General features: G+C 41.4%; 1 non-coding gene across 1 annotated transcript; it reads right to left on the bottom strand.

The window, feature by feature from the left end:
* Positions 1–46,164: 46,164 nt before the first annotated feature.
* On the bottom strand, positions 46,165–46,272 carry LOC148567718 (small nucleolar RNA R71). Its single transcript, XR_015882031.1, has one exon. It is a non-coding gene; the product is annotated as a small nucleolar RNA R71 (small nucleolar RNA).
* Between the last annotated feature and the right edge of the window lie 25,493 nt (positions 46,273–71,765).

The following is a 71,765-nucleotide window of genomic DNA, read 5'->3' as shown; positions in this document are numbered from 1 at the left end:
TTTCTCTGGGTTTTTTTTTTATTACGTTGTGCTTACCCTCGTTCTTTAAATGACGCTATCCCGAGGAGGACACATAAAGGCGAGCCGTAATGGCCTCATCTTCGGCAAGCTCCTCTGGTTTTATTATTTTTTTTTACGTTGTGCTAACTCTCATTCTTTAAATGACGCTATCCCATGGAGGACACATAAAGGCGAGCCGTAATGGCCTCATCTTCGGCAAGCTCCGCCGGTTTTTTTTCTCTGGGATTTTTTTTTATTACGTTGTGCTGACCCTCGTTCTTTACATGACGCTATCCCGAGGAGGACACATAAAGGCGAGCCGTAATGGCCTCATCTTCGGCAGGCTACTCTGGTTTCTTTTTTTTTTTTTTTTTTTTTTTTTTTTTTTTTTACGTTGTGCTGACCCTCATTCTTTAAATTACGCTATCCCGAGGAGGACACATAAAGGCGAGACGTAATGGCCACATCTTAGGCAGGCTCCTCCGGTTTCTTTTTCGTTTTTTTTCTCTGGGTGTTTTATTTTTTTTTTTTACGTTGTGCTGACCCTCATTCTTTAAATTACGCTATCCCGAGGAGGACACATAAAGGCGAGCTGTAATGGCCACATCTTCGGCAGGCTTCTCCGGTTTCTTTTCTGGTTTTTTTCTCTGGGTTGTTTTCTTTTTTTTTTTTACGTTGTGCTGACCCTCATTCTTTAAATGACGCTATCCCAAGGACGACACATAAAGGCGAGCCGTAATGGCCTCATCTTCGGCAGGCTCCTCCGGTTTTTTTTTTCTCGGTTTTATTTTTCTTTTCTTTTTTTTTTATTTTTTTTTATACGTTTTGCTGACCCTCGTTCTTTAAATGACGCTATCCCGAGGAGGACACATAAAGGCGAGCCGTAATGGCCTCATCTTCGGCAGGCTCCTCCGGTTTTTTTATTCCGGTTTTTTTCTCTGTTTTTTTTTATACGTTGCGCTGACCCTCATTCTTTAAATGGCGCTATCCCGAGTAGGACACATAAAGGCGAGCCGTAATGGCCTCATCTTCGGCAGGCTCCTCTGGTTTTTTTCCGATTTTTTTCTCTGGGTTGTTTTTTTTTATGTTGTGCTGACCCTCATTCTTTAAATGACGCTATCCCAAGGAGGACACATAAAGGCGAGCTGTAATGGCCTCATGTTCGGCAGGCTCTTCCGGTTTTTTTTTTCTCGGTTTTTTTTCCTTTTTTTTTTATTTACGTTTTGCTGTCCCTCATTCTTTAAATGACGCTATCCCGAGGAGGACACATAAAGGCGAGCTGTAATGGCCTCATCTTCGGCAGGCTCCTCCGGTTTTTTTTTTTCTCGGTTTTTTTTTTTCCTTTTGCTGACCCTCATTCTTTAAATTACGCTATCCCGAGGAGGACACATAAAGGCGAGCTGTAATGGCCATATCTTCGGCAGGCTCCTCCGGTTTCTTTTACGGTTTTTTTCTCTGGGTTGTTTTCTTTTTTTTTTTTACGTTGTACTGACCCTCATTCTTTAAATGACGCTATCCCAAGGAGGACACATAAAGGCGAGCCGTAATGGGCTCATCTTCGGCAGGCTCCTCCGATTTTTTTTTTCGATTTTTTTCCCGGGTTTTTTTGTTTTTTTTTTTTTTTACGTTCTGCTGACCCTCGTTCTTTAAATGACGCTATCCTGAGGAGGACATATAAAGGCGAGCCGTAATGGCCTCATCTTCGGCAGGCTCCTCAGGTTTTTTTTCCGGTTTTTTTCTCTGGTTTTTTTTTTACATTGTGCTGACCCTCGTTCTTTAAATGACGCTATCCCGAGGAGGACACATAAAGGCGAGCCGTAATGGCCTCATATTCGGCAGGTTCCTCCGGTTTTTTTTTTCCGACTTTTTTCTTTGGTTTTTTTTTATACGTTGTGCTGACCCTCATTCTTTAAATGACGCTATCCCGAGGAGGACACATAAAGGCGAGCCGTAATGTCCTCATCTTCGGCAGGCTCCTCTGGTTTTTTTTTTCTCGGTTTTTTTTCTTTTTTTTTCCTTTTGCTGACCCTCGTTCTTTAAATGACTCTATCCCGAGGAGGACACATAAAGGCGAGCCGTAATGGCCTCATCTTCGGCAGGCTCCTCCGGTTTTTTTATTCGATTTTTTCTCGGGTTTTTTTTTTATACGTTGTGCTGACCCTCATTCTTTAAATGACGCTATCCCAAGGAGGACATATAAAGGCGAGCCGTAATGGCCTCATATTCGGCAGGCTCCTCCGGTTTTTTTTCCGGTTTTTTTCTCTGTTTTTTTTATACGTTGTGCTGACCCTCATTCTTTAAATGACGCTATCCCGAGGAAGACACATAAAGGCGAGCCGTAATGGCCTCATCTTCGGCAGGCTCCTCCGGTTTTTTTTCTGATTTTTTTCTCTGGGTTGTTTTTTTTTTTTATGTTGTGCTGACCCTCATTCTTTAAATGACGCTATCGCAAGGAGGACACATAAAGGCAAGCCATAACGGCCTCATCTTCGGCAGGCTCCTCCGGTTTTTTTTCCAGTTTTTTTCTCTGGGTTGTTTTTTTTTTATTTTTTTATTTTTTTACGTTGTGCTGACCCTCATTCTTTAAATGACGCTATCCTGTGGAGGACACACAAAGGCGAGCCGTAATGGCCTCATCTTTGGCAGGCTACTCCGGTTTTTTTTCTCTGGGTTTTTTTTTTATTACGTTGTGCTGACCCTCGTTCTTTAAATGACGCTATCCCGAGGAGGACACATAAAGGCGAGCCGTAATGGCCTCATCTTCGGCAAGCTCCTCTGGTTTTATTATTTTTTTTTACGTTGTGCTAACTCTCATTCTTTAAATGACGCTATCCCGAGGAGGACACATAAAGGCGAGCCGTAATGGCCTCATCTTCGGCAAGCTCCGCCGGTTTTTTTTCTCTGGGATTTTTTTTTATTACGTTGTGCTGACCCTCGTTCTTTACATGACGCTATCCCGAGGAGGACACATAAAGGCGAGCCGTAATGGCCTCATCTTCGGCAGGCTACTCTGGTTTCTTTTTTTTTTTTTTTTTTTTTTTTTTTTTTTTTTTACGTTGTGCTGACCCTCATTCTTTAAATTACGCTATCCCGAGGAGGACACATAAAGGCGAGCCGTAATGGCCACATCTTAGGCAGGCTCCTCCGGTTTCTTTTTCGGTTTTTTTCTCTGGGTGTTTTTTTTTTTTTTTTACGTTGTGCTGACCCTCATTCTTTAAATTACGCTATCCCGAGGAGGACACATAAAGGCGAGCTGTAATGGCCATATCTTCGGCAGGCTCCTCCGGTTTCTTTTCTGGTTTTTTTCTCTGGGTTGTTTTCTTTTTTTTTTTTTACGTTGTGCTGACCCTCATTCTTTAAATGACGCTATCCCAAGGACGACACATAAAGGCGAGCCGTAATGGCCTCATCTTCGGCAGGCTCCTCCGGTTTTTTTTTTCTCGGTTTTATTTTTCTTTTCTTTTTTTTTTATTTTTTTTATACGTTTTGCTGACCCTCGTTCTTTAAATGACGCTATCCCGAGGAGGACACATAAAGGCGAGCCGTAATGGCCTCATCTTCGGCAGGCTCCTCCGGTTTTTTTATTCCGGTTTTTTTCTCTGGTTTTTTTTATACGTTGTGCTGACCCTCATTCTTTAAATGGCGCTATCCCGAGGAGGACACATAAAGGCGAGCCGTAATGGCCTCATCTTCGGCAGGCTCCTCTGGTTTTTTTCCGATTTTTTTCTCTGGGTTGTTTTTTTTTATGTTGTGCTGACCCTCATTCTTTAAATGACGCTATCCCAAGGAGGACACATAAAGGCGAGCCGTAATGGCCTCATGTTCGGCAGGCTCCTCCGGTTTTTTTTTTCTCGGTTTTTTTTCTTTTTTTTTTTATTTACGTTTTGCTGTCCCTCATTCTTTAAATGACGCTATCCCGAGGAGGACACATAAAGGCGAGCCGTAATGGCCTCATCTTCGGCAGGCTCCTCCGGTTTTTTTTTTCTCGGTTTTTTTTTTTTCCTTTTGCTGACCCTCATTCTTTAAATTACGCTATCCCGAGGAGGACACATAAAGGCGAGCTGTAATGGCCACATCTTCGGCAGGCTTCTCCGGTTTCTTTTCTGGTTTTTTTCTCTGGGTTGTTTTCTTTTTTTTTTTTTACGTTGTGCTGACCCTCATTCTTTAAATGACGCTATCCCAAGGACGACACATAAAGGCGAGCCGTAATGGCCTCATCTTCGTCAGGCTCCTCCGGTTTTTTTTTTCTCGGTTTTATTTTTCTTTTCTTTTTTTTTATTTTTTTTTATACGTTTTGCTGACCCTCGTTCTTTAAATGACGCTATCCCGAGGAGGACACATAAAGGCGACCCGTAATGGCCTCATCTTCGGCAGGCTCCTCCGGTTTTTTTATTTCGGTTTTTTTCTCTGTTTTTTTTTATACGTTGCGCTGACCCTCATTCTTTAAATGGCGCTATCCCGAGGAGGACACATAAAGGCGAGCCGTAATGGCCTCATCTTCGGCAGGCTCCTCTGGTTTTTTTCCAATTTTTTTCTCTGGGTTGTTTTTTTTTATGTTGTGCTGACCCTCATTCTTTAAATGACGCTATCCCAAGGAGGACACATAAAGGCGAGCTGTAATGGCCTCATGTTCGGCAGGCTCTTCCGGTTTTTTTTTTCTCGGTTTTTTTTCCTTTTTTATTTTATTTACGTTTTGCTGTCCCTCATTCTTTAAATGACGCTATCCCGAGGAGGACACATAAAGGCGAGCTGTAATGGCCTCATCTTCGGCAGGCTCCTCCGGTTTTTTTTTTCTCGGTTTTTTTTTTTCCTTTTGCTGACCCTCATTCTTTAAATTACGCTATCCCGAGGAGGACACATAAAGGCGAGCTGTAATGGCCACATCTTCGGCAGGCTCCTCCGGTTTCTTTTACGGTTTTTTTCTCTGGGTTGTTTTCTTTTTTTTTTTTACGTTGTACTGACCCTCATTCTTTAAATGACGCTATCCCAAGGAGGACACATAAAGGCGAGCCGTAATGGGCTCATCTTCGGCAGGCTCCTCCGATTTTTTTTTTCGATTTTTTTCCCGGGTTTTTTTGTTTTTTTTTTTTTTTTACGTTCTGCTGACCCTCGTTCTTTAAATGACGCTATCCCGAGGAGGACATATAAAGGCGAGCCGTAATGGCCTCATCTTCGGCAGGCTCCTCAGGTTTTTTTTCCGATTTTTTTCTCTGGTTTTTTTTTTTACATTGTGCTGACCCTCGTTCTTTAAATGACGCTATCCCGAGGAGGACACATAAAGGCGAGCCGTAATGGCCTCATATTCGGCAGGTTCCTCCGGTTTTTTTTTTCCGACTTTTTTCTTTGGTTTTTTTTTATACGTTGTGCTGACCCTCATTCTTTAAATGACGCTATCCCGAGGAGGACACATAAAGGCGAGCCGTAATGTCCTCATCTTCGGCAGGCTCCTCTGGTTTTTTTTTCTCGGTTTTTTTTCTTTTTTTTTCCTTTTGCTGACCCTCGTTCTTTAAATGACGCTATCCGGAGGAGGACACATAAAGGCGAGCCGTAATGGCCTCATCTTCGGCAGGCTCCTCCGGTTTTTTTATTCGATTTTTTCTCGGGTTTTTTTTTATACGTTGTGCTGACCCTCATTCTTTAAATGACGCTATCCCAAGGAGGACATATAAAGGCGAGCCGTAATGGCCTCATATTCGGCAGGCTCCTCCGGTTTTTTTTCCGGTTTTTTTCTCTGGTTTTTTTTATACGTTGTGCTGACCCTCATTCTTTAAATGACGCTATCTGGAGGAGGACACATAAAGGCGAGCCGTAATGGCCTCATTTTCGGCAGGCTCCTCCGGTTTTTTTCCGGTTTTTTTCTCTGTTTTTTTTTATACGTTGTGCTGACCCTCATTCTTTAAATGGCGCTATCCCGAGGAGGACACATAAAGGCGAGCCGTAATGGCCTCATCTTCGGCAGGCTCCTCTGGTTTTTTTCCGATTTTTTTCTCTGGGTTGTTTTTTTTTATGTTGTGCTGACCCTCATTCTTTAAATGACGCTATCCCAAGGAGGACACATAAAGGCGAGCCGTAATGGCCTCATGTTCGGCAGGCTCCTCCGGTTTTTTTTTTCTCGGTTTTTTTTCTTTTTTTTTTTATTTACGTTTTGCTGTCCCTCATTCTTTAAATGACGCTATCCCGAGGAGGACACATAAAGGCGAGCCGTAATGGCCTCATCTTCGGCAGGCTCCTCCGGTTTTTTTTTTCTCGGTTTTTTTTTTTTCCTTTTGCTGACCCTCATTCTTTAAATTACGCTATCCCGAGGAGGACACATAAAGGCGAGCTGTAATGGCCACATCTTCGGCAGGCTTCTCCGGTTTCTTTTCTGGTTTTTTTCTCTGGGTTGTTTTCTTTTTTTTTTTTTACGTTGTGCTGACCCTCATTCTTTAAATGACGCTATCCCAAGGACGACACATAAAGGCGAGCCGTAATGGCCTCATCTTCGTCAGGCTCCTCCGGTTTTTTTTTTCTCGGTTTTATTTTTCTTTTCTTTTTTTTTATTTTTTTTTATACGTTTTGCTGACCCTCGTTCTTTAAATGACGCTATCCCGAGGAGGACACATAAAGGCGACCCGTAATGGCCTCATCTTCGGCAGGCTCCTCCGGTTTTTTTATTTCGGTTTTTTTCTCTGTTTTTTTTTATACGTTGCGCTGACCCTCATTCTTTAAATGGCGCTATCCCGAGGAGGACACATAAAGGCGAGCCGTAATGGCCTCATCTTCGGCAGGCTCCTCTGGTTTTTTTCCAATTTTTTTCTCTGGGTTGTTTTTTTTTATGTTGTGCTGACCCTCATTCTTTAAATGACGCTATCCCAAGGAGGACACATAAAGGCGAGCTGTAATGGCCTCATGTTCGGCAGGCTCTTCCGGTTTTTTTTTTCTCGGTTTTTTTTCCTTTTTTATTTTATTTACGTTTTGCTGTCCCTCATTCTTTAAATGACGCTATCCCGAGGAGGACACATAAAGGCGAGCTGTAATGGCCTCATCTTCGGCAGGCTCCTCCGGTTTTTTTTTTCTCGGTTTTTTTTTTTCCTTTTGCTGACCCTCATTCTTTAAATTACGCTATCCCGAGGAGGACACATAAAGGCGAGCTGTAATGGCCACATCTTCGGCAGGCTCCTCCGGTTTCTTTTACGGTTTTTTTCTCTGGGTTGTTTTCTTTTTTTTTTTTACGTTGTACTGACCCTCATTCTTTAAATGACGCTATCCCAAGGAGGACACATAAAGGCGAGCCGTAATGGGCTCATCTTCGGCAGGCTCCTCCGATTTTTTTTTTCGATTTTTTTCCCGGGTTTTTTTGTTTTTTTTTTTTTTTTACGTTCTGCTGACCCTCGTTCTTTAAATGACGCTATCCCGAGGAGGACATATAAAGGCGAGCCGTAATGGCCTCATCTTCGGCAGGCTCCTCAGGTTTTTTTTCCGATTTTTTTCTCTGGTTTTTTTTTTTACATTGTGCTGACCCTCGTTCTTTAAATGACGCTATCCCGAGGAGGACACATAAAGGCGAGCCGTAATGGCCTCATATTCGGCAGGTTCCTCCGGTTTTTTTTTTCCGACTTTTTTCTTTGGTTTTTTTTTATACGTTGTGCTGACCCTCATTCTTTAAATGACGCTATCCCGAGGAGGACACATAAAGGCGAGCCGTAATGTCCTCATCTTCGGCAGGCTCCTCTGGTTTTTTTTTCTCGGTTTTTTTTCTTTTTTTTTCCTTTTGCTGACCCTCGTTCTTTAAATGACGCTATCCGGAGGAGGACACATAAAGGCGAGCCGTAATGGCCTCATCTTCGGCAGGCTCCTCCGGTTTTTTTATTCGATTTTTTCTCGGGTTTTTTTTTATACGTTGTGCTGACCCTCATTCTTTAAATGACGCTATCCCAAGGAGGACATATAAAGGCGAGCCGTAATGGCCTCATATTCGGCAGGCTCCTCCGGTTTTTTTTCCGGTTTTTTTCTCTGGTTTTTTTTATACGTTGTGCTGACCCTCATTCTTTAAATGACGCTATCTAGAGGAGGACACATAAAGGCGAGCCGTAATGGCCTCATTTTCGGCAGGCTCCTCCGGTTTTTTTCCGGTTTTTTTCTCTGTTTTTTTTTATACGTTGTGCTGACCCTCATTCTTTAAATGACGCTATCCCGAGGAAGACACATAAAGGCGAGCCGTAATGGCCTCATCTTCGGCAGGCTCCTCCGGTTTTTTTTCTGATTTTTTTCTCTGGGTTGTTTTTTTTTTTTATGTTGTGCTGACCCTCATTCTTTAAATGACGCTATCGCAAGGAGGACACATAAAGGCAAGCCATAACGGCCTCATCTTCGGCAGGCTCCTCCGGTTTTTTTTCCAGTTTTTTTCTCTGGGTTGTTTTTTTTTTATTTTTTTATTTTTTTACGTTGTGCTGACCCTCATTCTTTAAATGACGCTATCCTGTGGAGGACACACAAAGGCGAGCCGTAATGGCCTCATCTTTGGCAGGCTACTCCGGTTTTTTTTCTCTGGGTTTTTTTTTATTACGTTGTGCTGACCCTCGTTCTTTAAATGACGCTATCCCGAGGAGGACACATAAAGGCGAGCCGTAATGGCCTCATCTTCGGCAAGCTCCTCTGGTTTTATTATTTTTTTTACGTTGTGCTAACTCTCATTCTTTAAATGACGCTATCCCGAGGAGGACACATAAAGGCGAGCCGTAATGGCCTCATCTTCGGCAAGCTCCGCCGGTTTTTTTTCTCTGGGATTTTTTTTTATTACGTTGTGCTGACCCTCGTTCTTTACATGACGCTATCCCGAGGAGGACACATAAAGGCGAGCCGTAATGGCCTCATCTTCGGCAGGCTACTCTGGTTTTTTTTTTTTTTTTTTTTTTTTTTTTTTTTTTTTTTTTACGTTGTGCTGACCCTCATTCTTTAAATTACGCTATCCCGAGGAGGACACATAAAGGCGAGCCGTAATGGCCACATCTTAGGCAGGCTCCTCCGGTTTCTTTTTCGGTTTTTTTCTCTGGGTGTTTTTTTTTTTTTTTTACGTTGTGCTGACCCTCATTCTTTAAATTACGCTATCCCGAGGAGGACACATAAAGGCGAGCTGTAATGGCCACATCTTCGGCAGGCTCCTCCGGTTTCTTTTCTGGTTTTTTTCTCTGGGTTGTTTTCTTTTTTTTTTTTTAGGTTGTGCTGACCCTCATTCTTTAACTGACGCTATCCCAAGGACGACACATAAAGGCGTGCCGTAATGGCCTCATCTTCGGCAGGCTCCTCCGGTTTTTTTTTTCTCGGTTTTATTTTTCTTTTCTTTTTTTTTATTTTTTTTATACGTTTTGCTGACCCTCGTTCTTTAAATGACGCTATCCCGAGAAGGACACATAAAGGCGAGCCGTAATGGCCTCATCTTCGGCAGGCTCCTCCGGTTTTTTTATTCCGGTTTTTTTCTCTGGTTTTTTTTATACGTTGTGCTGACCCTCATTCTTTAAATGGCGCTATCCCGAGGAGGACACATAAAGGCGAGCCGTAATGGCCTCATCTTCGGCAGGCTCCTCTGGTTTTTTTCCGATTTTTTTCTCTGGGTTGTTTTTTTTTATGTTGTGCTGACCCTCATTCTTTAAATGACGCTATCCCAAGGAGGACACATAAAGGCGAGCCGTAATGGCCTCATGTTCGGCAGGCTCCTCCGGTTTTTTTTTTCTCGGTTTTTTTTCTTTTTTTTTTTATTTACGTTTTGCTGTCCCTCATTCTTTAAATGACGCTATCCCGAGGAGGACACATAAAGGCGAGCCGTAATGGCCTCATCTTCGGCAGGCTCCTCCGGTTTTTTTTTTCTCGGTTTTATTTTTCTTTTCTTTTTTTTTATTTTTTTTATACGTTTTGCTGACCCTCGTTCTTTAAATGACGCTATCCCGAGAAGGACACATAAAGGCGAGCCGTAATGGCCTCATCTTCGGCAGGCTCCTCCGGTTTTTTTATTCCGGTTTTTTTCTCTGGTTTTTTTTATACGTTGTGCTGACCCTCATTCTTTAAATGGCGCTATCCCGAGGAGGACACATAAAGGCGAGCCGTAATGGCCTCATCTTCGGCAGGCTCCTCTGGTTTTTTTCCGATTTTTTTCTCTGGGTTGTTTTTTTTTTATGTTGTGCTGACCCTCATTCTTTAAATGACGCTATCCCAAGGAGGACACATAAAGGCGAGCCGTAATGGCCTCATGTTCGGCAGGCTCCTCCGGTTTTTTTTTTCTCGGTTTTTTTTCTTTTTTTTTTATTTACGTTTTGCTGTCCCTCATTCTTTAAATGACGCTATCCCGAGGAGGACACATAAAGGCGAGCCGTAATGGCCTCATCTTCGGCAGGCTCCTCCGGTTTTTTTTTTCTCGGTTTTTTTTTTCCTTTTGCTGACCCTCATTCTTTAAATTACGCTATCCCGAGGAGGACACATAAAGGCGAGCTGTAATGGCCACATCTTCGGCAGGCTCCTCCGGTTTCTTTTACGGTTTTTTTCTCTGGGTTGTTTTCTTTTTTTTTTTTACGTTGTACTGACCCTCATTCTTTAAATGACACTATCCCAAGGAGGACACATAAAGGCGAGCCGTAATGGCCTCATCTTCGGCAGGCTCCTCCGATTTTTTTTTCGATTTTTTTCCCGGGTTTTTTTGATTTTTTTTTTTTTTTTTTTTACGTTCTGCTGACCCTCGTTCTTTAAATGACGCTATCCCGAGGAGGACATATAAAGGCGAGCCGTAATGGCCTCATTTTCGGCAGGCTCCTCAGGTTTTTTTTCCGGTTTTTTTCTCTGGTTTTTTTTTTACATTGTGCTGACCCTCGTTCTATAAATGACGCTATCCCGAGGAGGACACATAAAGGCGAGCCGTAATGGCCTCATATTCGGCAGGTTCCTCCGGTTTTTTTTTTCCGACTTTTTTCTTTGGTTTTTTTTTATACGTTGTGCTGACCTTCATTCTTTAAATGACGCTATCCCGAGGAGGACACATAAAGGCGAGCCGTAATGGCCTCATCTTCGGCAGGCTCCTCCGGTTTTTTTTTCTCGGTTTTTTTTCTTTTTTTTTTCCTTTTGCTGACCCTCGTTCTTTAAATGACGCTATCCTGAGGAGGACACATAAAGGCGAGCCGTAATGGCCTCATCGTCGGCAGGCTCCTCCGGTTTTTTTATTCGATTTTTTCTCGGGTTTTTTTTTATACGTTGTGCTGACCCTCATTCTTTAAATGACGCTATCCCAAGGAGGACATATAAAGGCGAGCCGTAATGGCCTCATATTCGGCAGGCTCCTCCGGTTTTTTTTCCGGTTTTTTTCTCTGGTTTTTTTTATACGTTGTGCTGACCCTCATTCTTTAAATGACGCTATCTCGAGGAGGACACATAAAGGCGAGCCGTAATGGCCTCATTTTCGGCAGGCTCCTCCGGTTTTTTTCCGATTTTTTTCTCTGTTTTTTTTATACGTTGTGCTGACCCTCATTCTTTAAATGACGCTATCCCGAAGAAGACACATAAAGGCGAGCCGTAATGGCCTCATCTTCGGCAGGCTCCTCCGGTTTTTTTTTCTGGTTTTTTTCTCTGGGTTGTTTTTTTTTTTATGTTGTGCTGACCCTCATTCTTTAAATGACGCTATCGCAAGGAGGACACATAAAGGCGAGCCATAACGGCCTCATCTTCGGCAGGCTCCTCCGGTTTTTTTTCCAGTTTTTTTCTCTGGGTTGTTTTTTTTTATTTTTTTATTTTTTTACGTTGTGTTGACCCTCATTCTTTAAATGACGCTATCCTGTGGAGGACACACAAAGGCGAGCCGTAATGGCCTCATCTTTGGCAGGCTACTCCGGTTTTTTTTCTCTGGGTTTTTTTTTTATTACGTTGTGCTGACCCTCGTTCTTTAAATGACGCTATCCCGAGGAGGACACATAAAGGCGAGCCGTAATGGCCTCATCTTCGGCAAGCTCCGCCGGTTTTTTTTCTCTGGGATTTTTTTTATTACGTTGTGCTGACCCTCGTTCTTTACATGACGCTATCCCGAGGAGGACACATAAATGCGAGCCGTAATGGCCTCATCTTCGGCAGGCTACTCTGGTTTCTTTTTTTTTTTTTTTTTTTTTTTTTTTTTTTTTTTACGTTGTGCTGACCCTCATTCTTTAAATTACGCTATCCCGAGGAGGACACATAAAGGCGAGCCGTAATGGCCACATCTTAGGCAGGCTCCTCCGGTTTCTTTTCTGGTTTTTTTCTCTGGGTTGTTTTCTTTTTTTTTTTTTACGTTGTGCTGACCCTCATTCTTTAAATGACGCTATCCCAAGGACGACACATAAAGGCGAGCCGTAATGGCCTCATCTTCGGCAGGCTCCTCCGGTTTTTTTTTTCTCGGTTTTATTTTTCTTTTCTTTTTTTTTTTATTTTTTTTATACGTTTTGCTGACCCTCGTTCTTTAAATGACGCTATCCCGAGGAGGACACATAAAGGCGAGCCGTAATGGCCTCATCTTCGGCAGGCTCCTCCGGTTTTTTTATTCCGGTTTTTTTCTCTGGTTTTTTTTATACGTTGTGCTGACCCTCATTCTTTAAATGGCGCTATCCCGAGGAGGACACATAAAGGCGAGCCGTAATGGCCTCATCTTCGGCAGACTCCTCTGGTTTTTTTCCGATTTTTTTCTCTGGGTTGTTTTTTTTTTATGTTGTGCTGACCCTCATTCTTTAAATGACACTATCCCAAGGAGGACACATAAAGGCGAGCCGTAATGGCCTCATGTTCGGCAGGCTCCTCCGGTTTTTTTTTTCTCGGTTTTTTTTCTCTTTTTTTTTTATTTACGTTTTGCTGTCCCTCATTCTTTAAATGACGCTATCCCGAGGAGGACACATAAAGGCGAGCCGTAATGGCCTCATCTTCGGCAGGCTCCTCCGGTTTTTTTTTTCTCGGTTTTTTTTTTCCTTTTGCTGACCCTCATTCTTTAAATTACGCTATCCCGAGGAGGACACATAAAGGCGAGCTGTAATGGCCACATCTTCGGCAGGCTCCTCCGGTTTCTTTTCCCGTTTTTTTCTCTGGGTTGTTTTCTTTTTTTTTTTTACGTTGTACTAACCCTCATTCTTTAAATGACGCTATCCCAAGGAGGACACATAAAGGCGAGCCGTAATGGCCTCATCTTCGGCAGGCTCCTCCGATTTTTTTTTCGATTTTTTTCCCGGGTTTTTTTGTTTTTTTTTTTTTTTTTTTACGTTCTGCTGACCCTCGTTCTTTAAATGACGCTATCCCGAGGAGGACATATAAAGGCGAGCCGTAATGGCCTCATCTTCGGCAGGCTCCTCAGGTTTTTTTTCCGGTTTTTTTCTCTGGTTTTTTTTTTACATTGTGCTGACCCTCGTTCTTTAAATGATGCTATCCCGAGGAGGACACATAAAGGCGAGCCGTAATGGCCTCATATTCGGCAGGTTCCTCCGGTTTTTTTTTTCCGACTTTTTTCTTTGGTTTTTTTTTATACGTTGTGCTGACCCTCATTCTTTAAATGACGCTATCCCGAGGAGGACACATAAAGGCGAGCCGTAATGGCCTCATCTTCGGCAGGCTCCTCTGTTTTTTTTTCCGGTTTTTTTTTCTCCTTTTTTTTTACCTTGTGCTGACCCTCATTTTTTAAATGATGCTATCCCGAGGAGGACACATAAAGGCGAGCCGTAATGGCCTCATCTTCGGCACGCTCCTCCGGTTTTTTTTCGGTTTTTTTATCTGAGTTTTTTTTTATTTTTTTATTATGTTGTGCTCACCCTCGTTCTTTAAATGACGCTATCCCAAGGATGACACATAAAGGCGAGCCGTAATGGCCTCATCTTCGGCAGGCTTGATGAGTATTTTTGGTGGAAAAATTAATTTCTCCCAAAACACACAAATCTAACCGGCAAGTGTACCGGGTCGCATCAAGTAATAAAACTCACGGGAGTGAGGTCGATCCCACAGGGATTGAAGGATTGAGCAATTTTAGCTTAGTGGTTAATTTAGTCAAGCGAATCAAGATTTGGTTGAGTGATTTGTGATTTGCAGAAATTAAATTGCATGGAAAATAAAGGGAATGGGTAAATTGCATGAAGTTAAAGAGAGCAAGAAATTAAAGTGCTGAATTTTAAAGAACAAGAAATTAAATGGCAGAAACTTAGAATGCAAGAAATGTAAATTGCGGAATCTTAAAGTGCAAGAAATGTAAACGGCTGGAATTGTAAAGGGAATTGGGGATTGGATTTGCAGAATTTAAACAAGGAAAAGTAAATTGCATCAAACAGAAGAGTAAAAGAGTGTTTGGGTTGAATCGGATCTGAAGCAAAACAAGTAAATGAACATGAAAAGCAAAAACAGAATGTAAATTGGAATTTCAGATCTCAGGGGTCCAGAGACTAGAAAACCAGTTCTATATCTCACTACCTTCCTTGATCCAACAAGAACAATTGCAAGGGAAAAGTGAATTGCAAAGAAAGTAGATGAAGAGCAATTAACCGAAACTGAAATTCAATTAAGCAGTAAATAAATAGAGAGATCCAAGGATGAGATTGAAACAGAATTCCTTCAATTCTCCAACCCAAGATCCAAGACAATTGCAATTGAAATTGAAAGCAATAAAATGAAGAGGAAGAGAGTGGAATTCTCCTTCCCCCAAACTAAGAAATTAAAGATCACTCAATATCCAAAGCTCTCCGAAAACTATTATGAAAATTCCAAAAGAAAGCTCCCGGAAGAACTTGAATTCTATCCTATTTATACACTTTCTTCAAATGATCTTCAAGCCTTGAGTTGGGCCTTTGCTCTTGGTGGAATTGGGTTGAAAGAGGCCTTGGTTGATTGCTCTTGAAGTTTGGAGAAGAACCAAAGTGAACCAATTGAACCGGGTTGGAGTTTTGCAAAAGTTGGACCAAAAGTTGGAGCAAAAGTTAGGGTCTAACTTTTGGTCCAACTTTTCATATCAGCTAACACAACTTTGCTGATACTCACGTTGGTGCCAAAGTTAGGGGTCTAACTTTGGCCCCAACGTTGGCTTTACCTTGTGCACTTGTGGCGCCAACGTTAGCCACCAAGTTAGGGGCCAACGTTGGCGCAAACTTTTGCCCCTCCCCTTGTGATTTTCATGTGCCAACGTTAGCCTTCAAGTTAGGGGCTAACGTTGGCGCAAACTTTTGGTGCCCAGGGAGGTTTTCTTCATGCCAACGTTAGCCTCCAAGTTAGGGGCTAACGTTGGCGCAAACTTTTGGTGCCCAGGGGTGATATTCATGTGCCAACGTTAGCCTCCAAGTTAGGGGCTAACGTTGGGGCTAACTTTTCACCCAAAAGTTTGTGCAAAAGTTTGAGGCTAACTTTAGGTCCAACTTTTTGCTTCTTGGTTCAATTTCACTTATTCCATTGTCTTCTCTTTACTCCTAGCTATTCCTTCTTGCTTCAACCTTTCTCCAAGCTTTCTTCACCTATCATTAATCAACCAAACACATCAAAGCTATGCTTAAAATCATGAGATATTCATTCTTTCATAATATGTGACAATTATAGTATAAAACCTCATGAAATAGCATGAATTCATACATGGTTGATTAAATCAAAGGAAACATGAAAATCTACCCAATTAGCTTGCTTGTGGTTCAAGAAAGTGCATAATTCTAATGAAAACAAAAGAAAAAGACTAGTTAAAATAGGCTAAGATGACTTGTCATCACAACACCAAACTTAAAGCTTGCTTGTCCCTAAGCAAGAAAAGAATTATGCTCAATGGTTCTTTCATTTAAGATGGATTGAAGAACAACTTGTCAGGTCCTATGAGTGAAGTGATCAAGTGTCAGTGGGGTGAACTCTAAATCATATGCTCATGCAAGGGTTTCAGTGCTCACTAGTCCTCACATATTGGGAGTCTTAGGTCTTAGATTTTCATCCAAATGGTATCATGGAGATCTCTTTATATGTAGTCACCTTGAAGCAGCTTATAGTTTCTGTGCTTTGGCCTCGACTCTAAGTGTCATGTCTCAAAGCGGCTCTTTAGATAAGCTTTCAATCAATACTCCTAAACCAGTTGGTTTTAAGGTATTAGGTGTTGAAGCACCCCTAAGGATTTACTTGCTCAAGCCTCTTTCCTTGACACAGCTCAACCACAAGCATTCACTAGGCTAACAACTCTTTGAGTTTTGTTTCTTCTTTCTTTTTCTGCCTAGTAATTGATGCTCAGAGCCTTGGGCCATATTCTTTTTGCTTTTGTATTTTCTTTTCTTTCTTTTGTTTTGTTTGCTGCTTCTCGGATCAATAAGTTTTTGAGAATCTCCACAATACTTCTTTGAACTTCATGTCCCGCCTATGAGCTCCCATGCAAGTTTTCACAAGCATGCAACCTCAATACATTATCATACAACTAGAACCACCACTTCTCCTAATCTTTTGCTTGCCTCAAAATTGTTTAATTCCTCAATCCTTCTTTTCAAAGAACTTTCATGTGATGCATTTTTGAACATTGAGTGCAAACAAGTTTTGAAGAGAAAAATGTTGTGAATGATCAAGCATCTTGCTTATTGAATTACAGAAAAACTATGCTATGCAGATAAATAATCAGGGAAACTAAACCACTCTCAATCATAGCAGTGTTTGATGTAAGATAATCACTTAACGATACAACCTTTTGGAGTTCGCTTGCTTTACTCCTCATCATCATCATCACTGATCCACACATTCCTCTTTCATTTCTTTGGTTGATGATGCTTAATCCTTCCAAAAGCTTGTATGGACCTCTGCAATGATATTGAAAGTTGCTTGTTCCCCAAGCACTTGAAAAATGGTTAGCTTGCATGATTTATTTGTGGGCCTTTGTACTTACTTTGGTGTGGGAACACCAAACTTAGTACCTTGCCAATGCATTAGATTAACCATGTGTGAAACTCTTTTTCTTCTTTTTCAAAAGCAATAAAACTGAAAACTAGGAAACAGCAGAATAGTTAACTAGTTCATCCAACATGCTTGAAGCCAGCATTATGCAGAGAGTGAGAATGTGTTTTATAATGGGATTTTGGTGAAACACCAAACTTAGAATCCTGCATTCTCCCTTATATTGTTTTGGTGTGCAACACCAAACTTAGCTTCTTGCAATGTAGATAAACTAATTAACCTTTTTATTGAAATAGCTATGAAAGAAAAACTACCTCAGGTTGGGTTGCCTCCCAACAAGCGCTCTTTTATTGTCACTAGTTTGACATCCTCTGTGCTTGCTTAGTTCAGATTCTGGGCTTCCTTCTCCTTGTCCCCTTGTCCTCCTAAGTGAGGCTTTGCTTTGTGATGCTCATCCTGGATAAGTGATTCTTTTCCTTTAGCCCTTTTCTCGCTCATTTCTGTGAGATTCTTAGCTAGTTGTTCCATTTGCCTCTCAATTCTCCCGAGTGAGGCCTCCTGGTGTTTGCTTATCATCCCTTGATGTGTCATCATTTTCTCTATTAAGATCTCCAAATTGGTGATCCTATGATAGTGTTGTGAAATTTGTTGGTTGTGAGGTATCTGAGGTTGGAAGGGTGGGCAGTGTGGTTTTTGCAAGTTTGGGAAATGGTTGTTGTAGTTGAAGTTCCTTGGTTCCTGATGTTGAGGTTCCCTCATTCTTAGATAAGAATGTGGCTGATGACAAGTCATCCTAGCCTATTTTAGCTAGTCTTTTTCTTTTGTTTTCATTAGAATTATGCACTTTCTTGAGCTACAAGCAAGCTAATTGAGTAGATTTTCATGTTTCCCTTGATTGAACCAACCATATATGAATTCATGCCATTTCATGAGGTTTTATGCTATATTTGTTGCATATTATGAAAGAATGAATATCTCATGATTTTGAGCATAGCTTTGATGAGTTTGGTTGATTAATGATAGGTGAAGAAAGCTTGGAGAAAGGTTGAAGCAAAGAGGAATGGCTAGGAGTGAAGAGAGGACAATGGAATAAGTGAAATTGAACCAGGAAGCAAGAAGTTAGCCCCAACGTTAGCCCCCTAACTTGGAGGCTAACGTTGGAACTTGAAATTTCCTCCCTGGCCATCCCACGTTTGCGCCAACGTTAGCCCCCTAATTTGGAGGCTAACGTTGGCACATGAACATTCAAGGAAGAGGCAAAAGTTAGCCCCAACGTTAGCCCCCTAACTTGGAGGCTAACGTTGGAATTTGAGAGTTTCTCCCCTGGGCACCAACGTTTGCGCCAACGTTAGCCCCCTAACTTGGAGGCTAACGTTGGCACATGAATTACAAAGGGAGAAGGGCCAACGTTTGCGCCAACGTTAGCCCCCTAACTTGGAGGCTAACGTTGGCGCCACTAGCACTAAACAAGGCCAACGTTAGGGTCAAAGTTAGACCCCTAACGTTGGCACCAACGTCCATACCAGAAGAATTTTGCTTGCTGCTATGAAAAGTTGGAGCCAAAGTTAGACCCCTAACTTTGGCTCAAACTTTTGGTCCAACTTTGGCTAACCTCAAAATCGGTTCAATTGGTTCACTTTGGTTCTTCTTCAAACTTCAAGAGCAATCAACCAAGGCCTCTTTCAACCCAATTCCACCAAGAGCAAAGGCCCAACTCAAGGCTTGAAGATCATTTTTGAAAGTGTATAAATAGGATAGAATTCAAGTTATTCAGGGAGCTTTCCTTTTAGAATTTTCATAATAGTTTTCGGAGAGCTTTTGAACTTTAATTTTCTTTGCTTTCATTGCTTTCATTTTCATTTTACACTTGTCTTGGATCTTGGATTGGAGAATTGAAGAAATTTTGTTTCAATCTCAATCTTGGATCTCCCTGTTTTCTTTACTGTTAATTGAATTTCATTTCCGGTTCATTGCTTTTCATCTATTCTCTTTGCAATTTACAATTTCCTTGCAATTGTTCTTGTTGGATCTAGGAAGGCATTGAGATCTAGACTTGGTTTTCTAGTCTCTGGGTCCTGAGATCTAAATCTCCAATTTACATTCTGTTTCTTGCTTTCTTATGTTCATTTGCTTTTCTGTTTCATATCCGGTTCAATCCCAATTCCCTTTTACTCTTCTGTTTGATGCAATTCAATTTTTCCTTGTTTAAATTCTGCAAATCCACATCCCAATCCCCTTTACATTTCAAGCAATTTACATTCCTTGCACTTTAAGATTCCGCAATTTACATTTCTTGCACTTTAAGTTTCTGCCATTTAATTTCTTGTTCTTTAAGTTTCAGCAAGTTATTTCTTGTTCTATTTACTTCAATTGTAATTTAATTCTGCAAGTAACAAAACCATCAACCAAATCTTGATTCGCTTGACTAAATCAACCACTGAACTAAAATTGCTCAATCCTTCAATCCCTGTGGGATCGACCTCACTCCCGTGAGTTTTTATTACTTGATACGACCCGGTACACTTGCCGGTTAGTTTTGGGTGTTTTGGGAGAGATTTATTTTTCACCAAAATATCCCATCAAGTTTTTGGCGCCGTTGCCGGGGATTGATTAGATTGACAATGATTAAGTGAGGTGGTGATCTAGATCAAGCACTTTTTCTTTAATTTTGATTAACCCACTAACTGTTTGATTTTTTGCTTAAACTAACTAACACTTCAATCTGGCAGTAAATTGAAGTGTCACTGGTTTTGTGCATTCCTCATGCTCTGCTTGTATGTCAGGTACAAGAAGAACCATACTCAATTTTCATGAACAAGACGAAAGAACTCTCAGGAGGTTAAGAAAAGCTGAAAGAGGGAAAAATATTGTTGGAGAAGAGGAATCATACGAAGAATTCCAAGAGATGGAGGAACATTTAACCAATCTACCAGGTGGGGAAGACAACAACAATGGCAACCCACCCCAGAGGAGAGTTTTGGCTTCCTACACCTTTGCAAATCCTAGACATTGTGGGAGCAGCATCTTGGCTCCAAATGTCAATGCTAACAACTTTGAACTCAAGCCACAACTCATCACTTTGGTTCAAAACAACTGCTCTTTTGGTGGAGGACCACTTGAGGACCCACACTAACATTTATCCACTTTCTTGAGGATATGCAACACTGTCAAAACTAATGGAGTGCCCCCTGACAGCTACAAGCTGATGCTATTCCCATTTTCTCTCAGGGACAAGGCCACTCAATGGTTAGAATCTTTTCCAAGGGACAGTATTAACAACTGGGATGATTTGGTAACTAAATTCCTTGCCAAATTTTATCCACCTCAGAGGATTATAAGGTTAAAGGCTGAGGTTCAAATATTTACACAAATGGAGGCCGAACCTATCTATGAGGCATGGGAGAGGTACAAGGCTCTGATCAGGAAATGTCCCCCTGCTATGTTTAATGAGTGGGAGAAGCTTCAAAACTTCTATGAAGGCTTAACACTGAAATCTCAGGAAGCTTTGGATCATTCAGCTGGAGGTTCCTTGCAACTCATGAAAACTGCAGAAGAGGCTCAAGAACTCATTGATATGGTGTCCAATAACCAATATTTCTTTGCTCATCAAAGAGGCCGCCAACCATCACAAAGGAGAGGAGTAATGGAGCTAGAAGGAGTGGATTCAATCCTGGCTCAAAACAAGATGATGCAGCAGCAAATTCAGCAACAATTTGAGCAAATGGCCAAGAGGATTGATAGTCTCCAAGTTGCAGCAGTTAACACCAGCCAACCATCAACCACATGGGGACAGAGTGAAGAAACTCAAGAAGAACAACAACAAGAGCAAGTACAGTATATGCACAACCAAGGACCAAATGAAGTGTATGGTGATACATACAATCCATCCTGGAAAAACTACCCAAACCTCATATGGGGAGATAACCATACCCAAAACCAACAACCATGGCAGAGGAACTCAAACCAACACAACCCAAGAAGCAACCAAAATCACAACCAGCAGCAGACTAACCAAAACCCCTACAGAAAACCTCAAAACAACTACCCCAACCTCAACCAATACCAATCTAATAACCAATCCACCAACCAAAATGCCTACCATCCACCACCCACATCTCATAACCCACCTCAAATATCACCTGAAGCCCAAAGAATCACTCACTTAGAGGCCATGATAGACAAAATGTTGAAACACCAAGAAATGGTAGCCAAGAATCAGGAAGCTTCTATGAAGAGCCTAGAGAGACAGATGGGGCAACTCTCCAAGCAAGTATCTATTGAGAGACCTTCAAACTCACTGCCCAGTGACACAATTCCAAATCCCAAGGAAGAATGCAAGGCAATACAATTAAGGAGTGGAAGAGCATTGATAAGCAACAATGACACTACAAGAAAGCAAGCAGAGAACATCAAAGAACCAACAGAGGATGAGAATCAAACAAAGGCAGATGAGGATAAGGAGCAAGTTGTGATGCCAAACAAAAGCACTGAGAAACTTAAAGAGAAGGACAACCAGCCACATAGCTCAAAGGAAGTAGCTCAGGGGCAGCAGCAAATAGGAAAAAGCATCACACCTCCACTACCATATCCTCAGAGGTTCAACAAAGAGGTTAAAGACCAGCATTTTCACAAATTCCTTGAGACTTTTAAGAAGCTGGAAATCAATATTCCCTTGGCTGAAGCACTTGAACAGATGCCTCTATATTCCAAGTTTCTGAAGGATCTTATCAATAAGAAAAGAAGCTGGGATGAGAAAGAAACCATAATGATTGCTGAGGAATGCAGGGCCTTGATTCAAAAGGGGCTTCCTCCCAAGCTTGAGGACCCAGGAAGCTTCCTGTTGCCTTGCACCATTGGGAAATTGACAATCACTAAAGCAATGTGTGATCTCGGAGCAAGTATTAACTTAATATCATCCTCCTTGGTGAAAAAGCTGCATATAGAGGAGGTCAAACCAACACAAATGTCTCTGGAGCTAGTAGACAAGTCAATGGTATATCCCAGGGGTGTAATTGAAAATCTTTTGGTCAAGGTGGACAGTTTTATATACCCTGCTGATTTTGTGGTTCTAGAATCAAACAATGATGATGGTGACTCTGTTATACTGGGAAGGCCATTCTTGGCCACTGCTAGAGCTATCATAGATGTAGAGGAAGGGGAATTAACTCTCAGGATGCATGACCAAAGCATCACTCTGAAGGTATTACCAGAGGCACAATTTAGCAAGGAGAAAAAAGACTATATGAAGAGTGACCAGGAAAGTCACAGCAACATTCCAATGCTAAGGACTGTGCAGACTGATGAAAAAGCCCAAGAGGATGTTAGAGTATTGGCCACTGAGAAGAGAGGTCCCCAAGGAAAGCCTACAGCCAGAAAAGAAAGATCAACAAAAGGAAAGATGAAGCGCAGAAACAAAGCAAAAAGGGGCTGGAAGAATAGAAAGATTCCAACAGAGGGGCTTTCTAAAGGTGACAAAGTACAACTGATATATCAACAGCTGGAGGCAAATCAACAAACCGAGGATTACTACACTGTCAGCAACATACTATCATTAGAACATGCTGAAATTAAACACCAGAGAACAAAGAAGAGGATCACGGTCAGGGGAGACAAATTGAGGCCCTACAAGCACCAACCACCATAAAAGAAAGCCTCAATGTCAAGCTAGTGACAATAAAAGAGCGCTCCATGGGAGGCAACCCATGCTTTAAGATTCATGTCATTTTACATTCAATAAATTATTATCACTTGATGCATGAATTCTTTTCTCTTTTCATGAACATGTCCATTTATTGCATGCACTATTTTGAAACATATACTAAGATTGGTGTATCTTCAAGCACACTTAACCAATATTACAAAGGATTTTGTTTCACATGCTTAAAATGTTTTGATAGAGCATATGGCCGAACACTAAGTTTGGTGTTCACATAGTTTCATGAAAATTTGAAACTCATGCATCAATAATCATACAATTGTTATTTTCCAAAAACCTTATAAATAGAAATTTTTTTTTATTCGATAATGAAGGCATTAATTGTGATGTACCCTTTGACAAGAAACAAGTTTGGTGTTCATCAAACCTTGATGCACCGATTCAAGGATACAATTAATCCTTCATGAAAAAAAAAGAAAAAAAAAAGGAGAAAAAGAAAGTATGATGAAAACAATTCTTATGAACATTTTCACCAATTGGAGGAAGAAACTCATTTTCTTTATACATTACCAAACACTAAGTTTGGTGTCCTCCAAAGAGAGTGTCACGGTTCACATGAGACAAGAATTGATGGTTCACATATTTTTACTAAAAAGAACAATATTGCTACGGTTGGATAAGACTAATGTATGTTGTCTTGTTGTGATGACTAGGAGGTCAAAGAATCTTCAATGAAAAAGACAAGACAAAGGAAAGCATAGCATAAGGACAAAATCCTATCACATGCTTCAAGGAAGAAATCTGCCACTCCTTGAAGAATGATCACGGCAAAGGCAAGGGAAGGAGCAAATTTTGTCTTCATTCATCCTTACATGCACACCTTTGATCTCCATAGTGTCTAATTGCATCCTAGCCCTTCATTGCTCATTTAAAAGCATACCACCTTCAAGCCATGCACATGACCGAATCACTCCTCAACATAACAAGCCTTGTGCAACCTTTCTTCTACTTTAAACTCCAACCACTTAAACTTCTCCTCATAACCTTTTGTCATAGCAAGTTCGGACCTAATCTCTTTTTCATCCAAACACACATCAAACTCTCCAACATTCTTCACATTCCCTCTCAACCAACCAAGTGATCATGGCATCCTCCTCAAGAACCAAACGACGAAAAGGAAAAGATCCAATAGTGGAGGAAGAAACACATGAGTATGACCAATGGAGGTTCAAGTCTTGGTCTCATCAAATGCAAATTCAATGGATGAACGAGAAAAGAATCTATCCTGAAATTCCATTCATGTTGTCGGATGATGGATGTCAAGAAATAAAGAACAAAATCCGGAAGAGGAGATGGGAGGAACTTACATCACCAGCCACCCGAATTAATACCAATATTATAAGAGAGTTCTATGCAAATGTCCCAAGGATTGACATGCGTGAACCCCCAACGTATAAGTGCTATGTGCGTGGGGTGGAAGTAGACTTTAGCCCGGATGCAATCAAGAAAGTCTTGAAACTAAAGTCAGTCCGCTTTGATGAACCGGGATACCAACAAAGATTGACTGAGGAGTAGGATTATGAGGAGATTGCAAGAGACATTTGTTTTGAGAACTCAGAATGGGAAGGAGATAACAAGAACAGATACAAGTTCCTGAAGAGATGTAACCTCACTCCGGAAGCAAAAGGATGGTATGAGTTGATGAAAAGGTCAATTCTGGGGACAGTGAACACCTCAGAAGTTAACAGGGAGAGAGCCTTAATGCTGCATTGTATCATGGTGGGTGGAGAGATAAGAGTTCATGAGATCCTTGCAAGAGACATTCAAAAGATAGCTGAAAAGAATTCGGCTGGATCTTGGTTGTACTATCCGAGCACCATTTGGAAGTTGTGTGCAAAGGCTAAAGTTCCATTGGAAGAAGAGAATCCAATGTGGTTAAGCCAAGGCATGCCCATAACCATTGAACGAATGATGATGCCCCTTGAAGCACATCAAGGCCGAAGACCACATGGAGGAAGGGAAAGAGAAGAGCCAATGGAAGAAGATGAGCCACACATAGAAGAAGAGCCACAAGAGGAGGAGGAGCAGCCACACTTTTTCCCACATGGCAATATGGATATGACTCAAATGCAAGAAGCAATAGGGAGATTGTCTCAACAGTACACGAGAATCCAAGAGAGGCAAGAGGAATACCATTCTCTGTACATGTAAAACCAACAAGCACAAGAAGAAAGAGAGCTAAGAATAATAAACAAACAAAATGAATTCGAGTCAAGATTTCTTGCGATGCAAGAAGAACATGCCTTTCAATCTCATGAATCTTTTGGGAAGTTGGAACAAATGCAAGCTGAAAGTTTGAAGGCTTTCAAGGAGTTCACAACACTCCAAGAAGCAAGGTATGAAGTGCAAGCCGATTACAATGTCAATAGCCAAATCAAACTGAACTATATTGGAGAACATTTGCATAACATGGATCCGGCGTTCCCAACTTTTGATGAATTCTTCAAAATGAGAAGTGAGGTAGAAGTGAACAGGGCTATGAGACTTGAAGATAGAGTGGAGGAGGCTATGAATAATGCTGGCTTTTGGCAAGATCAACAGGCACCAAACAAGGATGGTGGGAACACTAGCAGCCAAGTGTATGAAAGGAGAAAGAAGAGGCATGACAAATGAAAGGTGGACTTGCTCCTTGTTCAAAGAAAAAATCATGCATTCTATCTGTTCTAAGTTGTCTTTGCATTTCTAAGTAGTCCTCTTTAATTAAAAGTCTTTGCATTGTGTTTGTTTCTTTCAAAATAAGTAGGCTAGTTTTTGTGTTTGCTTGTGTGTTCATTTTCACTTAACAAGAAGCATGTGTTGTCCCCTGCATCTTTTAATTCAATAAAAGAACAGTTTGAATGTGAAGTAAAATAGTCTCTGTTAGTTAGAAGTAGAATAAAAGTAAGTGGTGGTATGTGTGTGATTGTATAATAGCTCACTTTTAGTGAATAAAGAGCTAGGATATCTCCTTCTAAGTAAAGAGTGGCCTACTGTCTATGAATCTCAATTGAATTAAATTCCTTGGTTAGAAAGAAAAACAAAAAGAAGGAAAGAACAAAGATAGCCAAAAAGTGGCAAAACAAAAGAAAAACAAAAAGAAACAAAGCTGGACACCAATAGCTTGAACCTTAAAATATATGCCTGTGATGTCTTTGTACTAGGATCTGCTTGGATTAGTAAGCTCTTAGGAGTGCCTCAACACTTGGTGACTTGGGTTAACTAACCCGGGATCATCAGCTGAAAGTCCACTATCAAGAGTAACCTAACTACAAGGCATTTAGTAGCCCAAAGAGGTGCTGGGCATCAATGTTTTAAGAAGGAATGTGAGCCAAGTGTCTATGGTGAATAATGTGTCAAGTATAAAGAAAAGAAAATGAACTTGCTACACATGACACTCAAATAAAGCTTATGAACAAAGTAATAGCCAAGGATAAAGGAATAATGAGAGGTCATAGCAGTATGTCACTTGAAGCTTGAAAGAGACTTTCTAGGCCTAAGAGTCAATAAGAAGTGAGTATTTGCATATCCACACAAAATCCCATGAACTATCAATAATACTCTGCTAGCATGAACATCTTCTTCCATTTCATTCTTTCTTCTTAATAAATTTTTTCTTGCTTGGGGACAAGCAAGCTTTAAGTTTGGTGTTGTGATGACAAGTCATCCTAGCCAATTTTAGCGAGTCTTTTTCTTTTGTTTTCATTAGAATTATGCACTTTCTTGAGCTACAAGCAAGCTAATTGAGTAGATTTTCATGTTTCCCTTGATTGAACCAACCATATATGAATTCATGCCATTTCATGAGGTTTTATGCTATATTTGTTGCATATTATGAAAGAATGAATATCTCATGATTTTGAGCATAGCTTTGATGAGTTTGGTTGATTAATGATAGGTGAAGAAAGCTTGGAGAAAGGTTGAAGCAAAGAGGAATCGCTAGGAGTGAAGAGAGGACAATGGAATAAGTGAAATTGAACCAGGAAGCAAGAAGTTAGCCCCAACGTTAGCCCCCTAACTTGGAGGCTAACGTTGGAACTTGAAATTTCCTCCCTGGCCATCCCACGTTTGCGCCAACGTTAGCCCCCTAACTTGGAGGCTAACGTTGGCACATGAACATTCAAGGAAGAGGCAAAAGTTAGCCTCAACGTTAGCCCCCTAACTTGGAGGCTAACGTTGGAATTTGAGAGTTTCTCCCCTGGGCACCAACGTTTGCGCCAACGTTAGCCCCCTAACTTGGAGGCTAACGTTGGCACATGAATTACAAAGGGAGAAGGGCCAACGTTTGCGCCAACGTTAGCCCCCTAACTTGGAGGCTAACGTTGGCGCCACTAGCACTAAACAAGGCCAACGTTAGGGTCAAAGTTAGACCCCTAACGTTGGCACCAACGTCCATACCAGAAGAATTTTGCTTGCTGCTATGAAAAGTTGGAGCCAAAGTTAGACCCCTAACTTTGGCTCAAACTTTTGGTCCAACTTTGGCTAACCTCAAAACCGGTTCAATTGGTTCACTTTGGTTCTTCTTCAAACTTCAAGAGCAATCAACCAAGGCCTCTTTCAACCCAATTCCACCAAGAGCAAAGGCCCAACTCAAGGCTTGAAGATCATTTTTGAAAGTGTATAAATAGGATAGAATTCAAGTTATTCAGGGAGCTTTCCTTTTAGAATTTTCATAATAGATTTCGGAGAGCTTTTGAACTTTAATTTTCTTTGCTTTCATTGCTTTCATTTTCATTTTACACTTGTCTTGGATCTTGGATTGGAGAATTGAAGAAATTCTGTTTCAATCTCAATCTTGGATCTCCCTGTTTTCTTTACTGTTAATTGAATTTCATTTCCGGTTCATTGCTTTTCATCTATTCTCTTTGCAATTTACAATTTCCTTGCAATTGTTCTTGTTGGATCTAGGAAGGCATTGAGATCTAGACTTGGTTTTCTAGTCTCTGGGTCCTGAGATCTAAATCTCCAATTTACATTCTGTTTCTTGCTTTCTTATGTTCATTTACTTTTCTGTTTCATATCCGGTTCAATCCCAATTCCCTTTTACTCTTCTGTTTGATGCAATTCAATTTTTCCTTGTTTAAATTCTGCAAATCCACATCCCAATCCCCTTTACATTTCAAGCAATTTACATTCCTTGCACTTTAAGATTCCGCAATTTACATTTCTTGCACTTTAAGTTTCTGCCATTTAATTTCTTGTTCTTTAAGTTTCAGCAAGTTATTTCTTGTTCTATTTACTTCAATTGCAATTTAATTCTGCAAGTAACAAAACCATCAACCAAATCTTGATTCGCTTGACTAAATCAACCACTGAACTAAAATTGCTCAATCCTTCAATCCCTGTGGGATCGACCTCACTCCCGTGAGTTTTTATTACTTGATACGACCCGGTACACTTGCCGGTTAGTTTTGGGTGTTTTGGGAGAGATTTATTTTTCACCAAAATATCCCATCAGTGGCTTCCATGGTGGGAACTGTGCATTCACTGTAGTGGAGTGGAGAAAATCAAGTTGTCTAGCCATTGACTCCAATTGTTGCTGAGTTTGCTGATGTAGCTGTTTGCTTTGATTCATGACTACCTTCATTCCTTCAAGATTCATTGTATCTTTCTCTGAAGTTGCATTCTGTGGTGTCTGAAAGGAGTGTTGGTTGTTGGTTCTCTTGTCATTGAACCTTGCAGTTCCTTGACCGGTTGCTGTTGCTTCGAGTAAGTCATCTGAGAAGTGATCCACCGCTCTTCTCGTTTCTGGGGATAATCCTTCATAGAATGCTTGGAAAGCCACTTTGTTATTTGCTTTCTTGTATCTTTCCCATGCTTTGAGCAATGGTTCTTCCTCTCCTTGCATGAATGGATGTGTTCCCTCTTTCATCTTGATGTTTTGTTGGGATGTAGAGAATTTGGCTAGAAATTTGGCAACCAAACCATCCCAACTAGTGATACTTCCTTGGGGAAGAGTTTCAAGCCATTGTGCTGCCTCATCCTTTAGTGAGAAGGGAAATAACAAGAGCTTAATGGTATCATGATTTACACCATTGAGATTGACAGCACCACAAGTTTTCAGGAAAATAGATAGGTGCTGTTTAGGGTCCTCCAAGGAATTTCCACCATAAGAACAATTGTTCTCTATTAGTGTAATGAGTTGTGGCTTCATGTTGTGATGTTCTTCTTTCTCAGAAACTCCTTCTTCCCTGTGACATATAAATCAACAACGGAACACACAGCGATTCTCTTAAAAATTAAGTGTAGTCGGTTGAGACAAAACTTCAAACAGTTAGTGGGTTAGTCAAAATTAAAGAAAAAGTGCTTGATCTAGATTACCACCTCACTTAATCATTGTCAATCTAATCAATCCCCGGCAACGGCGCCAAAAACTTGATGAGTATTTTTGGTGGAAAAATTAATTTCTCCCAAAACACACAAATCTAACCGGCAAGTGTACCGGGTCGCATCAAGTAATAAAACTCACGGGAGTGAGGTCGATCCCACAGGGATTGAAGGATTGAGCAATTTTAGCTTAGTGGTTAATTTAGTCAAGCGAATCAAGATTTGGTTGAGTGATTTGTGATTTGCAGAAATTAAATTGCATGGAAAATAAAGGGAATGGGTAAATTGCATGAAGTTAAAGAGAGCAAGAAATTAAAGTGCTGAATCTTAAAGAACAAGAAATTAAATGGCAGAAACTTAGAATGCAAGAAATGTAAATTGCGGAATCTTAAAGTGCAAGAAATGTAAACGGCTGGAATTGTAAAGGGAATTGGGGATTGGATTTGCAGAATTTAAACAAGGAAAAGTAAATTGCATCAAACAGAAGAGTAAAAGAGTGTTTGGGTTGAATCGGATCTGAAGCAAAACAAGTAAATGAACATGAAAAGCAAAAATAGAATGTAAATTGGAATTTCAGATCTCAGGGGTCCAGAGACTAGAAAACCAGTTCTAGATCTCACTACCTTCCTTGATCCAACAAGAACAATTGCAAGGGAAAAGTGAATTGCAAAGAAAGTAGATGAAGAGCAATTAACCGAAACTGAAATTCAATTAAGCAGTAAATAAACAGAGAGATCCAAGGATGAGATTGAAACAGAATTCCTTCAATTCTCCAACCCAAGATCCAAGACAATTGCAATTGAAATTGAAAGCAATAAAATGAAGAGGAAGAGAGTGGAATTCTCCTTCCCCCAAACTAAGAAATTAAAGATCACTCAATATCCAAAGCTCTCCGAAAACTATTATGAAAATTCCAAAAGAAAGCTCCCAGAAGAACTTGAATTCTATCCTATTTATACACTTTCTTCAAATGATCTTCAAGCCTTGAGTTGGGCCTTTGCTCTTGGTGGAATTGGGTTGAAAGAGGCCTTGGTTGATTGCTCTTGAAGTTTGGAGAAGAACCAAAGTGAACCAATTGAACCGGGTTGGAGTTTTGCAAAAGTTGGACCAAAAGTTGGAGCAAAAGTTAGGGTCTAACTTTTGGTCCAACTTTTCATATCAGCTAACACAACTTTGCTGATACTCACGTTGGTGCCAAAGTTAGGGGTCTAACTTTGGCCCCAACGTTGGCTTTACCTTGTGCACTTGTGGCGCCAACGTTAGCCACCAAGTTAGGGGCTAACGTTGGCGCAAACTTTTGCCCCTCCCCTTGTGATTTTCATGTGCCAACGTTAGCCTCCAAGTTAGGGGCTAACGTTGGTGCAAACTTTTGGTGCCCAGGGAGGTTTTCTTCATGCCAACGTTAGCCTCCAAGTTAGGGGCTAATGTTGGCACAAACTTTTGGTGCCCAGGGGTGATATTCATGTGCCAACGTTAGCCTCCAAGTTAGGGGCTAACGTTGGGGCCAACTTTTCACCCAAAAGTTTGTGCAAAAGTTTGAGGCTAACTTTAGGTCCAACTTTTTGCTTCCTGGTTCAATTTCACTTATTCCATTGTCTTCTCTTTACTCCTAGCTATTCCTTCTTGCTTCAACCTTTCTCCAAGCTTTCTTCACCTATCATTAATCAACCAAACACATCAAAGCTATGCTTAAAATCATGAGATATTCATTCTTTCATAATATGTGACAATTATAGTATAAAACCTCATGAAATAGCATGAATTCATACATGGTTGATTAAATCAAAGGAAACATGAAAATATACCCAATTAGCTTGCTTGTGGTTCAAGAAAGTGCATAATTCTAATGAAAACCAAAGAAAAAGACTAGTTAAAATAGGCTAAGATGACTTGTCATCAAGGCTCCCCCGGTTTTTTTTTTCCAGTTTTTTTCTCTGGGTTGCTTTTTTTTTTTTTTTTTTTTTTTTTTTACGTTGTGCTGACCTTCATTCTTTAAATGACGCTATCCCGTGGAGGACACACAAAGGCAAGCCGTAATGGCCTCATTTTCGGCAGGCTCCACCGGTTTTTTTCTCTGGTTTTTTTTTTTTTTTTTAACGTTGTGCTGACCCTCATTCTTTAAATGACGCTATCCCGAGGAGGACACATAAAGGCGAGCCGTAATGGCCTCATCTTCGGCAGGCTCCTCCGGTTTTTTTTTTTTTCAGTTTTTCTGGTTTTTTTTTTTACGTTGTGCTGATCCTTGTTCTTTAAATGATGCTATCCCGAGGAGGACACATAAAGGCGAGTCGTAATGGCCTCATCTTCGGCAGGCTCCTCCGGTTTTTTTCCGGTTTTTTTTTGTTTTTTTTTTTTTACGTTGTGCTGACCCTCGTTCTTTAAATGACGCTGTCCCAAGGAGGACACATAAAGGGGAGCCGTAATGGCCTCATCTTCGGCAGGCTCCTCCGGTTTTTTTTTCGATTTTTTTCCTGGGTTTTTTTGTTTTTTTTTTTTACGTTCTGCTGACCCTCGTTCTTTAAATGACGCTATCCCGAGGAGGACACATAAAGGCGAGCCGTAATGGCCTCATCTTCGGCAGGCTCCTCAGGTTTTTTATTTTTTCAGTTTTTTTATTCTTTATTTTTTACGTTGTGCTGACCCTCGTTCTTTAAATGACGCTATCCCGAGGAGGACACATAAAGGCGAGCCGTAATGGCCTCATATTCGGCAGGCTCCTCCGGTTTTTTTTTTCCGACTTTTTTCTCTGGTTTTTTTTTTATACGTTGTGCTGACCCTCATTCTTTACATGACGCTATCCCGAGGAGAACACATAAAGGCGAGCCGTAATGGCCTCATCTTCGGCAGGCTCCTCTGGTTTCTTTTTTTTTTTTTTTTTTTTTACGTTGTGATGACCCTCATTCTTTAAATTACGCTATCCCGAGGAGGACACATAAAGGCGAGCCGTAATAGCCACATCTTCGGCAGGCTCCTCCGGTTTCTTTTCCGGTTTTTTTCTCTGGTTTTTTTTTTTTTTTACGTTGTGCTGACCCTCATTCTTTAAATTACGCTATCCCAAGGAGGACACATAAAGGCGAGCTGTAATGGCCACATCTTCGGCAGGCTCCTCCGGTTTCTTTTTCGGTTTTTTTCTCTGGGTTGTTTTTTTTTTTTTTACGTTGTGCTGACCCTCATTCTTTAAATGACGCTATCCCAAGGAGGACACATAAAGGCGAGCCGTAATGGCCTCATCTTCGGCAGGCTCCTCCGGTTTTTTTTTCCGGTTTTTTTCTCTGGTTTTTTTTATACGTTGTGCTGATCCTCATTCCTTAAATGGCGCTATCCCGGGGAGGACACATAAAGGCGAGCCGTAATGGCCTCATCTTCGGCAGGCTCCTCTGGTTTTTTTCCGGTTTTTTTCTCTGGATTTTTTTTTTACGTTGTGCTGACCCTCGTTCTTTAAATGACGCTATCCCGAGGAGGACACATAAAGGCGAGCCGTAATGGCCTCATCTTCGGCAGGCTCCTCCGGTTTTTTTTCTCTGGGTTTTTTTTTTATTACGTTGTGCTGACCCTCGTTCTTTAAATGACGTTATCCCGAGGAGGACACATAAAGGCGAGCCGTAATGGCCTCATCTTCGGCAGGCTCCTTTGGTTTTATTATTTTTTTTTTAAGCTGTGCTGACCCTCATTCTTTAAATGACGCTATCCCGAGGAGGACACATAAAGGCGAGCCGTAATGGCCTCATCTTCGGCAGGCTCCGCCGGTTTTTTTTCTCTGGGTTTTTTTTATTACGTTGTGCTGACCCTCGTTCTTTACATGACGCTATCCCGACGAGGACACATAAAGGCGAGCCGTAATGGCCTCATCTTCGGCAGGCTCCTCTGGTTTCTTTTTTTTTTTTTTTTTACGTTGTGATGACCCTCATTCTTTAAATTACGCTATCCCGAGGAGGACACATAAAGGCGAGCCGTAATAGCCACATCTTCGGCAGGCTCCTCCGGTTTCTTTTCCGGTTTTTTTCTCTGGGTTTTTTTTTTTTTTTTTTTTTTTACGTTGTGCTGACCCTCATTCTTTAAATTACGCTATCCCAAGGAGGACACATAAAGGCGAGCTGTATTGGCCACATCTTCGGCAGGCTCCTCCGGTTTCTTTTCCGGTTTTTTTCTCTGGGTTGTTTTTTTTTTTTTTACGTTGTGCTGACCCTCATTCTTTAAATGACGCTATCCCGAGGAGGACACATAAAGGCGAGCCGTAATGGCCTCAACTTCGGCAGGCTCCTCCGGTTTTTTTTCCGGTTTTTTTCTCTGGATTTTTTTTTTTACGTTGTGCTGACCCTCATTCTTTAAATGACGCTATCCCGAGGAGGACACATAAAGGCGAGCCGTAATGGCCTCATCTTCGGCAGGCTCCGCCGGTTTTTTTTTTTCTGGGTTTTTTTTATTACGTTGTGCTGACCCTCGTTCTTTACATGACGCTATCCCGACGAGGACACATAAAGGCGAGCCATAATGGCCTCATCTTCGGCAGGCTCCTCTGGTTTCCTTTTTTTTTTTTTTTTACGTTGTGATGACCCTCATTCTTTAAATTACGCTATCCCGAGGAGGACACATAAAGGCGAGCCGAATAGCCACATCTTCGGCAGGCTCCTCCGGTTTCTTTTCCGGTTTTTTTCTCTGGTTTTTTTTTTTTTTTTTTTTTTTTTTTTTTTTTTTACGTTGTGCTGACCCTCATTCTTTAAATTACGCTATCCCAAGGAGGACACATAAAGGCGAGCTGTATTGGCCACATCTTCGGCAGGCTCCTCCGGTTTCTTTTCCGGTTTTTTTCTCTGGGTTGTTTTTTTTTTTTTTTTACGTTGTGCTGACCCTCATTCTTTAAATGACGCTATCCCGAGGAGGACACATAAAGGCGAGCCGTAATGGCCTCATCTTCGGCAGGCTCCTCCGGTTTTTTTTCCGGTTTTTTTCTCTGGATTTTTTTTTTTACGTTGTGCTGACCCTCATTCTTTAAATGACGCTATCCCGAGGAGGACACATAAAGGCGAGCCGTAATGGCCTCATCTTCGACAGGCTCCTCCGGTTTTTTTACTCTGGGTTTTTTTTTATTACATTGTGCTGACCCTCGTTCTTTAGATGACGTTATCCCGAGGAGGACAAATAAAGGCGAGCCGTAATGGCCTCATCTTCGGCAGGCTCCTTTGGTTTTATTATTTTTTTTTTAAGCTGTGCTGACCCTCATTCTTTAAATGACGCTATCCTGAGGAGGACACATAAAGGCGAGCCGTAATGGCCTCATCTTCGGCAGGCTCCGCCGGTTTTTTTTCTCTGGGTTTTTTTTATTACGTTGTGCTGACCCTCGTTCTTTACATGACGCTATCCCGACGAGGACACAAAAAGGCGAGCCGTAATGGCCTCATCTTCGGCAGGCTCCTCTGGTTTCTTTTTTTTTTTTTTTTTTTACGTTGTGATGACCCTCATTCTTTAAATTATGCTATCCCGAGGAGGACACATAAAGGCGAGCCGTAATAGCCACATCTTCGGCAGGCTCCTCCGGTTTCTTTTCCGTTTTTTTTCTCTGGGTTTTTTTTTTTTTTTTTTTTTTTTACGTTGTGCTGACCCTCATTCTTTAAATTACGCTATCCCAAGGAGGACACATAAAGGCGAGCTGTAATGGCCACATCTTCGGCAGGCTCCTCCGGTTCCTTTTCCAGTTTTTTTCTCTGGGTTGTTTTTTTTTTTTTACGTTGTGCTGACCATCATTCTTTAAATGACGCTATCCCAAGGAGGACACATAAAGGCGGGCCGTAATGGCCTCATCTTTGGCAGGCTCCTCCGGTTTTTTTCCTGCTTTTTTCTTTTTTTTTACGTTGTGCTGACCCTCATTCTTTAAATGATGCTATCCCTAGGAGGACACATAAAGGCGAGCCGTAATGGCCTCATCTTCGGCAGGCTCCTCCGGTTTTTTTTTTCTCGGTTTTTTTTTTATACGTTTTGCTAACCCTCGTTCTTTAAATGACGCTATCCCGAGGAGGACACATAAAGGCGAGCCGTAATGGCCTCATCTTCGGCAGGCTCCTCCGGTTTTTTTTTCCGGTTTTTTTCTCTGGTTTTTTTTTATACGTTGTGCTGACCCTCATTCTTTAAATGGCGCTATCCCGGGGAGGACACATAAAGGCGATCCGTAATGGCCTCATCTTCGGCAGGCTCCTCCGGTTTTTTTTCTGGTTTTTTTCTCTGGGTTGTCTTTTTTTTTTTTATGTTGTGCTGACCCTCATTCTTTAAATGACGCTATCCCAAGGAGGAAACATAAAGGCCAGCCGTAACGGCCTCATCTTCGGCAGGCTCCTCTGGTTTTTTTTTCGGTTTTATTCTCTGGGTTGTTTTTTTTATTTTTTATTTTTTTACGTTGTGCTGACCCTCATTCTTTAAATGACGCTATCCTGTGGAGGACATACAAAGGCGAGCCGTAATGGCCTCATCTTCGGCAGGCTCCTCCGGTTTTTTTTTCGTTTTTTTTCTCTGGATTTTTTTTTACGTTGTGCTGACCCTCATTCTTTAAATGACGCTATCCCGAGGAGGACACATAAAGGCGAGCCGTAATGGCCTCATCTTCGGCAGGCTCCTCCGGTTTTTTTTCTCTGGGTTTTTTTTTTATTACGTTGTGCTGACCCTCGTTCTTTAAATGACGCTATCCCGAGGAGGACACATAAAGGCGAGCCGTAATGGCCTCATCTTCGGCAGGCTCCTCTGGTTTTATTATTTTTTTGTTACGCGGTGCTGACCCTCGTTCTTTAAATGACGCTATCCCGAGGAGGACACATAAAGGCGAGCCGTAATGGCCTCATCTTCGGCAGGCTCCGCCGGTTTTTTTCTCTGGGTTTTTTTTTATTACGTTGTGCTGACCCTCGTTCATTACATGACGCTATCCCGAGGAGGACACAGAAAGGCGAGCCGTAATGGCCTCATCTTCGGCAGGCTCCTCCGGTTTCTTTTCTGGTTTTTTTCTCTGTTTTTTTTTTTTTTTTTTTTTACGTTGTGCTGACCCTCATTCTTTAAATTACGCTATCCCAAGGAGGACACATAAAGGCGAGCTGTAATGGCCACATCTTCGGCAGGCTCCTCCGGTTTCTTTTCCGGTTTTTTCTCTGTGTTGTTTTTTTCTTTTTTTTACGTTGTGCTGACCCTCATTCTTTAAATGATGCTATCCCGAGGAGGACACATAAAGGCGAGCCGTAATGGCCTCATCTTCGGCAGGCTCCTCCGGTTTTTTTTCTGGTTTTTTTCTCTGGGTTGTTTTTTTTTTTTTATGTTGTGCTGACCCTCATTCTTTAAATGACGCTATCCCAAGGAGGAAACATAAAGGCGAGCCGTAACGGCCTCATCTTCGGCAGGCTCCTCTGGTTTATTTTTCGGTTTTTTTCTCTGGGTTGTGTTTTTTATTTTTTATTTTTTTACGTTGTGCTGACCCTCATTCTTTAAATGACGCTATCCTGTGGAGGACATACAAAGGCGAGCCGTAATGGCCTCATCTTCGGCAGGCTCCTCCGGTTTTTTTTCGGTTTTTTTCTCTGGATTTTTTTTTTACGTTGTGCTGACCCTCATTCTTTAAATGACGCTATCCCGAGGAGGACACATAAAGGCGAGCCGTAATGGCCTCATCTTCGGCAGGCTCCTCCGATTTTTTTTCTCTGGGTTTTTTTTTTTATTACGTTGTGCTGACCCTCGTTTTTTAAATGACGCTATCCCGAGGAGGACACATAAAGGCGAGCCGTAATGGCCTCATCTTCGGCAGGCTCCTCTAGTTTAATTATTTTTTTGTTACGCTGTGCTGACCCTCGTTCTTTAAATGACGCTATCCCGAGGAGGACACATAAAGGCGAGCCGTAATGGCCTCATCTTTGGCAGGCTCCGCCGGTTTTTTTCTCTGGGTTTTTTTTTTATTACGTTGTGCTGACCCTCGTTCTTTACATGACGCTATCCCGAGGAGGACACAAAAAGGCGAGCCGTAATGGCCTCATCTTCGGCAGGCTCCTCTGGTTTCTTTTTTTTTTTTTACGTTGTGATGACCCTCATTCTTTAAATTACGCTATCCCGAGGAGGACACATAAAGGCGAGCCGTAATAGCCACATCTTCGGCAGGATCCTCCGATTTCTTTTCGGGTTTTTTTCTCCGGGTTTTTTTTTTTTTTTTTTTTTTTTTTTTTTTTTTTTTTTATACGTTGTGCTGACCCTCATTCTTTAAATTACGCTATCCCAAGGAGGACACATAAAGGCGAGCTATAATGGCCACATCTTCGGCAGGCTCCTCCGGTTTCTTTTCCGGTTTTTTCTCTGGGTTGTTCTTTTTTTTTTTTTTACGTTGTGCTGACCCTCATTCTTTAAATGACGCTATCCCAAGGAGGACACATAAAGGCGAGCCGTAATGGCCTCATCTTTGGCAGGCTCCTCCGGTTTTTTTTCCTGTTTTTTTCTCTGGTTTTTTCTTTTTTTTACGTTGTGCTGACCCTCATTCTTTAAATGATGCTATCCCGAGGAGGACACATAAAGGCGAGCCGTAATGGCCTCATCTTCGGCAGGCTCCTCCGTTTTTTTTTTTCTCGGTTTTTTTTTATACGTTTTGCTAACCCTCGTTCTTTAAATGACGCTATCCCGAGGAGGACACATAAAGGCGAGCCGTAATGGCCACATCTTCGGCAGGCTCCTCCGGTTTTTTTTTTTCTCGGTTTTTTTTTTCTTATACGTTTTGCTAACCCTCGTTCTTTAAATGACGCTATCCCGAGGAGGACACATAAAGGCGAGCCGTAATGGCCTAATCTTCGGCATGCTCCTCCAGTTTTTTTTTCCGATTTTTTTCTCGGGTTTTTTTTTATACGTTCTGCTGACCCTCATTATTTAAATGACGCTATCCCGAGGAGGACACATAAAGGCGAGCCGTAATGGCCTCATATTCGGCAGGCTTCTCCGGTTTTTTTTCCGGTTTTTTTCTCTGGTTTTTTTTTATACGTTGTGCTGACCCTCATTCTTTAAATGGCGCTATCTCGAGGAGGACACATAAAGGCGAGCCGTAATGGCCTCATCTTCGGCAGGCTCCTCCGGTTTTATTTCCGGTTTTTTTCTCTGGGTTGTTTTTTTTTTTTTTATGTTGTGCTGACCCTCATTCTTTAAATGACGCTATCCCAAGGAGGACACATAAAGGCAAGCCGTAATGGCCTCATCTTTGGTAGGCTCCTCCGGTTTTTTTTTTCTCGGTTTTTTTTTTCTTTTTTTTATTTACATTTTGCTGACCCTCGTTCTTTAAATGACGCTATCCCGAGGAGGACACATAAAGGCGAGCCGTAACGGCCTCATCTTCGGCAGGCTCCTCTTGTTTTTTTTCCGGTTTTTTTCTCTGGTTTTTTTTATACGTTGTGCTGACCCTCATTCTTTAAATGACGCTATCCCGAGGAGGACACATAAAGGCGAGCCGTAATGGCCTCATCTTCGGCAGGCTCCTCCGGTTTTTTTTTTTTTTGGTTTTTTTCTCTAGGTTGTTTTTTTTTTTATGTTGTGCTGACCCTCATTCTTTAAATGACGCTATCCCAAGGAGGACACATAAAGGCGAGCCGTAACAGCCTCATCTTCGGCAAGCTCCTCCGGTTTTTTTTCCGGTTTTTTTCTCTGGGTTGTTTTTTTTTATTTTTTATTTTTTTACGTTGTGCTGACCCTCATTCTTTAAATGACGCTATCCTGTGGAGGACACATAAAGGCGAGTCGTAATGGCCTCATCTTCGGCAGGCTCCTCCGGTTTTTTTTCCGGTTTTTTTCTCTGGTTTTTTTTTACGTTGTGCTGACCCTCATTCTTTAAATGACGCTATCCCAAGGAGGACACATAAAGGCGAACCGTAATGGCCTCATCTTCGGCAGGCTCCTCCGGTTTTTTTTCTCTGGGTTTTCTTTTTATTACGTTGTGCTGACCCTCGTTCTTTACATGACGCTATCCAGAGGAGGACACATAAAGGCGAGCCGTAATGGCCTCATCTTCGGCAGGCTCCTCTGGTTTTATTATTTTTTTTTTACGCTGTGCTGACCCTCATTCTTTAAATGACGCTATCCCGAGGAGGACATATAAAGGCGAGCCGTAATGGCCTCATCTTCGGCAGGCTCCGCCGGTTTTTTTTCTCTGGGTTTTTTTTTTATTACGTTGTGCTGACCCTCGTTCTTTACATGACTCTATCCCGAGGAGGACACATAAAGGCGAGCCGTAATGTCCTCATCTTCGGCAGGCTCCTCTGGTTTTTTTTCTTTTCTTTTTTTTTTTTTTTTACGTTGTGCTGACCCTCATTCTTTAAATTACGCTATCCCGAGGAGGACACATAAAGGCGAGCCGTAATGGCCTCATATTCGGCAGGCTCCTCCAGTTTTTTTTTTCGGTTTTTTTGTCTGGTTTTTTTTTTATACGTTGTGCTGACCCTCATTCTTTAAATGGCGCTATCCCGAGGAGGACACATAAAGGCGAGCCGTAATGGCCTCATCTTCGGCAGGCTCCTCCGTTTTTTTTCTCTGGGTTTGTTTTTTTTTTTTATGTTGTGCTGACCCTCATTCTTTAAATGACGTTATCCCAAGGAGGACACATAAAGGCGAGTCGTAATGGCTTCATCTTCGGCAGGCTCCTCCGGTTTTTTTTTTTCTCGGTTTTTTTTTCTTTTTTTTTTATTTACGTTTTGCTGACCCTCGTTCTTTAAATGACGCTATCCCGAGGAGGACACATAAAGGCGAGCCGTAATGGCCTCATCTTCGGCAGGCTCCTCCGGTTTTTTTATTCGATTTTTTCTCGGGTTTTTTTTATACGTTGTGCTGACCCTCATTCTTTAAATGACGCTATCACGAGGAGGACACATAAAGGCGAGCCGTAATGGCCTCATATTCGGCAGGCTCCTCCGGTTTTTTTTTCCGGTTTTTTTCTCTGGTTTTTTTTTTATACGTTGTGCTGACCCTCATTCTTTAAATGACGCTATCTCGAGGAGGACACATAAAGGCGAGCCGTAATGGCCTCATTTTCAGCAGGCTCCTCCGGTTTTTTTTCAGTTTTTTCTTTGGTTTTTTTTTTATTCGTTGTGCTGACCCTCATTCTTTAAATGACGCTATCCCGAGGAGGACACATAAAGGCGAGCCGTAATGGCCTCATCTTCGGCATGCTCCTCCAGTTTTTTTTTTGGATTTTTTCTCTGGGTTGTTTTTTTTTTTTGTGTTGTGCTGACCCTCATTCTTTAAATGACGCTATCCCAAGGAGGACACATAAAGGCGAGCTGTAATGGCCTCATCTTCAGCAGGCTCCTCCGGTTTTTTCCGGTTTTTTTCTCTGGGTTGTTTTTTTATTTTTTATTTTTTTACGTTGTGCTGAACCTCATTCTTTACATGACGCTATCCTGTGGAGGACACATAAAGGCGAGCCGTAATGGCCTCATCTTCGGCAGGCTCCTCCGGTTTTTTTCCGGTTTTTTTCTCTGGTTTTTTTTTTTACGTTGTGCTGACCCTCATTCTTTAAATGACGCTATCCCGAGGAGGACACATTAAGGCGAGCCGTAATGGCCTCATCTTCGGCAGGCTCCTCCGGTTTTTTTCTCTGGGTTTTTTTTATTACGTTGTGCTGACCCTCGTTCTTTACATGACGCTATCCCGAGGAGGACACATAAAGGCGAGCCTTAATGGCCTCATCTTCGGCAGGCTCCTCTGGTTTTATTATTTTTTTTTACGCTGAGCTGACCCTCATTCTTTAAATGACGCTATCCCGAGGAGGACACATAAAGGCGAGCCGTAATGGCCTCATCTTCGGCAGGCTCCGCCGGTTTTTTTTCTCTGGGTTTTTTTTTATTACGTTGTGCTGACCCTCGTTCTTTACATGACTCTATCCCGAGGAGGACACATAAAGGCGAGCCGTAATGTCCTCATCTTCGGCAGGCTCCTCTGGTTTTTTTTTTTTTTTTTTTACGTTGTGCTGACCCTCATTCTTTAAATTACGCTATCCCGAGGAGGACACATAAAGGCGAGCCGTAATGGCCTCATATTCGGCAGGCTCCACCGGTTTTTTTTTCGGTTTATTTTTTGGTTTTTTTTATACGTTTTGCTGACCCTCATTCTTTAAATGGCGCTATCCCGAGGAGGACACATAAAGGCGAGCCGTAATGGCCTCATCTTCGGCAGGCTCCTCCGGTTTTTTCCGGTTTTTTTCTCTCGGTTGTTTTTTTTTTTTATGTTGTGCTGACCCTCATTCTTTAAATGACGTTATCCCAAGGAGGACACATAAAGGCGAGCCGTAATGGCCTCATCTTCGGCAGGCTCCTCCGGTTTTTTTTTTCTCGGTATTTTTTCTTTTTTTTTTATTTACGTTTTGCTAACCCTCGTTCTTTAAATGACGCTATCCCGAGGAGGACACATAAAAGGCAAGCCGTAATGGCCTCATCTTCGGCAGGCTCCTCCGGTTTTTTTATTCGATTTTTTCTCGGGTTTTTTTTTTATACGTTGTGCTGACCCTCATTTTTTAAATGACGCTATCCCGAGGAGGACACATAAAGGCGAGCCGTAATGGCCTCATATTCGGCAGGCTCCTCCGGTTTTTTTTCCGGTTTTTTTCTCTGGTTTTTTTTATACGGTGTGCTGACCCTCATTCTTTAAATGACGCTATCTCGAGGAGGACACATAAGGGCGAGCCGTAATGGCCTCATTTTCGGCAGGCTCCTCTGGTTTTTTTTCGGTTTTTTTCTCTGGTTTTTTTTTTATACGTTGTGCTGACCCTCATTCTTTAAATGACGCTATCCCGAGGAGGACACATAAAGGCGAGCCGTAATGGCCTCATCTTCGGCAGGTTCCTCCGGTTTTTTTTTTGGTTTTTTTCTCTGTGTTGTTTTTTTTTTATGTTGTGCTGACCCTCATTCTTTAAATGACGTTATCTCAAGGAGGACACATAAAGGCGAGCCGTAATGGCCTCGTCTTCGGCAGGCTCCTCCGGTTTTTTTTTTCTCGGTTTTTTTTTTCTTTTTTTTTTATTTACGTTTTACTGACCCTCGTTCTTTAAATGACGCTATCCCGAGGAGGACACATAAAGGCGAGACGTAACGGCCTCATCTTCGGCAGGCTCCTTGATGAGCGGATAATTTATACGCTTTTTGGCATTGTTTTTAGTATGTTTTTAGTAGGATCTAGTTACTTTTAGGGATGTTTTCCTTAGTTTTTATGTTAAATTCACATTTCTGGACTTTACTATGAGTTTGTGTGTTTTTCTGTGATTTCAGGTATTTTCTGGCTGAAATTGAGGGACTTGAGCAAAAATCAGATTCAGAGGTTGAAAAAGGACTGCTGATGCTGTTGGATTCTGACCTCCCTGCACTCAAAGTGGATTTTCTGGAGCTACAGAACTCGAAATGGCGCGCTTCCAATTGCGTTGAAAAGTAGACATCCAGGGCTTTCCAGCAATATATAATAGTCCATACTTTGGCCAAGAATAGATGACGTAAACTGGCGTTCAACGCCAGCCTTCTGCCCAAATCTGGCATCCAGCGCCAGAAAAGGATCCAAAACCAGAGTTGAACGCCCAAACTGGCACAGAAACTGGCGTTCAACTCCACAAATGGCCTCTGCACGTGCTACACTTAAGCTCAGCCCAAACACACACCAAGTGGGCCCCGGAAGTGGATTTATGCATCAACTACTTACTCATGTAAACCCTAGTGACTAGTTTATTATAAATAGGACCTCTTACTATTGTATTAGACGTCTTTTTAACCATCTTTGGATTACTTTATGATCCTTTGATCACGTTTTGGGGGCTGGCCATCTCGGCCATGCCTGAACCCTCACTTATGTATTTTTTAACGGTAGAGTTTCTACACTCCATAGATTAAGGTGTGGAGCTCTGCTGTCCCTCAAAGATTAATGCAAAGTACTACTGTTTTCTATTCAATTCTTCTTATTTCGCTTCTAAGATATCCATTCGCACCCAAGAACGTGATGAAGGTGATGATTATGTGTGACGCTCATCATCCTTCTCCCTTATGAACGCGTGCCTGACAAACACTTCTGTTCTACATGAAATAAGGTAGAATGAGTATCTCTTAGATCTCCTAACCAGAATCTCCTAACTAGAATGATGGCGGCATTCAAGAGAATCCGGAAGGTCTAAACCTTGTCTGTGGTATTCCGAGTAGGATTCAATGATTGAATGACTGTGACGAGCTCCGAACTCGCGATTGTAGGGCGTTAGTGACAGACGCAAAAGGATAGTAAATCCTATTCCAGCATGATCGAGAACCGACAGATGAATAGCCGTGCCGTGACAGGGTGCGTGAGCATATTATTCACTGAGAGGATAAGATGAAGCCATTGACAAGGGTGATGCCTCCAGACGATTAGCCGTGCCGTGACAGGGCATTGGATCATTTTCCCGTGAGATGACCAAAAGTAGCCATTGACAGTGGTGATGTATCACATAAAGCCAGCCATGGAAAGGAGTAAGACTGATTGGATGAAGATAGTAGGAAAGCAGAGGTTCAGAGGAACGAAAAGCATCTCCATTCGCTTATCTGAAATTCCTACCAATGATTTACATAAGTACCTCTATCCCTATTCTTTTATTTATTATTCGAAAACTCCATAATTATTTTATATCCGCCTGACTGAGATTTACAAGGTGACCATAGCTTGCTTCATACCAACAATCTCCGTGGGATTCGACCCTTACTCACGTAAGGTATTACTTGGACGACCCAGTGCACTTGCTGGTTAGTTGTATCGAAGTTGTGACAATCATGAATTAAGATCAGAGCACCAAGCTTTGAAGCCATTACCAGGATTTGTTCGAGCCTGGAGATCACAATTTCGTGCACCAAGTTTTTGGCGCCGTTGCCGGGGATTGTTTGAGTTTGGACAACTGACGGTTCATCTTGTTGCTCAGATTGGGTAACTTTCTTTTCGTTCTCTTTTCAAAAATCTTTCAAAAATATTTTCAAAAAAAAAATTTTTTCTTGTTTTCGAAAAAAAAAATATAAATAAAAATGTTTTCAAAAAAATTTTATTCAAAATTTTTAAAAATGAATTCTAGTATTTCATGAAGCATGTGAAGCCTGGCTGGCTGTAAAGCCATGTCTAAATTCTTTTGGACTGAGGCTTCCAAACCATCAGAAGTAAGTTACATACTTGATAAATGATGAGCAGCAATTTGTTTTCAAGAGCAATATACTCTGGTGTTACATGCTGAAGCTTGGCTGGCCATTGGCCATGTCTAGTGTTTTGGACTGGAGCTTTCATTGAAAGCTTGGCTGGCTAGTGAGCCATGTCTAATTCCTGGACTGAAGCTTTAGACTAAGAATGCAAGATTCCTGGAATTCATATTAAAAATTTTGGAATCCTTATTTTTCCTTTTTCATATAATTTTCGAAAAAATCCAAAAAAAAAAATTAGAAAATCATAAAAAAATCAAAAATAATTTTCTGTTTCTTGTTTGAAGTCTTGAGTCATATCATAAGTTTGGTGTCATTTGCATATGCATCTTGCATTTTTCGAAAATTTCATGCATTCATAGTGTTCTTCATGATCTTCAAGTTGTTCTTAGTAAGTCTTCTTGTTTGATCTTGATAATTTTTTGTTTTGTGTCTTTTCATGTTTATCATATGCATTCTTGAATTCTTAGTGTCTAAGCATTAAAGAATTCTAAGTTTGGTGTCTTGCATGTTTTCTTTGCATTAAAAATTTTTCAAAATTGTGTCTTGATGTTCATCATGACATTCATAGTGTTCTTGGTGTTCATCTTGACATTCATAGCATTCTTGCATGCATTCATTGTTTTGATCTAAAAATTTCATGCATTGCATATTTTTCATGTTTTTCATAAAAATTTCAAAAATCAAAAAAATATCTTTCCCTTTTTCTCTCATCAAATTCGAAAATTTGGATTGACTTTTTCAAAAATTTTTAAAATCAAAATTGTTTCTTATGAGTCAAATCAAATTTTCAATTTGAAAATCTTATCTTTTTTTTAAATCTTTTTCAAAATTCTTAGTTATTTTCGAAAATTCCAAAAATATTTTTCAAAAAATCTTTTTCTTATTTTTATATCAAATTTTCAAAAATAACATAATCAATTAATGTTTTGATTCAAAAATTTGAAGTTTGTTACTTGCTTGTTAAGAAAGATTCAAACTTTGAGTTCTAGAATCATATCTTGTGATTTCTTATGAATCAAGTCATTAATTGAGATTTTAAAAATCAAATCTTTTTCAAAAACTAATTTCTATCATATCTTTTCAAAAAAATATCTTCTCATCTTATCTTTTTCAAAAATATCTTTTCAAAATATCTTTTCTAACTTCCTAACCTCTTATCTTTTCAAAATTTGTTTCAACTAACTAACCAACTTTTTGTTTGTTTCTTAACTTTTTCAAAACCACCTAACTAACTCTCTCTCTCTTATTTTCGAAAATATTTTCCCCCTTTTTCAAAATTTCTTTTTAATTTATTAATTAATTTAATTTTTGAATCTTAATTTTCGAAAATTACTAACATTTTTCAAAAACTATTTTCAAAAATAATTTTCAAAAATTATCCCTCCCCCATCTCATTCTATTTATTCATTCATATCCTAACATCTCATTTCACCTCTCTTCCATCCTCACAGTTGTGTTTCTTCCATTATATCACATTCTTTGTCTCCCCCTCTTTTCTTCCACTCACACAGGGATCCCTATACTGTGGTATAAAGGATCTCCATTATTATTATTATTATTATTCTGTGCCTTCTTCTTTGTCATATGAGCAGGAGCAAGGATAAGAACATTCTTGTGGAAGCAGATCCAGAACCTGAAAGGACTCTGAAGAGAAAATTAAGAGAAGCTAAAATACAACAATCCAGAGATAACCTTTCAGAAATTTTCGAACAGGAAAAGGAGATGGCAGCCGAAAATAATAATAATGTAAGGAAGATGCTTGGTGACTTTACTGCACCTAATTCCAATTTACATGGAAGAAGCATCTCCATTCCTGCCATTGGAGCAAACAACTTTGAGCGGAAACCTCAATTAGTTTCTCTGATGCAGCAGAACTGCAAGTTTCATGGACTTCCATCTGAAGATCCTTTTCAGTTCTTAACTGAATTCTTGCAGATATGTGATACTGTTAAGACTAATGGAGTAGATCCTGAAGTCTACAGGCTCATGCTTTTCCCTTTTGCTGTAAGAGACAGAGCTAGATTATGGTTGGATTCTCAACCTAAAGACAGCCTGAACTCTTGGGATAAGCTGGTCACGGCTTTCTTAGCCAAGTACTTTCCTCCTCAAAAGCTGAGCAAGCTTAGAGCTGATGTTCAAACCTTCAGACAGAAAGAGGGTGAATCCCTCTATGAAGCTTGGGAAAGATACAAACAGTTGACCAAAAAGTGTCCTTCTGACATGCTTTCAGAATGGACCATCCTGGATATATTCTATGATGGTTTATCTGAGTTATCAAAGATGTCATTGGATACCTCTGCAGGTGGATCCATTCACCTAAAGAAAACGCCTGCAGAAGCTCAAGAACTCATTGACATGGTTGCTAATAACCAGTTCATGTACACTTCTGAAAGGAATCCTGTGAGTAATGGGACGCCTATGAAGAAGGGAGTTCTTGAAGTTGATACTCTGAATGCCATATTGGCTCAGAACAGAATATTGACTCAGCAAGTCAATATGATTTCTCAGAGTCTACATGGAATGCAAGCTGCATCCAACAGTACTCAAGAGGCATCTTCTGAAGAAGAAGCTTATGATCCTGAGAACCCTGCAATAGCAGAGGTTAATTACTTAGGTGAACCTTATGGAAACACCTATAACTCAACATGGAGAAATCATCCAAATTTCTCATGGAAGGATCAAAAGCCCCAACAAGGCTTTAATAATGGTGGAAGAAACAGGTTTAACAATAATAAACCTTTTCCATCATCAACTCAGCAACAGACAGAGAACTCTGAACAAAATGCTTCTAATTTAGCAAATCTAGTCTCTGATCTATCTAAAGCCACTGTAAGTTTCATGAATGAAACAAGGTCTTCCATTAGAAATTTGGAAGCACAAGTGGGCCAGCTGAGTAAAAGGATCACTGATATCCCTCCTAGTACTCTCCCAAGCAATACAGAAGAGAACCCAAAAGGAGAGTGCAAGGCCATTGACATAAGCGCCATGGCCGAACCTGCAAAGGAAGGAGAGGACGCAAATCCCAAGGAGGAAGACCTCCTGGGACGTCCAGTGGTCAATAAGGAGCTTCCCTCTGGGGAACCAAAGGACTCTGAGGCTCATCTAGAGACCATAGAGATTCCATTGAACCTCCTTATACCCTTCATGAGCTCTGATGAGTATTCCTCTTCAGAAGAGAATAAGGATGTTACTGAAGAGCAAACTGCCAAGTTTCTTGGTGCAATCATGAAGCTGAATGCCAAATTATTTGGCATTGATACTTGGGAAGTTGAACCTCCCTTGTTCATCAATGAACTAAGTGATCTGGATCAACTGACATTGCCTCAGAAGAGACAGGATCCTGGAAAGTTCATAATACCCTGTACCATAGGCACCATGATCTTTAAAGCTCTTTGTGACCTTGGTTCAGGTATAAACCTCATGCCCCTCTCTGTAATAGAGAAACTGGGAATCTATGGGGTGCAAGCTGCTAAAATCTCATTAGAGATGGCAGACAGCTCAAGAAAACAGGCTTATGGACAAGTAGAAGATGTATTAGTAAAGGTTGAGGGCCTTTACATACCTACTGATTTCATAGTCCTGGATACTGGAAAGGAAGAGGATGAATCCATCATCCTAGGAAGACCTTTCCTGGCCACAGCAAGAGCTGTGATTGATGTTGACAGAGGTGAAATAGTCCTTCAATGGAATGAGAACTCCCTTGTATTCAAAACTCAAGGATCTCCCTCTGCAACCATGAAGAGGAAGCATGAAAAGCTTCTCTCAAAGCAGAGTCAACCAGAGCCCCCACAGTCAAACTCTAAGTTTGGTGTTGGGAGGCCACAACCAAACTCTAAGTTTGGTGTTGAACTCCCATATCCAAACTCTAAGTTTGGTGTTGGAAAGTCTCAACAAAGCTCTGCACATCTGTGAGGCCCCATGAGAGCCCACTGTCAAGCTATTGACATTAAAGAAGCGCTTGTTGGGAGGCAACCCAATGTTTATCTAATTCTTATTTTTATTGTTTTTCATGTTTTCTTAGGTTCATGATCATGTGGAGTCACAAAATAAATAGAAAAATTGAAAACGGAATCAAAAATAGCAGAAGAAAAATCACACCCTGGAGGAGCATCTGCCTGGCGTTCAAACGCCAGAACAGAGCATGGTTCTGGTGCTGAACGCCCAAAATGGGCAGCTTCTGGGCGCTGAACGCCAGAACAGGCATGGTTCTAGCGTTCAACACCAGAAATGGCACACAAATGGGCGTTGAACGCCCAAAATGGCCACCAACCTGGCGCTGAACGCCCAGAGTTGGATACAAAGGCATTTTTACATGCCTAATGGGTGCAGGGATGTAAATGCCTTGACACCTCAGGATCTGTGGACCCCACAGGATCCACTCAGGATCTGTGGACCCCATAGGATCCCCCTACCTCCACTCACTTCTTCTCACCACTCTCTTTCACACAACCCCATAAACCTACCTCATAAACTCCACCTACCTTCAAAATTCAAAACCAATTTCCCACCCAAACCCACCCATATGGCCAAACCAATTCCCCCCCCCCTCCCTTCCCTATATAAAGACCTCCATTCTTCATCAAATTCACACAACACACCCCTCTACACTCCTCTTAGCCGAAACCTCATCTCCCTCTCCCTCTCTATATTTCTTCTTCTTCTTCTATTTCTTTTGTTTATTGCTCGAGGGCGAGCAATATTCTAAGTTTGGTGTGGTAAAAGCATAGCTTTTTTGTTTTTCCATTACCATTGATGGCACCCAAGACCGGAGAATCCTCTAGAAGAGGGAAAGGGAAGACAAAAGCTTCCACATCCGAGTCATGGGAGATGGAAAGATTCATCTCCAAAGCCCATCAAGACCACTTCTATGATGTTGTGGCCAAGAAAAAGGTGATCCCTGAGGTCCCTTTTAAACTCAAAAGAAATGAGTATCCGGAGATCCGACATGAAATTCAAAGAAGAGGTTGGGAAGTTCTAACAAATCCCATCCAACAAGTCGGCATCCTAATGGTTCAAGAGTTCTATGCCAATGCATGGATCACCAAGAACCATGATCAAAGTAAGAACCCGGATCCAAAGAACTATGTTACAATGGTTCGGGGGAAATACTTAGATTTTAGTCCGGAGAATGTGAGGTTGGCGTTCAACTTGCCATACATGGAAGAAAACGCACGCCCCTACACAAGGAGAGTCAACTTTGATCAAAGGTTGGACCAAGTCCTTATGGACATATGTGTAGAAGGAGCTCAATGGAAGATTGACTCCAAAGGCAAGCCGGTTCAACTAAGAAGATTGGACCTCAAGCCTATAGCTAGAGGATGGTTGGAGTTTATTCAATGCTCAATCATTCCCACTAGCAACCGGTCTGAAGTTACTATAGACCGGGCCATCATGATCCATAGCATCATGATTGGAGAAGAGGTGGAAGTTCATGAGATTATACCTCAAGAACTCTACAAGGTGGCTGACAAGTCCTCCACCATGGCAAGGTTAGCCTTTCCTCACCTCATTTGCCACCTATGCAATTCAGCTGGGATTGACATAGAGGGAGATATCCTCATTAAAGAGGAAAAGCCCATCACTAAGAAAAAGATGGAGCAAGCAAGAGAGCCCAGTCATGGAGCTCAAGAGGCGCAAGAAGCTCATCACCATGAGATTCCGGAAATGCCTCAAATGCACTTTCCTCCACAAAACTATTGGGAGCACATCAACACCTCCCTAGAAGAATTAAGTTCCAATATGGGACAACTAAGGGTGGAACATCAAGAGCACTCCATCATGCTTCATGAAATAAGAGAAGATCAAAAAGCAATGAGGGAGGAGCAACAAAGACAAGGAAGAGACATAGAAGAGCTCAAGGACATCATTGGTTCCTCAAGAAGGAAACGCCACCATCACTAAGGTGGATTCATTCCTTGTTCTTGCTTTCTCTGTTATTCGTTTTCTATGTTATGTGCTTATCTATGTTTGTGCCTTCACTACATGATCATTAGTAGTTAGTAACTTTGTCTTAAAGTTATGAATGTCCTATGAATCCATCACCTCTCTTAAATGAAAAATGTTTTAATTCAAAAGAACAAGAAGTACATGAGTTTCGAATTTATCCTTGAACTTAGCTTAATTATATTGATGTGGTGACAATGCTTCTTGTTTTCTGAATGAATGCTTGAACAGTGCATATGTCTTTTGAAGTTGTTGTTTAAGAATGTTAAATTTGTTGGCTCTTGAAAGAATGATGACTAGGAGACATGTTATTTGATAATCTAAAAAATCGTAAAAATAATTCTTGAAGCAAGAAAAAGCAGCAAAGAACAAAGCTTGCAGAAAAAAAAAAGAAAAAAAAGGGGCGAAAAAAAAAGAATAGAAAAAAAATAGAAAGAAAAAGAAAAAGCAAGCAGAAAAAGCCAATAACCCTTAAAACCAAAAGGCAAGGGCAAATAAAAAGGATCCCAAGGCTTTGAGCATCAGTGGATAGGAGGGCCTAAAGGAATAAAATCCTGGTCTAAGCGGCTAAACCAAGCTGTCCCTAACCATGTGCTTGTGGCGTGTAGGTGTCAAGTGAAAACTTGAGACTGAGCGGTTAAAGTCAAGGTCCAAAGCAAAAAAAGAGTGTGCTTAAGAACCCTGGACACCTCTAATTGGGGACTCTAGCAAAGCTGAGTCACAATTTGAAAAGGTTCACCCAATTATGTGTCTGTGGCATTTATGTATCTGGTGGTAACACTGGAAAACAAAGTGCTTAGGGCCACGGCCAAGACTCATAGAGAAGCTGTGTTCAAGAATCATCATACTGAACTAGGAGAATCAATAACACTATCTGAACTCTGAGTTCCTATAGATGCCAATCATTCTGAACCTCAATGGATAGAGTGAGATGCCAAAACTATTCAAGAGGCAAAAAGCTATAAGTCCCGCTCATATGATTGAAGCTCTGTTTCATTGATAGTTTGGAATTTATAGTATATTCTCTTCTTTTTATCCTATTTGATTTTTAGTTGCTTGGGGACAAGCAACAATTTAAGTTTGGTGTTGTGATGAGCGGATAATTTATACGCTTTTTGGCATTGTTTTTAGTATGTTTTTAGTAGGATCTAGTTACTTTTAGGGATGTTTTCCTTAGTTTTTATGTTAAATTCACATTTCTGGACTTTACTATGAGTTTGTGTGTTTTTCTGTGATTTCAGGTATTTTCTGGCTGAAATTGACGGACTTGAGCAAAAATCAGATTCAGAGGTTGAAAAAGGACTGCTGATGCTGTTGGATTCTGACCTCCCTACACTCAAAGTGGATTTTCTGGAGCTACAAAACTCGAAATGGCGCGCTTCCAATTGCGTTGGAAAGTAGACATCCAGGGCTTTCCAGCAATATATAATAGTTCATACTTTGGCCAAGAATAGATGACGTAAACTGGCGTTCAACGCCAGCCTTCTGCCCAAATCTGGCGTCCAGCGCCAGAAAAGGATCCAAAACCAGAGTTGAACGCCCAAACTGGCACAGAAACTGGCGTTCAACTCCACAAATGGCCTCTGCACGTGCTACACTTCAGCTCAGCCCAAACACACACCAAGTGGGCCCCGGAAGTGGATTTATGCATCAACTACTTACTCATGTAAACCCTAGTGACTAGTTTATTATAAATAGGACCTCTTACTATTGTATTAGACGTCTTTTTAACCATCTTTGGATTACTTTATGATCCTTTGATCACGTTTTGGGGGCTGGCCATCTCGGCCATGCCTGAACCCTCACTTATGTATTTTTTAACGGTAGAGTTTCTACACTCCATAGATTAAGGTGTGGAGCTCTGCTGTCCCTCAAAGATTAATGCAAAGTACTACTGTTTTCTATTCAATACTTCTTATTTCGCTTCTAAGATATCCATTCGCACCCAAGAACGTGATGAAGGTGATGATTATGTGTGACGCTCATCATCCTTCTCCCTTATGAACGCGTGCCTGACAAACACTTCTGTTCTACATGAAATAAGCTAGAATGAGTATCTCTTAGATCTCCTAACCAGAATCTCCTAACTAGAATGATGGCGGCATTCAAGAGAATCCGGAAGGTCTAAACCTTGTCTGTGGTATTCCGAGTAGGATTCAATGATTGAATGACTGTGACGAGCTCCGAACTCGCGATTGCAGGGCGTTAGTGACAGACGCAAAAGGATAGTAAATCCTATTCCAGCATGATCGAGAACCGACAGATGAATAGCCGTGCCGTGACAGGGTGCGTGAGCATATTATTCACTGAGAGGATAAGATGAAGCCATTGACAAGGGTGATGCCTCCAGACGATTAGCCGTGCCGTGACAGGGCATTGGATCATTTTCCCGTGAGATGACCGAAAGTAGCCATTGACAGTGGTGATGTATCACATAAAGCCAGCCATGGAAAGGAGTAAGACTGATTGGATGAAGATAGTAGGAAAGCAGAGGTTCAGAGGAACGAAAAGCATCTCCATTCACTTATCTGAAATTCCTACCAATGATTTACATAAGTACCTCTATCCCTATTCTTTTATTTATTATTCGAAAACTCCATAATTATTTTATATCCGCCTGACTGAGATTTACAAGGTGACCATAGCTTGCTTCATACCAACAATCTCCGTGGGATTCGACCCTTACTCACGTAAGGTATTACTTGGACGACCCAGTGCACTTGCTGGTTAGTTGTATCGAAGTTGTGACAATCATGAATTAAGATCAGAGCACCAAGCTTTGAAGCCATTACCAGGATTTGTTCGAGCCTGGAGATCACAATTTCGTGCACCACTCCTCCGGTTTTTTTTCCGGTTTTTTTCTCTGGGTTGTTTTTTTTATTTTTTATTTTTTTACGTTGTGCTGACCCTCATTCTTTAAATGACGCTATCATGTGGAGGACACATAAAGGGGAGCCGTAATGGCCTCATCTTCGGCAGGCTCCTCCGGTTTTTTTTCCGGTTTTTTTCTCTGGTTTTTTTTTTTACGTTGTGCTGACCCTCATTCTTTAAATGACGCTATCCCGAGGAGGACACATAAAGGCGAGCCGTAATGGCCTCTTCTTCGGCAGGCTCCTCCGGTTTTTTTTCTCTAGGTTTTTTTTATTTCGTTGTGCTGACCCTCGTTCTTTACATGACGCTATCCCGAGGAGGACACATAAAGGCGAGCCGTAATGGCCTCATCTTCGGCAGGCTCCTCTGGTTTTATTATTTTTTTTTTACGCTGTGCTGACCCTTATTCTTTAAATGACGCTATCCCGAGGAGGACACATAAAGGCGAGCCGTAATGGCCTCATCTTCGGCAGGCTCCGCCGGTTTTTTTTCTCTGGTTTTTTTTTTATTACGTTGTGCTGACCCTCGTTCTTTACATGACTCTATCCCGAGGAGGACACATAAAGGCGAGCCGTAATGTCCTCATCTTCAAAACGCTCCTCTGGTTTTTTTTTTTTTTTTTTTTTTTTTTTTTTTTTTAACGTTGTGCTGACCCTCATTCTTTAAATTACGCTATCCCGAGGAGGACACATAAAGGCGAGCCGTAATGGCCTCATATTCGGCAAGCTCCTCCGGTTTTTTTTTTCGGTTTTTTTCTCTGGTTTTTTTTTATACGTTGTGCTGACCCTCATTCTTTAAATGGCGCTATCCCGAGGAGGACACATAAAGGCGAGCCGTAATGGCCTCATCTTCGGCAGGCTCCTCCGTTTTTTTTTCCAGTTTTTTTCTCTGGGTTGTTTTTTTTTTTTTATGTTGTGCTGACCCTCATTCTTTAAATGACGTTATCCCAAGGAGGACACATAAAGGCGAGCCGTAATGGCCTCATCTTCGCCAGGCTCCTCCGATTTTTTTCCGGTTTTTTTTTTACGTTGTGCTGACCCTCGTTCTTTAAATGACGCTATCCCGAGGAGGACACATAAAAGCGAGCCGTAATGGCCTCATCTTCGGCAGGCTCCTCCGGTTTTTTTTTTTTTTTTTTACGTTTTGCTGACCCTCATTCTTTAAATGACGCTATCCCGAGGAGGACACATAAAGGCGAGCCGTAATGTCCTCATCTTCGGCAGGCCCCTCTGGTTTTTTTTTTCGATTTTTTCTCTGAGTTTTTTTTTTTTTGACGTTGTGCTGACCCTCGTTCTTTAAATGACGCTATCTGACGAGGACACATAAATGCGAGGCGTAATGGCCTCATCTTCGGCAGGCTCCTCCGGTTTTTTTTTCGGTTTTATACTTTGGGATTTTTTTTTTTTAATGTTGTGCTGACCCTCGTTCTGTAAATGACGCTATCTGAGGAGGTCACATAAATGCGAGCCGTAATGGCCTCATCTTCGGCAGGCTCCTCCGGTTTTTTTCGGTTTTTTCTCTGAGTTTTTTTTTTTCTTTTTTTTTTACGTTGTGCTGACCCTTGTTCTTTAAATGACGCTATCCGAGGAGGACACATAAATGCGAGGCGTAATGACCTCATCTTCGGCAGGCTCCTCCGGTTTTTTTTTTTCGGTTTTTTCTCAGAGTTTTTTTTTTTCTTTTTTTTTTTTTTTTTTTTTTTTTTTTACCTTGTGCTGACCCTCGTTCTGTAAATGACGCTATCCGAGGAGGACACATAAATGCGAGCCGTAATGGCCTCATCTTCGCCAGGCTCCTCCAGATTTTTTTTCGATTTTTTCTCTGAGTTTTTTTTTTTCCCGTTGTGCTGACCCTGGTTCTATAAATGACGCTATCCGAGGAGGACACATAAATGCGAGCCGTAATGGCCTCATCTTCGCCAGGCTCCTCCGGATTATTTTTCGGTTTTTTCTCTGAGTTTTTTTTTATTATACGTTGTGCTAACCCTCGTTCTTTAAATGACGCTATCCGAGGAGGACACATAAATGCGAGCCGTAATGGCCTCATCTTCGGCAGGCTCCTCCGGTTTTTTTTCGGTTTTTTCTCTGAGTTATTTTTTTTTTTTTTTTTTTTTACGTTTTGGTGACCCTCATTCTGTAAATGACGCTATCCCGAGGAGGACACATAAAGGAGAGCCGCAATGGCCTCATCTTCGGCAGGCTCCTCTGGTTTTTTTGTTACGTTTTTCTGACCCTCATTCTTTAAATGACGCTATCCCGAGGAGGACACATAAAGGCGAGCCGTAATGGCCTCATCTTCGGCAGGCTCCTCCGGTTTTTTTTTTTTTTTTTTACGTTGTGCTGACCCTCATTCTTTAAATGACGCTATCCCGAGGAGGACACATAAAGGCGAGCCGTAATGGCCTCATCTTCGGCAGGCTCCTCTGGTTTTTTTTTTACGTTTTTCTGACCCTCATTCTTTAAATGACGCTATCCCGAGGAGGACACATAAAGGCGAGCCGTAATGGCCTCATCTTCGGCAGGCTCCTCCGGTTTTTTTTTTTTTTTTACGTTGTGCTGACCCTCATTCTTTAAATGACGCTATCCCGAGGAGGACACATAAAGGCGAGCCGTAATGGCCTCATCTTCGGCAGGCTCCTCTGGTTTTTTTTTTTCGGTTTTTTCTCTGAGTTTTTTTTTTTTTTTACGTTGTGCAGACCCTCGTTCTTTAAATGACGCTATCCGACGAGGACACATAAATGCGAGGCGTAATGGCCTCATCTTCGGCAGGCTCCTCCGGTTTTTTTTTTCGGTTTTATTCTTTGGGTTTTTTTTTTTTTTTTTTTTTTTTTTTTTTTTTAACGTTTTGCTGACCCTCATTCTTTAAATGACGCTATCCCAAGGAGGACACATAAAGGCGAGCCGTAATGGCCTTATCTTCGGCAGGCTCCTCCGGGTTTTTTTTTTTTTTTTTTAACGTTTTGCTGACCCTCATTCTTTAAATGACGCTATCCCGAGGAGGACACATAAAGGCGAGCCGTAATGGCCTCATCTTCGGCAGGCTCCTCTGGTTTATTTTTTCGGTTTTTTCTCTGAGTTTTTTTTTTTTTTTTTTTTTTACGTTGTGCTGACCCTCGTTCTTTAAATGACGCTATCCGACGAGGACACATAAATGCGAGGCGTAATGGCCTCATCTTCGGCAGGCTCCTCCGGTTTTTTTTTTCGGTTTTATTCTTTGGGTTTTTTTTTTTTTTTTTTATGTTTTGCTGACCCTCATTCTTTAAATGACGCTATCCCAAGGAGGACACATAAAGGCGAGCCGTAATGGCCTCATCTTCGGCAGCCTCCTCCGGTTTTTTTTTTTTTTTTTTTACGTTTTGCTGACCCTCATTCTTTAAATGACGCTATCCCGAGGAGGACACATAAAGGCGAGCCGTAATGTCCTCATCTTCGGCAGGCCCCTCTGGTTTTTTTTTTCGATTTTTTCTCTGAGTTTTTTTTTTTTTTGACGTTGTGCTGACCCTCGTTCTTTAAATGACACTATCCGACGAGGACACATAAATGCGAGGCGTAATGGCCTCATCTTCGGGAGGCTCCTCCGGTTTTTTTTCGGTTTTATACTTTGGGATTTTTTTTTTTTAACGTTGTGCTGACCCTCGTTCTGTAAATGACGCTATCCGAGGAGGACACATAAATGCGAGCCGTAATGGCCTCATCTTCGGCAGGCTCCTCCGGTTTTTTTCGGTTTTTTCTCTGAGTTTTTTTTTTTTTTTATTTATGTTTTGCTGACCCTCATTATTTAAATGACGCTATCCCGAGGAGGACACATAAGGCGAGCCGTAATGGCCTCATCTTCGGCAGACTCCTCTGGGTTTTTTTCGGTTTTTTCTCTGAGTTTTTTTTTTCTTTTTTTTTTACGTTGTGCTGACCCTTGTTCTTTAAATGACGCTATCCGAGGAGGACACATAAATGCGAGGCGTAATGACCTCATCTTCGGCAGGCTCCTCCGGTTTTTTTTTTCGTTTTTTTCTCAGAGTTTTTTTTTTTCTTTGTTTTTTTTTTTTTTTTTTTTTTTTTTTTTTTTTTTTTTTTTTTTTTACGTTGTGCTGACCCTCGTTCTGTAAATGACGCTATCCGAGGAGGACACATAAATGCGAGCCGTAATGGCCTCATCTTCGTCAGGCTCCTCCGGATTTTTTTTCGATTTTTTCTCTGAGTTTTTTTTTTCCCGTTGTGCTGACCCTCGTTCTATAAATGACGCTATCCGAGGAGGACACATAAATGCGAGCCGTAATGGCCTCATCTTCGCCAGGCTCCTCCGGATTATTTTTCGGTTTTTTCTCTGAGTTTTTTTTTATTATACGTTGTGCTAACCCTCGTTCTTTAAATGACGCTATCCGAGGAGGACACATAAATGCGAGCCGTAATGGCCTCATCTTCGGCAGGCTCCTCCGGTTTTTTTTCGGTTTTTTCTCTGAGTTTTTTATTTTTTATTTTTTTTTATTTTTTTTTTTTTTACGTTTTGCTGACCCTCATTCTGTAAATGACGCTATCCCGAGGAGGACACATAAAGGAGAGCCGCAATGGCCTCATCTTCGGCAGGCTCCTCTGGTTTTTTTTTTTACGTTTTTCTGACCCTCATTCTTTAAATGACGCTATCCCGAGGAGGACACATAAAGGCGAGCCGTAATGGCCTCATCTTCGGCAGGCTCCTCCGGTTTTTTTTTTTTTTTTTTTTTTACGTTGTGCTGACCCTCATTCTTTAAATGACGCTATCCCGAGGAGGACACATAAAGGCGAGCCGTAATGGCCTCATCTTCGGCAGGCTCCTCTGGTTTTTTTTTTTCGGTTTTTTCTTTGAGTTTTTTTTTTTTTTACGTTGTGCAGACCCTCGTTCTTTAAATGACGCTATCCGACGAGGACACATAAATGCGAGGCGTAATGGCCTCATCTTCGGCAGGCTCCTCCGGTTTTTTTTTTCGGTTTTATTCTTTGGGTTTTTTTTTTTTTTTTTTTTAACGTTTTGCTGACCCTCATTCTTTAAATGACGCTATCCCAAGGAGGACACATAAAGGCGAGCCGTAATGGCCTTATCTTCGGCAGGCTCCTCCGGTTTTTTTTTTTTTTTTTTTTAACGTTTTGCTGACCCTCATTCTTTAAATGACGCTATCCCGAGGAGGACACATAAAGGCGAGCCGTAATGGCCTCATCTTCGGCAGGCTCCTCTGGTTTATTTTTTCGGTTTTTTCTCTGAGTTTTTTTTTTTTTTTTTTTTTTTACGTTGTGCTGACCCTCGTTCTTTAAATGACGCTATCCGACGAGGACACATAAATGCGAGGCGTAATGGCCTCATCTTCGGCAGGCTCCTCCGGTTTTTTTTTCGGTTTTATTCTTTGGGTTTTTTTTTTTTTTTTTTTTTTTTGCTGACCCTCATTCTTTAAATGACGCTATCCCAAGGAGGACACATAAAGGCGAGCCGTAATGGCCTCATCTTCGGCAGGCTCCTCCGGTTTTTTTTTTTTTTTTTTTTTACGTTTTGCTGACCCTCATTCTTTAAATGACGCTATCCCGAGGAGGACACATAAAGGCGAGCCGTAATGGCCTCATCTTCGGCAGGCTCCTCTGGGTTTTTTTCGGTTTTTTCTCTGAGTTTTTTTTTTCTTTTTTTTTTACGTTGTGCTGACCTTTGTTCTTTAAATGACGCTATCCGAGGAGTACACATAAATGCGAGGCGTAATGACCTCATCTTCGGCAGGCTCCTCCGGTTTTTTTTTTTCGGTTTTTTCTCTGAGTTTTTTTTTTTTTTCTTACGTTGTGCTGACCCTCGTTCTGTAAATGACGCTATCCGAGGAGGACACATAAATGCGAGCCGTAATGGCCTCATCTTCGCCAGGCTCCTCCGGATTTTTTTTTTATTTTTTCTCTGAGTTTTTTTTTTCCCGTTGTGCTGACCCTCGTTCTATAAATGACGCTATCCGAGGAGGACACATATATGCGAGCCGTAATGGCCTCATCTTCGCCAGGCTCCTCCGGATTATTTTTCGGTTTTTTCTCTGAGTTTTTTTTTTTTTATTATACATTGTGCTAGTCCTCGTTCTTTAAATGACGCTATCCCGAGGAGGACACATAAAGGCGAGCCGTAATGGCCTCATCTTCGGCAGGCTCCTCCGGTTTTTTTTTTTTTTTTTTTTTTTTTTTTTTTTTTACGTTGTGCTAACCCTCATTCTTTAAATGACGCTATCCCGAGGAGGACACATAAAGGCGAGCCGTAATGGCCTCATCTTCGGCAGGCTCCTCTGGTTTTTTTTTTTGGTTTTTTCTAGGAGTTTTTTTTTTTTTTTTACGTTGTGCTGACCCTCGTTCTTTAAATGACGCTATCCGACGAGGACACATAAATGCGAGGCGTAATGGCCTCATCTTCGGCAGGCTCCTCCGGTTTTTTTTTTTCGGTTTTATTCTTTGGGTTTTTTATTTTTATTTTTTTTACGTTTTGCTGACCCTCATTCTTTAAATGACGCTATCCCAAGGAGGACACATAAAGGCGAGCCGTAATGGCCTCATCTTCGGCAGGCTCCTCAGGTTTTTTTTTTTTTTTTTTTTTTACGTTTTGCTGACCCTCATTCTTTAAATGACGCTATCCCGAGGAGGACACATAAAGGCGAGCCGTAATGTCCTCATCTTCGGCAGGCCCCTCTGGTTTTTTTTTTTCGATTTTTTCTCTGAGTTTTTTTTTTTTGACGTTGTGCTGACCCTCGTTCTTTAAATGACGCTATCCAACGAGGACACATAAATGCGAGGCGTAATGGCCTCATCTTCGGCAGGCTCCTCCGGTTTTTTTTTCGGTTTTATACTTTGGGATTTTTTTTTTTTTAACGTTGTGCTGACCCTCGTTCTGTAAATGACGCTATCCGAGGAGGACACATAAATGCGAGCCGTAATGGCCTCATCTTCGGCAGGCTCCTCCGGTTTTTTTTCGGTTTTTTCTCTGAGTTTTTTATTTTTTATTTTTTTTATTTTTTTTTTTACGTTTTGCTGACCCTCATTCTGTAAATGACGCTATCCCGAGGAAGACACATAAAGGAGAGCCGCAATGGCCTCATCTTCGGCAAGCTCCTCTGGTTTTTTTTTTTTACGTTTTTCTGACCCTCATTCTTTAAATGACGCTATCCCGAGGAGGACACATAAAGGCGAGCCGTAATGGCCTCATCTTCGGCAGGCTCCTCCAGTTTTTTTTTTTTTTTTTTTTTTTTTATGTTGTGCTGACCCTCATTCTTTAAATGACGCTATTCCGAGGAGGACACATAAAGGCGAGCCGTAATGGCCTCATCTTCGGCAGGCTCTTCTGGTTTTTTTTTTTTCGGTTTTTTCTCTGAGTTTTTTTTTTTTTTTTTTACGTTGTGCTGACCCTCGTTCTTTAAATGACGCTATCCGACGAGGACACATAAATGCGAGGCGTAATGGCCTCATCTTCGGCAGGCTCCTCCGGTTTTTTTTTTTCGGTTTTATTCTTTGGGTTTTTTTTTTTTTTTTTTTTTTAACGTTTTGCTGACCCTCATTCTTTAAATGACGCTATCCCAAGGAGGACACATAAAGGCGAGCCGTAATGGCCTCATCTTCCGCAGGCTCCTCCGGTTTTTTTTTTTTTTTTTTTTAACGTTTTGCTGACCCTCATTCTTTAAATGACGCTATCCCGAGGAGGACACATAAAGGCGAGCCGTAATGGCCTCATCTTCGGCAGGCTGCTCTGGTTTATTTTTTCGGTTTTTTTTCTGAGTTTTTTTTTTTTTTTTTTTTTTTTACGTTGTGCTGACCCTCGTTCTTTAAATGACGCTATCCGACGAGGACACATAAATGCGAGGCGTAATGGCCTCAACTTCGGCAGGCTCCTCCGTTTTTTTTTTCGGTTTTATTCTTTGGGTTTTTTTTTTTTTTTTTTTTTTTTTACGTTTTGCTGACCCTCATTCTTTAAATGACGTTATCCCAAGGAGGACACATAAAGGCGAGCCGTAATGGCCTCATCTTCGGCAGGCTCCTCCGGTTTTTTTTTTTTTTTTTTACGTTTTGTTGACCCTCATTCTTTAAATGACGCTATCCCGAGGAGGACACATAAATGCGAGCCGTAATGGCCTCATCTTCGGCAGGCTCCTCTGGGTTTTTTTCGGTTTTTTCTCTGAGTTTTTTTTCTTTCTTTTTTTTTTACGTTGTGCTGACCTTTGTTCTTTAAATGACGCTATCCGAGGAGTACACATAAATGCGAGGCGTAATGACCTCATCTTCGGCAGGCTCCTCCGGTTTTTTTTTTCGGTTTTTTCTCTGAGTTTTTTTTTTTTTTTTTTTTTTACGTTGTGCTGACCCTCGATCTGTAAATGACGCTATCCGAGGAGGACACATAAATGCGAGCCGTAATGGCCTCATCTTCGCCAGGCTCCTCCGGATTTTTTTTCGATTTTTTCTCTGAGTTTTTTTTTTTTTCCCGTTGTGCTCACCCTCGTTCTATAAATGACGCTATCCGAGGAGGACACATAAATGCGAGCCGTAATGGCCTCATCTTTGCCAGGCTCCTCCGGATTATTTTTCGGTTTTTTCTCTGAGTTTTTTTTTTTATTATACGTTGTGCTAATCCTCGTTCTTTAAATGACGCTATCCGAGGAGGACACATAAATGCGAGCCGTAATGGCCTCATTTTCGGCAGGCTCCTCCGGTTTTTTTTCGGTTTTTTTTTTTTTTTTTTTTACCCTCATTCTGTAAATGACGCTATCCCGAGGAGGACACATAAAGGCGAGCCGCAATGGCCTCATCTTCGGCAGGCTCCTCTGGTTTTTTTTCGGTTTTTTCTCTGAGTTTTTTTTTTTTTTTTTTTAACGTTTTTCTGACCCTCATTCTTTAAATGACGCTATTCCGAGGAGGACACATAAAGGCGAGCCGTAATGGCCTCATCTTCGGCAGGCTCCTCCGGTTTTTTTTTTTTTTTTTTTACGTTTTGCTTACCCTCATTCTTTAAATGACGCTATCCCGAGGAGGACACATAAAGGCGAGCCATAATGTCCTCATCTTTGGCAGGCTCCTCTGGTTTTTTTTTTCGGTTTTTTCTCTGAGTTTTTTTTTTTGACGTTGTGCTGACCCTCGTTCTTTAAATGACGCTATCCGATGAGGACACATAAATGCGAGGCGTAATGGCCTCATCTTCGGCAGGCTCCTCCGGTTTTTTTTTCGGTTTTATACTTTGGGATTTTTTTTTTTTAACGTTGTGCTGACACTCGTTCTGTAAATGACGCTATCCGACGAGGACACATAAATGCGAGGCGTAATGGCCTCATCTTCGGCAGGCTCCTCCGTTTTTTTTTTCGGTTTTATTCTTTGGGTTTTTTTTTTTTTTATTTTTTTTTTTACGTTTTGCTGACCCTCATTCTTTAAATGACGTTATCCCAAGGAGGACACATAAAGGCGAGCCGTAATGGCCTCATCTTCGGCAGGCTCCTCCGGTTTTTTTTTTTTTTTTTTTTTTACGTTTTGTTGACCCTCATTCTTTAAATGACGCTATCCCGAGGAGGACACATAAAGGCGAGCCGTAATGGCCTCATCTTCGGCAGGCTCCTCTGGGTTTTTTTCGGTTTTTTCTCTGAGTTTTTTTTCTTTCTTTTTTTTTTTACGTTGTGCTGACCTTTGTTCTTTAAATGACGCTATCCGAGGAGTACACATAAATGCGAGGCGTAATGACCTCATCTTCGGCAGGCTCCTCCGGTTTTTTTTTTCGGTTTTTTCTCTGAGTTTTTTTTTTTTTTTTTTTTTTTTTTTTTTTTTTACGTAGTGCTGACCCTCGTTCTGTAAATGACGCTATCCGAGGAGGACACATAAATGCGAGCCGTAATGGCCTCATCTTCGCCAGGCTCCTCCGGATTTTTTTTCGATTTTTTCTCTGAGTTTTTTTTTTTTTCCCGTTGTGCTGACCCTCGTTCTATAAATGACGCTATCCGAGGAGGACACATAAATGCGAGCCGTAATGGCCTCATCTTTGCCAGGCTCCTCCGGATTATTTTTCGGTTTTTTCTCTGAGTTTTTTTTTTAATATACGTTGTGCTAATCCTCGTTCTTTAAATGACGCTATCCGAGGAGGACACATAAATGCGAGCCGTAATGGCCTCATTTTCGGCAGGCTCCTCCGGTTTTTTTTCGGTTTTTTTTTTTTTTTTTTACCCTCATTCTGTAAATGACGCTATCCCGAGGAGGACACATAAAGGCGAGCCGCAATGGCCTCATCTTCGGCAGGCTCCTCTGGTTTTTTTTCGGTTTTTTCTCTGAGTTTTTTTTTTTTTTTTTTTTAACGTTTTTCTGACCCTCATTCTTTAAATGACGCTATTCCGAGGAGGACACATAAAGGCGAGCCGTAATGGCCTCATCTTCGGCAGGCTCCTCCGGTTTTTTTTTTTTTTTTTTTTACGTTTTGCTTACCCTCATTCTTTAAATGACGCTATCCCGAGGAGGACACATAAAGGCGAGCCATAATGTCCTCATCTTCGGCAGTCTCCTCTGGTTTTTTTTTTTGGTTTTTTCTCAGAGTTTTTTTTTTTTGACGTTGTGCTGACCCTCGTTCTTTAAATGACGCTATCCGATGAGGACACATAAATGCGAGGCGTAATGGCCTCATCTTCGGCAGGCTCCTCCGGTTTTTTTTTCGGTTTTATACTTTGGGATTTTTTTTTTTTAACGTTGTGCTGACCCTCGTTCTGTAAATGACGCTATCCGAGGAGGACACATAAATGCGAGCCGTAATGGCCTCATCTTCGGCAGGCTCCTCCGGTTTTTTTCGGTTTTTTCTCTGAGTTTTTTTTTTTTTTTTTTTTTTTTTTTTTTTTTTTTTTTACGTTTTGCTGACCCTCATTATTTAAATGACGCTATCCCGAGGAGGACACATAAGGCGAGCCGTAATGGCCTCATCTTCGGCAGGCTCCTCTGGGTTTTTTTCGGTTTTTTCTCTGAGTTTTTTTTTTCTTTTTTTTTTTACGTTGTGCTGACCCTTGTTCTTTAAATGACGCTATCCGAGGAGGACACATAAATGCGAGGCGTAATGACCTCATCTTCGGCAGGCTCCTCCGGTTTTTTTTTCGGTTTTAAACTTTGGGATTTTTTTTTTAACGTTGTGCTGACCCTCGTTCTGTAAATGACGCTATCCCGAGGAGGACACATAAGGCGAGCCGTAATGGCCTCATCTTCGGCAGGCTCCTCTGGGTTTTTTTCGGTTTTTTCTCTGAGTTTTTTTTTTCTTTTTTTTTTTACGTTGTGCTGACCCTTGTTCTGTAAATGACACTATCCGAGGAGGACACATAAATGCGAGCCGTAATGGCCTCATCTTCGCCAGGCTCCTCCGAATTTTTTTTCGATTTTTTCTCTGAGTTTTTTTTTTCCCGTTGTGCTGACCCTCGTTCTATAAATGACGCTATCCGAGGAGGACACATAAATGCGAGCCGTAATGGCCTCATCTTCGCCAGGCTCCTCCGGATTATTTTTCGGTTTTTTCTCTGAGTTTTTTTTTATTATACGTTGTGCTAACCCTCGTTCTTTAAATGACGCTATCCGAGGAGGACACATAAATGCGAGGCGTAATGACCTCATCTTCGGCAGGCTCCTCCGGTTTTTTTTTTGGGTTTTTTCTCAGAGTTTTTTTTTTTTTTTACGTTGTGCTGACCCTCGTTCTGTAAATGACACTATCCGAGGAGGACACATAAATGCGAGCCGTAATGGCCTCATCTTCGCTAGGCTCCTCCGGATTTTTTTTCGATTTTTTCTCTGAGTTGTTTTTTTCCCGTTGTGCTGACCCTCGTTCTATAAATGACGCTATCCGAGGAGGACACATAAATGCGAGCCGTAATGGCCTCATCTTCGCCAGGCTCCTTCGGATTATTTTTCGGTTTTTTCTCTGAGTTTTTTTTTTTATTATACGTTGTGCTAACCCTCGTTCTTTAAATGACGCTATCCGAGGAGGACACATAAATGCGAGCCGTAATAACCTCATCTTCGGCAGGCTCCTCCGGTTTTTTTTCGGTTTTTTCTCTGAGTTTTTTTTTTTTTTTTTTACGTTTTGCTGACCCTCATTCTGTAAATGACGCTATCCCGAGGAGGACACATAAAGGCCAGCCGCAATGGCCTCATCTTCGGCAGGCTCCTCTGGTTTTTTTTTTTGGTTTTTTCTCTGAGTTTTTTTTTTTTTTTTTTTTTTAACGTTTTTCTGACCCTCATTCTTTAAATGACGCTATCCCGAGGAGGACACATAAAGGCGAGTCGTAATGGCCTCATCTTCGGCAGGCTCCTCCGGTTTTTTTTTTTTTTTTACGTTGTGCTGACCCTCATTCTTTAAATGACGCTATCCCGAGGAGGACACATAAAGGCGAGCCGTAATGGCCTCATCTTCGGCAGGCTCCTCTGGTTTTTTTTTTCGGTTTTTTCTCTGAGTTTTTTTTTTTTTTACGTTGTGCTGACCCTCGTTCTTTAAATGACGCTATCCTACGAGGACACATAAATGCGAGGCGTAATGGCCTCATCTTCGTCAGGCTCCTCCGGTTTTTTTTTTCGGTTTTATTCTTTGGGGTTTTTTTTTTTTTATACGTTTTGCTGACCCTCATTCTTTAAATGACGCTATCCCAAGGAGGACACATAAAGGCGAGCCGTAATGGCCTCATCTTCGGCAGGCGCCTCCGGTTTTTTTTTTTTTTTAACGTTTTGCTGACCCTCATTCTTTAAATGACGCTATCCCGAGGAGGACACATAAAGGCGAGCCGTAATGGCCTCATCTTCGGCAGGCTCCTCTGGTTTATTTTTTCGGTTTTTTCTCTGAGTTTTTTTTTTTTACGTTGTGCTGACCCTCGTTCTTTAAATGACGCTATCCGACGAGGACACATAAATGCGAGGCGTAATGGCCTCATCTTCGGCAGGCTCCTCCGGTTTTTTTTTTGTTTTATTCTTTGGGTTTTTTTTTTTTTTTTTTTTTTTTTTAACGTTTTGCTGACCCTCATTCTTTAAATGACGCTATCCCAAGGAGGACACATAAATGCGAGCCGTAATGGCCTCATCTTCGGCAGGCTCCTCCGGTTTTTTTTTTTTTTTACGTTTTGCTGAGCCTCATTCTTTAAATGACGCTATCCCGAGGAGGACACATAAAGGCGAGCCGTAATGTCCTCATCTTCGGCAGGCTCCTCTGGTTTTTTTTTTCGGTTTTTTCTCTGAGTTTTTTTTTTTTTTGACGTTGTGCTGACCCTCGTTCTTTAAATGACGCTATCCGACGAGGACACATAAATGCGAGGCGTAATGGCCTCATCTTCGGCAGGCTCCTCCGGTTTTTTTTCGGTTTTATACTTTGGGATTTTTTTTTTTTAACGTTGTGCTGACCCTCGTTCTGTAAATGACGCTATCCGAGGAGGACACATAAATGCGAGCCGTAATGGCCTCATCTTCGCCAGGCTCCTCCGGATTTTTTTTCGATTTTTTCTCTGAGTTTTTTTTTTCCCGTTGTGCTGACCCTCGTTCTATAAATGACGCTATCCGAGGAGGACACATAAATGCGAGCCGTAAAGGCCTCATCTTCGCCAGGCTCCTCCGGATTATTTTTCGGTTTTTTCTCTGAGTTTTTTTTTTTATTATACGTTGTGCTAATCCTCGTTCTTTAAATGACGCTATCCGAGGAGGACACATAAATGCGAGCCGTAATGGCCTCATTTTCGGCAGGCTCCTCCGGTTTTTTTTCGGTTTTTTTTTTTTTGACCCTCATTCTGTAAATGACGCTATCCCGAGGAGGACACATAAAGGCGAGCCGCAATGGCCTCATCTTCGGCAGGCTCCTCTGGTTTTTTTTTGGTTTTTTCTCTGAGTTTTTTTTTTTTTTTAACGTTTTTCTGACCCTCATTCTTTAAATGACGCTATTCCGAGGAGGACACATAAAGGCGAGCCTTAATGGCCTCATCTTCGGCAGGCTCCTCCGGTTTTTTTTTTTTTTTTTTTTACGTTTTGCTGACCCTCATTCTTTAAATGACGCTATCCCGAGGAGGACACATAAAGGCGAGCCGTAATGTCCTCATCTTAGGCAGGCTCCTCTGGTTTTTATTTTCGGTTTTTTCTCTGAGTTTTTTTTTTTGACGTTGTGCTGACCCTCGTTCTTTAAATGACGCTATCCGATGAGGACACATAAATGCGAGGCGTAATGGCCTCATCTTCGGCAGGCTCCTCCGTTTTTTTTTTCGGTTTTATACTTTGGGATTTTTTTTTTTAACGTTGTGCTGACCCTCGTTCTGTAAATGACGCTATCCGAGGAGGACACATAAATGCGAGCCGTAATGGCCTCATCTTCGGCAGGCTCCTCCGGTTTTTTTCGGTTTTTTCTCTGAGTTTTTTTTTTTTTTTTTTTTTTTTTTTTTTAACGTTTTGCTGACCCTCATTATTTAAATGACGCTATCCCGAGGAGGACACATAAGGCGAGCCGTAATGGCCTCTTCTTCGGCAGGCTCCTCTGGGTTTTTTTCGATATTTTCTCTGAGTTTTTTTTTTCTTTTTTTTTTTACATTGTGCTGACCCTTGTTCTGTAAATGACACTATCCGAGGAGGACACATAAATGCGAGCCGTAATGGCCTCATCTTCGCCAGGCTCCTCCGGATTTTTTTCGATTTTTTCTCTGAGTTTTTTTTTTCCCGTTGTGCTGACCCTCGTTCTATAAATGACGCTATCCGAGGAGGACACATAAATGCGAGCCGTAATGGCCTCATCTTCGCCAGGCTCCTCCGGATTATTTTTCGGTTTTTTCTCTGAGTTTTTTTTTTTATTATACGTTGTGCTAACCCTCGTTCTTTAAATGACGCTATCCGAGGAGGACACATAAATGCGAGCCGTAATAACCTCATCTTCGGCAGGCTCCTCCGGTTTTTTTTCGGTTTTTTCTCTGAGTTTTTTTTTTTTTTTTTTACGTTTTGCTGACCCTCATTCTGTAAATGACGCTATCCCGAGGAGGACACATAAAGGCCAGCCGCAATGGCCTCATCTTCGGCAGGCTCCTCTGGTTTTTTTTTTTGGTTTTTTCTCTGAGTTTTTTTTTTTTTTTTTTTTTTTAACGTTTTTCTGACCCTCATTCTTTAAATGACGCTATCCCGAGGAGGACACATAAAGGCGAGTCGTAATGGCCTCATCTTCGGCAGGCTCCTCCGGTTTTTTTTTTTTTTTACGTTGTGCTGACCCTCATTCTTTAAATGACGCTATCCCGAGGAGGACACATAAAGGCGAGCCGTAATGGCCTCATCTTCGGCAGGCTCCTCTGGTTTTTTTTTTCGGTTTTTTCTCTGAGTTTTTTTTTTTTTTACGTTGTGCTGACCCTCGTTCTTTAAATGACGCTATCCTACGAGGACACATAAATGCGAGGCGTAATGGCCTCATCTTCGTCAGGCTCCTCCGGTTTTTTTTTTCGGTTTTATTCTTTGGGGTTTTTTTTTTTTTATACGTTTTGCTGACCCTCATTCTTTAAATGACGCTATCCCAAGGAGGACACATAAAGGCGAGCCGTAATGGCCTCATCTTCGGCAGGCGCCTCCGGTTTTTTTTTTTTTTTAACGTTTTGCTGACCCTCATTCTTTAAATGACGCTATCCCGAGGAGGACACATAAAGGCGAGCCGTAATGGCCTCATCTTCGGCAGGCTCCTCTGGTTTATTTTTTCGGTTTTTTCTCTGAGTTTTTTTTTTTTACGTTGTGCTGACCCTCGTTCTTTAAATGACGCTATCCGACGAGGACACATAAATGCGAGGCGTAATGGCCTCATCTTCGGCAGGCTCCTCCGGTTTTTTTTTTGTTTTATTCTTTGGGTTTTTTTTTTTTTTTTTTTTTTTTTTTAACGTTTTGCTGACCCTCATTCTTTAAATGACGCTATCCCAAGGAGGACACATAAATGCGAGCCGTAATGGCCTCATCTTCGGCAGGCTCCTCCGGTTTTTTTTTTTTTTTACGTTTTGCTGAGCCTCATACTTTAAATGACGCTATCCCGAGGAGGACACATAAAGGCGAGCCGTAATGTCCTCATCTTCGGCAGGCTCCTCTGGTTTTTTTTTTCGGTTTTTTCTCTGAGTTTTTTTTTTTTTTGACGTTGTGCTGACCCTCGTTCTTTAAATGACGCTATCCGACGAGGACACATAAATGCGAGGCGTAATGGCCTCATCTTCGGCAGGCTCCTCCGGTTTTTTTTCGGTTTTATACTTTGGGATTTTTTTTTTTTAACGTTGTGCTGACCCTCGTTCTGTAAATGACGCTATCCGAGGAGGACACATAAATGCGAGCCGTAATGGCCTCATCTTCGCCAGGCTCCTCCGGATTTTTTTTCGATTTTTTCTCTGAGTTTTTTTTTTCCCGTTGTGCTGACCCTCGTTCTATAAATGACGCTATCCGAGGAGGACACATAAATGCGAGCCGTAAAGGCCTCATCTTCGCCAGGCTCCTCCGGATTATTTTTCGGTTTTTTCTCTGAGTTTTTTTTTTTATTATACGTTGTGCTAATCCTCGTTCTTTAAATGACGCTATCCGAGGAGGACACATAAATGCGAGCCGTAATGGCCTCATTTTCGGCAGGCTCCTCCGGTTTTTTTTCGGTTTTTTTTTTTTTGACCCTCATTCTGTAAATGACGCTATCCCGAGGAGGACACATAAAGGCGAGCCGCAATGGCCTCATCTTCGGCAGGCTCCTCTGGTTTTTTTTTGGTTTTTTCTCTGAGTTTTTTTTTTTTAACGTTTTTCTGACCCTCATTCTTTAAATGACGCTATTCCGAGGAGGACACATAAAGGCGAGCCTTAATGGCCTCATCTTCGGCAGGCTCCTCCGGTTTTTTTTTTTTTTTTTTTTTACGTTTTGCTGACCCTCATTCTTTAAATGACGCTATCCCGAGGAGGACACATAAAGGCGAGCCGTAATGTCCTCATCTTAGGCAGGCTCCTCTGGTTTTTATTTTCGGTTTTTTCTCTGAGTTTTTTTTTTTGACGTTGTGCTGACCCTCGTTCTTTAAATGACGCTATCCGATGAGGACACATAAATGCGAGGCGTAATGGCCTCATCTTCGGCAGGCTCCTCCGTTTTTTTTTTCGGTTTTATACTTTGGGATTTTTTTTTTTAACGTTGTGCTGACCCTCGTTCTGTAAATGACGCTATCCGAGGAGGACACATAAATGCGAGCCGTAATGGCCTCATCTTCGGCAGGCTCCTCCGGTTTTTTTCGGTTTTTTCTCTGAGTTTTTTTTTTTTTTTTTTTTTTTTTTTTTAACGTTTTGCTGACCCTCATTATTTAAATGACGCTATCCCGAGGAGGACACATAAGGCGAGCCGTAATGGCCTCTTCTTCGGCAGGCTCCTCTGGGTTTTTTTCGATATTTTCTCTGAGTTTTTTTTTTCTTTTTTTTTTTACATTGTGCTGACCCTTGTTCTGTAAATGACACTATCCGAGGAGGACACATAAATGCGAGCCGTAATGGCCTCATCTTCGCCAGGCTCCTCCGGATTTTTTTCGATTTTTTCTCTGAGTTTTTTTTTTCCCGTTGTGCTGACCCTCGTTCTATAAATGACGCTATCCGAGGAGGACACATAAATGCGAGCCGTAATGGCCTCATCTTCGCCAGGCTCCTCCGGATTATTTTTCGGTTTTTTCTCTGAGTTTTTTTTTTTATTATACGTTGTGCTAACCCTCGTTCTTTAAATGACGCTATCCGAGGAGGACACATAAATGCGAGGCGTAATGACCTCATCTTCGGCAGGCTCCTCCGGTTTTTTTTTTTGGGTTTTTTCTCAGAGTTTTTTTTTTTTTTTTTTTTTTTTTTTTTACGTTGTGCTGACCCTCGTTCTGTAAATGACACTATCCGAGGAGGACACATAAATGCGAGCCGTAATGGCCTCATCTTCGCCAGGCTCCTTCGGATTATTTTTCGGTTTTTTCTCTGAGTTTTTTTTTTTATTATACGTTGTGCTAACCCTCGTTCTTTAAATGACGCTATCCGAGGAGGACACATAAATGCGAGCCGTAATAACCTCATCTTCGGCAGGCTCCTCCGGTTTTTTTTCGGTTTTTTCTCTGATTTTTTTTTTTTTTTTTTTTTTTTTTTTTTAACGTTTTGCTGACCCTCATTCTGTAAATGACGCTATCCCGAGGAGGACACATAAAGGCCAGCCGCAATGGCCTCATCTTCGGCAGGCTCCTCTGGTTTTTTTTTTTGGTTTTTTCTCTGAGTTTTTTTTTTTTTTTTTTTTAACGTTTTTCTGACCCTCATTCTTTAAATGACGCTATCCCGAGGAGGACACATAAAGGCGAGTCGTAATGGCCTCATCTTCGGCAGGCTCCTCCGGTTTTTTTTTTTTTTACGTTGTGCTGACCCTCATTCTTTAAATGACGCTATCTCGAGGAGGACACATAAAGGCGAGCCGTAATGGCCTCATCTTCGGCAGGCTCCTCTGGTTTTTTTTTTCGGTTTTTTCTCTGAGTTTTTTTTTTTTTTACGTTGTGCTGACCCTCGTTCTTTAAATGACGCTATCCTACGAGGACACATAAATGCGAGGCGTAATGGCCTCATCTTCGTCAGGCTCCTCCGGTTTTTTTTTTCGGTTTTATTCTTTGGGGTTTTTTTTTTTTTTATACGTTTTGCTGACCCTCATTCTTTAAATGACGCTATCCCAAGGAGGACACATAAAGGCGAGCCGTAATGGCCTCATCTTCGGCAGGCGCCTTCGGTTTTTTTTTTTTTTTTAACGTTTTGCTGACCCTCATTCTTTAAATGACGCTATCCCGAGGAGGACACATAAAGGCGAGCCGTAATGGCCTCATCTTCGGCAGGCTCCTCTGGTTTATTTTTTCGGTTTTTTCTCTGAGTTTTTTTTTTTTACGTTGTGCTGACCCTCGTTCTTTAAATGACGCTATCCGACAAGGA

Source organism: Arachis ipaensis, chromosome B4 (assembly GCF_059453495.1).
Source record: "Arachis ipaensis isolate K30076 ecotype BB chromosome B4, ASM5945349v1, whole genome shotgun sequence".
NCBI lineage: Eukaryota > Viridiplantae > Streptophyta > Magnoliopsida > Fabales > Fabaceae > Arachis > Arachis ipaensis.
This window is presented reverse-complemented; position numbering and strand designations above follow the sequence as displayed.